The 72,089-nt window shown below is 44.0% G+C and overlaps 1 protein-coding gene across 4 annotated transcripts; it reads left to right on the top strand.

The window, feature by feature from the left end:
* Window positions 1–35,155: 35,155 nt before the first annotated feature.
* On the top strand, window positions 35,156–37,935 carry LOC125523016 (chloroplast processing peptidase-like). 4 transcript variants are annotated; one of them, XR_007290081.1, is made up of 7 exons: window positions 35,157–35,599; window positions 35,793–35,861; window positions 35,957–36,025; window positions 36,462–36,551; window positions 36,621–36,777; window positions 36,869–36,936; window positions 37,474–37,935. XR_007290081.1 is itself a non-coding variant. In XM_048688049.1 (6 exons), the coding sequence occupies exons 1-6, from the start codon at window positions 35,318–35,320 to the stop codon at window positions 37,468–37,470; spliced, it is 588 nt and encodes a 195-aa protein (XP_048544006.1). In that variant the 5' UTR covers window positions 35,156–35,317; the 3' UTR covers window positions 37,471–37,935. The 4 variants fall into 4 exon arrangements, 3 of the variants coding, with proteins under 3 accessions (XP_048544006.1, XP_048544007.1, XP_048544005.1); XM_048688049.1 differs by lacking the exon at window positions 36,621–36,777 and having other exon boundaries at window positions 35,156–35,599; window positions 37,461–37,935; XM_048688048.1 differs by lacking the exon at window positions 36,621–36,777 and having other exon boundaries at window positions 35,159–35,599.
* The last annotated feature ends 34,154 nt before the right edge of the window (window positions 37,936–72,089 follow it).

Raw genomic sequence — 72,089 nt, 5'->3', positions numbered from 1 at the left:
TTTATTAGCTAGGAGGCGACGTGCAGGGTAGCTATCTGAGTACGAGAGGCGTGCGATCAGACCCCTGCGCGTGCTTATCGGGAGGAGAGCCCTTTGACCTCCATCTGCCGTCCACCTCTCTCCCAAGGTCTCCATTAATGGCGCCCGAGCCTCTGTTTAATGGCGTGGCTATGTCTCACTCGACTGAGATTTAAGAGAGAAAAAAGATAATCTGAAAGCACGGATCTTGATGTAAGATCCAACGGACCTATATAGCATCTACTGCTACTTATAGCAAGACTGATGAATATATAAGGACGATTAAATTTTTTTGATCAAAGAAGGGCTTGCCCCTTCCGATTTTCATTACTGAAAACCACCGCAATTCACAAGAAGTTCAGCACAACTCCAGCCTAACACGAAGGACTAAAAGCTACCAGATTGAAATTGCAACATCCCAAGAGGCCAACAAAGGCCAAACATCCGCGCTAGAACCCAACATTTCACAACCGACGACACAATCCACATCCTAAACCGATTATTGCATCAAAAGAAACCAGGAAACTAGTCTCCAATGAGCTCTTTCGTGTCCTCAAGACGCTGCTTGAGAACATCCACAGATTCCTCCACCAGCCTTTGGCGCTCGTTGCGGAGCATGTCATTCTCGTCCATAAGTTTCTTCAACAAGGCACTAGTCTCCTCCTGCAGGTCTGCACTTCGGACGATCTTCTCCCTCAGGAGGCCGCGCTCGGCCCGGAGCCTCTCATTGCCCTCCCTTAGTTGCCGGATGACGCCGGTAGCCTGTTCAAACGAGGCTACCATGTCGTCCTGCAACCTCGCCGAGCGAGAGATCTGATCCGTCTAGCTATGGACGATTGCATGCATGTGCCTGTAACAGTCGTCGCGTGCCCGTGAGGAATTTTCCCAGGCCGTCGCGGCGCGGCGGGACATCTCTACTGCATTTGTGGCGTGGCTGGACATCTCTGCTGCTTCCGCGACGCGGCCGGACCAGTCTGCTGCATCAACGGTGCGGCGGGACCTCTGTGCTGCTTCAGCGGCACGGCGGGACCTCTATGCTGCTACTTCCGCGCAGCGGGACATGTCGGCTGCTCTCGCAGCGAGGCGGGACATCTCTCGTGCTTCCGCTTCCATGCTCGCCTCTCCCTGGTGGCAATCTCTCGACCCAAAACTCACGCTAGTATTTATAAGGATGCTAAATGACTTGTTTGTTTTTGTGGATGAGGAGTTGAGGAGGAATGTGCAGTCATCTTGGCATACTAGTATTTATAACCGAGTACTAATACGCTCCTAAGTGGTAGCAGTAGTATTCCATCATTGTTCGACTTTCCGAAGAGGCGAAGAGCCAAGCGCAGCCCGGACGCTCGTGTGACAGTTTCATGTGTATAGTAGTCTAGGATAGCGTGTATCGTGCCTGTAAGCTTAAAATCGTTGGGGTCGGCTCCATGCTATGTGGTCGTCTCGAAGTTCTAAAAAATATATTAAAATAGTCTTCTGGCCCTACCCGAAAAATGCCACGCGTACTGCCCGGGAAAAGCCCCGCCCTCAACTTTTAACTACGCGAAAACAGTTCGAGCTTGTTCGTTCTATATAAATAGAGTACTTACTGTATGTTTATTCACCCATGGGGTTGTTCAATGAATGGAGGGGCGGGGAGCACAAGTGAACAATACTGTAGTACTACTAGTAGTAAGTAGGAGTCGTACAGTAGTCACCTTAAATAGAGAGTTTCTTTTCTTTAATGCCACGTACACAAATTGAAACGCTTGTTGTGGAGAGAAAAAAGATAATCACTCCACTATATATGGATGCAGGGGCCTGAGCGCTTGCTTTACTAGGGTTGCTCTCTTCATTCTCTCATCCTCTCCAGATATAAACAAGACAGCGGTAGCGACATTTTCTCTCTGCTCACCGCTCGTCACAGATCCGGTCGGATCCCTTCGGCCGGTGTGTGTAGAGGACTAAAAGGTGCATCGTTCATGCGGTCATCGCCGCTGAGGGAGGAAACCCATAGCTGCCGGAGGGGCCCGATCCTCTGCTCGTGTCGTTCTCTCCGACACATGGCCGGCTCGGGAGGTCCTCCGACCCATCTTCCTCCCTGTCGTATTGTTTGCAGATCCGACCTGCCGCCGCCGACATCCCGGCGACCCTCAGGTATAAGTTCTTCGAAAGAGGCCTTGCTCTACTGCCCCATCTCCCCACATGTCTGCATGTGCATCTTTTTCTACTCCCATCAGCTCTTCCAAAGCCACCTAAATTTTTAGTATTATTAGAGGTAAAGTTACTTCATGCATTCGAATCTAGGGCTTTGTTCAAACAACGAAGAAAGGGGGGAAAGTTGTAGCATGAATCTAGGACTTGATTCAAAGAGGAAATAATATGGTGAAAGTAGTAGAGACCGGATACCCAACCGGTCTCTTGGTTGAAAAGGGAAATAATGGGAAAACACAGTACAAACTGGATAAGGAACAGATCTATTATTGGTTGAAAAAAGGATAGAAAGTGGCGGCTGGTGGACAAGTCAACAGAGTATGTCCAGGATTAGATTTGCTGCCATCACATAGTAAAAGGTCTCCAGGATTAGATTTGCTGCCCTCACATAGTAAAAGGTCTCAGGATTAGATTTGCTACCCTCACATAGTAAAAGGTCTCCAGGATTAGATTTGCTGCCCTCACATAGTAAAAGGTCTCCAGGATTAGATTTGCTGCCCTCACATAGTACAATGGCACTCCTGCTGTTTTCCCAAGTATGATAAGTAAGTTGCTCCTTTACGCTACTGAGTGTCCTGGTTTCCTGTCCCCACGGTCCCATGCCCTTAAACCAACTCTTTAGCTGCTGTTGATTTACTGTGTCTGGTAAACAAGCAATGCCACCATTAAAGTAATCCCATATTTGAGGAATCTCATTGTTGATCGTAATGCTTCTGGTAACATGAAGCATCGCTGACGTTTTAAAATTTCTATTGTCCTTGCGTGATTGCCATGAACATAATTAAGATGCTTCTTTTCATTTTGTATATGTCTCGTATATTCTTATTGACCAGCAACTGTTTACTTTCTATATTTTTGTGCAGATAGGGATATCCATTTCACCTTGTTGCTATTGTGACCTTTTGGTGAACTGCAGAAAACACTTTTTTGGAATGAGTGTCTTGTGCAGTCCAACTAAAATGTCACGTGGGCAACATCTCTCAATTTTGGTGGAACTGCACAAAATGGTGATTGGAGTTTCCAAAATCTCCGTCAAGTTCTGCTGGTAATCTCGTGCAACATTTTATTAGCCTTTGCAAGATGGAGCCGTCACTGTCACCACAATGGCACTTTATTTTAGTGGAACTGCACAAAAGGATAAGAAAATTATAGTTGCACCTTACATGAGCCGGACAGCCAACCTTAATGTTCCTCAATTTTAGTGCAACCACTAAAGAAGAACCTGCCAGCTCACAAGAGCAAGTACTTCTTGCTAGCTAAATGATGCAATCTTTGCTTCATTTCAGGTGAACTGCAGAAAAAGGCGCATGAATTGAATCATGGAACTCCAGGCAGACCTCATCCAAGTAGAGCTGGAGGTTGAGTTCAAGGAGGCCGCTATTAAAGCGAAATCATGCTCTCCTGTCTCCTTGTTTGTGTTGTGCAAACATGCTGTGCAAACAGGAATACTCAACTAAAGATGTTGTGACGGTCAAGAGCATTCACCAAGTTCTTCGATTGTATGACATGGCTAGCCAAAATGGATTTAATCCCGATATTCACTTTATCAAAAGGCTCTAATGGGTTGGTTCTGAATCTTGCAAGCTGGGAATCAGTGAGATGTGTAGGCATCTTTGTTGTACTTATTATTTGGATCTTATTTGTTGGTTCTGAATATTGCAAGCTGGGAATCAATGAGATGTGTAGGCATCTTTGTTGTACTTATTATTTGGATCTTATTTGTTGGTTCTGAATCTTGCAAGCTGGGAAACACGACATGATGATGCAGAGGACAACAACCATAACAAACAGTTCAAACTCGGTAGTATTATCTTTTGTGAAAGTGCGACAAATGTGATGATCGTGTGCATCCTGAGAATAATAATTCTAATTGTTGTGCATGTTGATCCTGTGGCACTGATAGAACGAGCGAATGCATTGCTTGTTTTAAGTACAAATTTCTATTAAAGCTAATTAAATTTAAGTAAAGTGACCACTAACTCCTGTTATTACAGTACCAATACAGACACGCTCGTGAACCGACGTGTGGCCGAGGGTGCATTTTCTGCCGGGTGTGCAGCGGACGAGGGAGGGGTAGTAACTGTTGTCGCCTGTACACACTCAGCTTACTGTTGAATCCAGTTCCCCAAGAGATGAAAAACGAACTGCCGCCGCCTACACACTCGTTCACTCGAAGAGACTCCAATGGCGATCCGAGGGGTGATCCTGCTGGATATGGACTTCAGCAAGGAGTTCCCCTTTGAGTTCGCCGTTCAGTCCTATGTCTGCACCAAGTTGAATGTGATGTACACCAAAGATACGGACTCGGTGAAGCTCTGCCTCGCCTCAGTCCTATGGCTGCACCAGGTTCTGGAGCATTCGCCCGTTTCATCGGCAGCGCCGACTGCACCTTCGCTACGGTGACAGCGCCGACTGCACCTTTCATGTTGGAGAGAAGGAAGAACGCGACGATTCGGCCATCTGGTGCAACAAGCTTGTCGACATCCAGAAGCAATACAAGATCATCAGCAACGGGCAGGAGAAGGACTCCGTGGTTGACCTCGCTGAGACCATCATCGACCCCTGATACGCCAACATGAAAGAAGACGACCTGAACACGTGGGAGGTACCTTTGAATCTAGCCTACATAACCTACGCGGCCAAGGGCGCATACGCATGCTACGACATGTACATGCAGATCTTGGACATGAGGGCGTGTCTACTTCCCGTAACCGACGAGTACACGGACAGCCGCAGCGTCATGATCAAGCGTGCCAGGAAGGTCTTGATGTTGTACTTTATCTGTTTATAAGCACCTTTATCATGTGAGTGTTTCATGCATTAGCCTATGTGTCGTAATTATCTGTTTTGTCCGAAATATTTCTTTTAAGAACCCATTAACTTGATTGCTTTTTTTAGTGGCAATTTGCTTATGTATGTAAACTAGTTCACTTGTCCGTAAAAAAAACTAGTTCACTCGGCTGCCGTGTTTTGAATCTCCTTCCTCCCAACATATTCCCCTCCTCAGGTGGACCCAGCAGGTCTCTGAATTTTCTCCCACTTTCTTTTTCGACGTAAACTGAGTTTTCTCCCAGTACTTTCCCCTAGAACCAACTCAACTATCCCACGTCTAGCCTAAAAAATAATAATACCCCACGTAATATTAACTCATCAAATTAAAATGCTATTTTATTTCGTAAGTCTAAAGTTCTTACAAAATAATAATAATAATTGTTTATATATAACTTGGCAAGTTAACTCCTAGTGATTGCGTACATAAGCTTGCAAAGATTTTACTGACGTGCAATCATGTGTTTATGTTTTTATAACATTTCTCCGTCTAGCCCAACATGATATTTTCACCCAGCCCAACAAGTCTGCGGCTTTCGAGAAAAATGCAAATGGGATTTAAATGGACTGCATAGATGCTACATCATTGTTTCACCCAGCCCACCAAATGGACTAAAAACAAATGGACTGACAGCTGGGTCCACGGCCACAGCCCAGTTTTTTGTGATTTGCCAAGTAAGTCGCTTTGTCAGGCCTGTTGGGCTGCAAATCTTTCAAGACGAGGAGAACTTTCATTTGGCTGGCCGAGAAAATGGCCCATCAGTAAGGAGAAATGGGCTATACATTTTTAAAACACATCAAACCGGCAATTAGTTTCAAATATCTTTTTTTCATTTTGAGATTTTAAATTACATTAATTTTTATGCATGGAGAATTTGTTGGATTTTATATTGATATACATTTATTTTTAAAATCAATTTGAATGTGAGTTGAAATTTCGGGATTAAAAATAGTACAGACCGCACCGAAATATGCAAAATTTCGTATAATTTTTAAATCGTGGCCACAATATGGGCTGTAATGCTAACAAAAAGAATATGGGCTCCAAAAAAACCTTAAGAATTAGCAAATGGGTTGTATGTTGTTTTCCACAGATTTGAGGCTTTCCTAAAAAAAGGTTGACGCACAAGCAGTGACTGTTGGATGGCCATCCAACGGCCGTCGTGCTTCTTCAATCTCTGCTCTTCCTGCTCCAGCCTCTCAAACAGGCGCCGGCGGGACTGCCTGCTCCCTCCTCCCCGCGGCCGGCTCTGCTGCTGCGCAGGCCTCACCGCCCCACCGTACTCCCATCGTTGGCCTAGCGATCCCTCTACTCACCCACACCTGCTGTTATTCTCCGGGGACGGCAGACGAACCAGTAAACCCTCGTACAGTAGTACTCCCCTCCGCGTGGGAAACAACTGCCGAGTCTTCCCTGCCTCCGTGTCGTTCCCTTCCTAGGCCTCGCCGTCGTCCACCGCCCTGGTGCTCTCAGCGCGGCCTGGTCAACATGGTCAACGACCGACATGCATCTGAAGTGGACTGTACGTGGAGAGGCCGACAGCTGGGTCCACGGCCGCACGCAAGGAAATGCCTCCTTATTACGTGCAAAATAATGATTCCTCCACCTGACATCAGGGACCCACCGAAAGGGCCTCTGTATTTCGTGAAAAAAACGTTACCGCCACTGACAGCTCGGACCCACTAGCTATATCTTCGCACGCAAGGAAGTGCCTCCTTATTACACTCAAAAAAATGAATACCTCCCTGCTAGGTGGGACCCACCTTGGTGGGAGGCTGACTTGTGGGCCTACTAAGTTGACGGGGCCGAGGGCTTTGTCAACTTAGTCAATATGCACGATTCTAGATCCAGTGACCGTACGATGTCCATCCAACGGCCGTAGTGCTTCTTCAACCTCTAGTCTTCTTGCTCCAGCCGCCCAAACCAGCGCCCGTCGTGCCTCGTGCTCCTGCCTCCCGTGGCCGGCTGTGATGCGGCGGAGGCCTCACCGTCCCCTACTACTCCCACCGCTGGCCAGTCCATCCCTCTACTCACCCACACCCCCTGTTATTCTGCGGCGACGGTAGCCTCACACCGCAGCGAACCAGTGAACCCTCGTACTCCTCTACGCATGGGCATCCACTGCCGTGTCTTCCCCGGCTCCGCGTCGTCCCCTTCCTAGGCCTCGCCGTCGTCCACCACCCTGGTGCTCTTGGCGTGGCGTGGTCAACGTGGTCAAGGAACGGCTTCCATCGGACATGGACTGTACGTGGAGAGGCTGACAGTTGGGTCCACGGCCGCAGCAAGGAAGTGCCTCCTTATTACGTGCAAAATAATTATTCCTCCACCTGACAGCGGGACCCACCGGACGGGCCACCGTATTTCGCGAAAAAAACGTTTCCCCCTAACTGCTGGGACCCACCAGCTACATCTTCGCACGCAAGGAAGTGCGTCCGGGCAAAAAAAACGATTCGCCCCCTGACTGCTGGGACCCACCAGCTACATCTTCGCAGGCAAGGAAGTGCCTGACAGTCAGGACCCACCTGGTCGAAGCGTACGTAGCGTTGTCATTCTGGTCGCGAACGTGTACATACATACTGGTCGATGTAGAGGCGCGCACGTGTCGTAGTAGAGGCGCGCACGTAGCATTTACACATACGTACAGCGGCCAAGGTGCAAGAAAGAAAATACGGCCACGTATGTGTACATACGGGCGGGGTCTCGAACGCCTACTCGCGCATACGGCCAGGGCTCGTGTACATGGCTGGGTCGGAACGGAGAAACATCGTCATCATCGTGTTCATGGGGAGGCAACGGAATGCGTCATGTTCATGGGGAGGCAACGGAATGCGTCGTGTTCATCGGGAGGGCTTGGACGGGACAGGCGATGGAAATGAGGCCTGGTGTACTGCAGAACGGAGGAAACGACCTTGTGTTCGATCGGCCACGTTCGAAACGGGATCCTGTTCATCGGGAGGGGTCTGGCATACCGTAAAATGGAGGAAACGGACCTCCTACGGTCGAAACGGGGGTCCTGTTGATCGGGAGGGGTGTGGCGTACCGCAAAATGGAGGAAACGGACTTGTGTTGGAGCGCTACGGTCAAAACAGGGGTCCTGTTCATCGGGAGGGGTGTGGCGTATCGCAAAACGGGACTCCACGGGATACTGTTCATCTCCACCGTCGACCTCCTCCAGCCTCCACGGGCTCCTGTTCATCCAGCCTCCACCGCGCGCTACTCCACCGGCTACTGTTCAACCACCCCTCCACCGTTTACTGTTCATCCAGCCCTCCACACCACGGGGTCCTGTTCAACCACCCCTCCATGGGCACCCCTCCACTGTCTACTGTTCATCCAGCCCTCCACACCACGGGGTCCTGTTCAACAACCCCTCCATCGTCTACTGTTCATCCAGCCCTCCACACCACGGGGTCCTGTTCATCCACCCCTCCACGGGCACCCCTCCACCATCTACTGTTCATCTAGCCCTCCACCACACCACGGGGTCCTGTTCATCCAGAGGCAACGCCACCGATCACTTTTCATCCAACCCCCCCCCCCCACGCAACACTCACTGTTCATCCCATCGATCGGCTTCAGTTAGCAGCAGTGGCGAAGGAATCGCTCGATCGGGTTCAGTTAACAGCCATCGATCGATCGCTCGGGTTCAGTAACGCGTAGCCTGCAGTGCAATCGCTCGGGTTCAGTTAGAGCCCAACGCCTTGCTCGGGTTCAGTTAGAGCCAACGCCTCGCACACACGCGCGTACGTGTACGAGAGAAACGCGCATCGCTCGGCCCCCGACCTCCCACCGTAACCGGGAACTCCCCGAAATTTTCCTCCCCCTCGCTTCTACCACGGTTTTTTCCGTCATGGATGGCCCAAAGAATGTCATGCAGCTGCGTCTCTGACCCGCCCAGGACGAAAAGCCCATTTTCTGTCATGATTTTTTGTCATAGAAGTAGGAGCCCACCACATCTATGATGATACCGGGTTTTGTCACAATTATCGTCATAGAAGTGTCATATGTATGACAGAAAAAATTTCGTTCGGCCCAAAATGTCACGGATGTGTCTTTTTTTGTAGTGCCAAGATGTCCTCACTGACGTCCTCCGGGTGAATCCGAGTGGAGTCCTCGAGTCCAGAGTACATCCACATCGGATGATCACGGGCCTGTAGCGGTTGGATGCGTCGACCGAGAAAGACCTCCAGCAGGTCCATCCCAGTCACCCCGTCGCGAACAAGTTGGACGACCCGCTCGACCAACTCCTTGACCTACGCCTTCTCTTCGGGAACCACCTTCAAGGAGGAGGGCTTCTCCACTCGAGCCAGTGAAAAGGGAGGAAGTCCGGTCGACTGACTCAGGGTCGGCTGATCCTTGCAGTAAAACCAAGTCGACTGCCAGCCGCGGACCGAGTCGGGAAGGATCATCGCCGGGAAGGTGCTCTTGTTCCTCATATGGATCCCCGGGCCCCCGCACATCTGGATCACGTGCGTCCTCTCATCACTCGGATTGGCCTTTTTGACCGACTGGGAGCGACAGGTGAAGATATGTTTGAAGAGGCCCCAGTGCGGTCGACAGCCCAAGAAATTTTCACACATTGACACAAAAGCAGCCAGATAGACTATGGTATTTGGAGTGAAGTGGTGGAGCTGAGCCCCAAAGAAGTTCAAAAAGCCCCGAAATAAAGGATGGGGAGGCAGAGAAAATCCGCGATCGACATGGGTGGCGAGGAGAACGCACTCACCCTCCCTTGGCCGCGGCTCGGTCTCGTTCCCCGGGAGCCGCGCCGATTTGTGGGGGATCAGTCCCCCTCCACCAGGTCGTCAAGGTCGTCCTGGCTGATCGTCGAGCGGATGTAGTCGCCCTGGATCCAGCCCGGCGGCAGGCCGGATCTCAACGAGGATCCGCCCTGGCTGGTCCGCTTGCCCTTCGCCTTCGTGGTCGCCTTCTTCGCGTGCTCCAGCGCCACCGTCTTCTCTTTCCCCATGGCAACGGATCGAGTTCAAGCGAGGGTCCGGCGACGAGAGCATAAGCGAGCGTGGCGGAGAGGTCGGAGGAAGAAGAAAAGAGAATGGGAGCGCACGGGGCAGAGGCCTGGTCCGGTGCCTTTTATAAGGTCGTCCCCCGAGTGACTGACTGGTGGACCCGGACGATCTAAACAAATCCTGCAACAGTCGCGCGCGCAGTACGTGGCGAAAAAGGTGGCGCGGAGATCGAGGAGACTTGCCTAATCCATCCCGATTACCACAGTCTCGCCCGTCTGGCGCGCTTCCCGAAATTCGAATCCCGCGAAATCCGCGGAGAGCAGAGCAACTTGCCAGACCGAAAACATCCTCCACATTATCATTCGGAATTCTACCGTGAAAGTTCACTCGACAAAAAACCAAGAATGGACCAAGGCGACTGAAAAAGGAGTTGACGTCGTCTCCTCAGTTCATTGTTCCAGAACAAGGTATACTCATAGCATAAAGAATGAGTCGGAAGTGTTCCCAACTCCTTCCCCACTCAAACCCTGATCCATTCGGGGGCTAATGATGAAGCTATGTACCTAGGGTAGGGTCATGGATCTGTCCAACATACCCTCCCCAAGGACATCTCTACAAAGAACCAGAAGCAGTCGAAGAAAAACCATCATCCACTCGACCATGAAGATGTGTTCACTCGACCACCTTGAAGACACTCGACCATGCTAACAACCACTCGACCACCAGAAGATGTGAAGCCCTTCACTCCGCAACGGTCGGGGTTTAAGTCATAGCTTTATGGACATTTATAGCACTTTACTTCGGACGTTACCAGTAACGCTCCTCCTTTATGAACATTGAACCATGTGTAACGGAGGGGAGCTGGGGTCCTGGCGCACTCTATATAAGCCACCCCCTCCTCTAGGACAAGGGTTTGCACCTTCTGTAATTCACACTCATATATCCAGTCGACCGCCTCCGAGCTCCGAGACGTAGGGTTGTTACTTCCTCCGAGAAGGGCCTGAACTCGTCAAACTCGCGTGTACAACTCCTCCATAGCTAGGATCTTGCCTCTACATTCCTACCCCCCCCCTATTCTACTGTCAGTCCTAGAACCACGACAGTCATCGTTGCAATTAATAGGAAGTAATAAAGAAAAAGAGGTTTTCACATATAAATATACTATCTTGGACATCTTTAATAATTGTGAGCACTCATTAAATTATGATATACTAAAGAGTTGGCGTTGGACAAGGAAGACAACGTAATGGGTTATGTTTTCTTACATCTGAGATAAATTATGTTGTCATGGATCATCCAACATGTTGATCTTGCCTTTCCCTCTCTTGTTAGCCAATTTCTTTGCACCAGGTAGAGATACTACTTGTGCTTCCAAATATCCCTAAACCCGTCTTTACCATGAGAGTCCACCATACCTACCAATGGATTGAGTAAGATCCTTCAAGTAAGTTGTCATCGGTGCACGCAATAAAAATTTCTCTCTAAATATGTATGATCTATTAATGTGGAGAAAATAAGCTTTATACAATCTTGTGATGTGGAAGAAATAAAAGCAACGGACTGCATAATAAAGGTCCATATCACAAGTGGCAATATAAAGTGACGTTCTTTTGCATTAAGATTTTGTGCATCCAACCATAAAAGCGCATGACGACCTCTGCTTCCCTCTGCGAAGGGCCTATCTTTTAATTTTATCTTCCACCTTTAATTCCTGCTCGTCCTCGAGTAGGTAAATGATAAAAACAGAATTTTTGATGTGGAATGCTACCTAACATATTTATCAATGTAATTTTCTTTATTGTGGCAAGAATATTCAGATCCATAAGATTCAAGACATAAGTTTAATATCGACATAAAAATAATAATACTTCAAGCATACTAACTAAGCAATTATGTCTTCTCAAAATAACATGGCCAAAGCTATCCCTACAAAATCATATAGTATGGCTATGCTCTATCTTCATCACACAAAATATTTAAATCATGCATAACCCCGATGACAAGCCAAGCAATTGTTTCATGCTTTTGATGTTCTCAAACTTTTTCAAACTTCACGCAATACATGAGCGTGAGCCATGGATATAGCACTATAGGTGGAATAGAATGGTGGTTGCGAAGAAGACAAAAAGGAGAAGATAGTCTCACATCAACTAGGCATATCTACGGGCTATGGAGATGCCCATCAATAGATATCAATGTGAGTGAGTAGGGATTGCCATGCAATGGATGCACTAGAGCTATAAGTGTATGAAAGCTCAAAAAGAAACTAAGTGGGTGTGCATCCAACTCGCTTGCTCACGAAGACCTAGGGCATTTTGAGGAAGCCCATCATTGGAATATACAAGCCAAGTTCTATAATGAAAAAATCCTACTAGTATATGAAAGTGACAACATAGGAGACTCTCTATCATGAAGATCATGGTGCTACTTTGAAGCACAAGTGTAGTAAAAGGATAGTAGCATTGCCCCTTCTCTCTTTTTCTCTCATTTTTTTATTTTTTTATTTGGGCCTTTTCTCTCTTTTTTATGGCCTCTTTTTTTCTTCCGGAGTCTCATCCCGACTTGTGGGGGAATCATAGTCTCCATCATCCTTTCCTCACATGGGACAATGCTATAATAATGATGACCATCACACTTTTATTTACTTACAACTCAAGAATTACAACTCGATACTTAGAACAAAATATGACTCTATGTGAATGCCTCCGGCGGTGTACCGGGATGTGAAATGACTCATGAGTGACATGTATGAAAGAATTATGAATGGTGGCTTTGCCACAAATACGATGTCAACTACATGATCATGCAAAGCAATATGACAATGATGGAGCGTGTCATAAACGGAACGGTGGAAAGTTGCATGGCAATATATCTCGGAATGGCTATGGAAATGCCATAATAGGTAGGTATGGTGGCTATTTTGAGGAAGGTATATGGTGGGTTTATGGTACCGGCGAAAGTTGCGCGGTACTAGAGAGGCTAGCAAATGTGGAAAGGTGAGGGTGCGTATAATCCATGGACTCAACATTAGTCATAAAGAACTCACATACTTATTGCAAAAATCTATTGGTTATCGAAACAAAGTACTACGTGCATGCTCCTAGGGGGATAGATTGGTAGGAAAAGACCATCGCTTGTCCCCGACCGCCACTCATAAGGAAGACAATCAATAAATAAATCATGCTTCGACTTCATCACATAACGGTTCACCATACGTGCATGCTACGGGAATCACAAACTTTAACACAAGTATTTCTCAAATTCACAACTACTCACTAGCATGACTCTAAGATCACCATCTTCATATCTCAAAACAATCATCAAGTATCAAACTTCTCATAGTATTCAATGCACTTTATATGAAAGTTTTTATTATATTCACTAGCATAGGAAGGCAAAACAAGCATAACTTCAAAACTTTAAGCACATAGAGAGGAAACTTGATATTGTTGCAATTCCTACAAGCATATATTCCTCCCTCATAATAATTTTCAGTAGCTTCATGAATGAATTCAACAATATAACTATCACATAAAGCATTCTTTTCATGATCTACAAGCATAAAAATTTTACTACTCACCACATAAGCAAAATTCTTTTCATTCATAATAGTGGGAGCAAACTCAACAAAATAACTATGATGTGAGGCATAATCCAATTGAAAACTAAAATCATGATGACAAGTTTCATGGTTATCATTGTTCTTTATAGCATACATGTCATCACAATAATCATCATATATAGCAACTTTGTTCTCATAATCAATTGGAACCTCTTCCGAAATAGTGGATTCATCACTAAATAAAGTCATGACCTCTCCAAATCCACTTTCATCAATATAATCATCATAAATAGGAGGCATGCTTTCATCATAATAAATTTGCTCATCAAAACTTGGGGGGAAAATATCATCTTCATCAAACATAGCTTCCCCAAGCTTGTGGCTTTGCATATCATTAGCATCATGGATATTCAAGGAATTCATACTAACAACATTGCAATCATGCTCATCATACAAAGATTTAGTGCCAAACATTCTAATGCATTCTTCTTCTAACATTTTGGCACAATTATCGGAATCCTTATTTTCATGAAAGACATTAAAAAGATGAAGCATATGAGGTATCCTCAATTACATTTTTTTAGATTTCTTTTCTAGACTAAACTAGTGATAAAACAAGAAACAAAAAGATTCGATTGCAAGATCTAAAGATATACCTTCAAGCGCTAACCTCCCCGGCAATGGCGACAGAAAAGTGCTTGATGTATACTACACAACCTTCTTCTTGTAGACGTTGTTGGGCCTCCAAGTGCAGAGGTTTGTAGGACAGTAGCAAATTTCCCTCAAGTGGATGACCTAAGGTTTATCAATCCGTGGGAGGCGTAGGATGAAGATGGTCTCTCTCAAGCAACCCTGCAACCAAATAACAAAGAGTCTCTTGTGTCCCCAACACACCCAATACAATGGTAAATTGTATAGGTGCACTAGTTCGGCGAAGAGATGGTGATACAAGTGCAATATGGATAGTAGATAAAGGTTTCTGTAATCTGAAAATATAAAAACAGCAAGGTAACTAATGATAAAAGTGAGCATAAACGGTATTGCAATGTGTTGAAACAAGGCCTAGGGTTCATACTTTCACTAGTGCAAGTCCTCTCAACAATAATAACATAATTGGATCATATAACTATCCCTCAACATGCAACAAAGAGTCACTCCAAAGTCACTAATAGCGGAGAACAAATGAAGAGATTATTGTAGGGTATGAAACCACCTCAAAGTTATTCTTTCTGATCGATCTATTCAAGAGTCTGTAGTAAAATAACATGAAGCTATTCTTTCTGTTCAATCTATCATAGAGTTCGTACTAGAATAACACCTTAAGACACAAATCAACTAAAACCCTGATGTCACCTAGATACTCCAATGTCACCTCAAGTATCCGTGGGTATGATTATACGATATGCATCACACAATCTCGTATTCATCTATTCAACCAACACAAAGAACTTCAAAGAGTGCCCCAAAGTTTCTACCGGAGAGTCAAGACGAAAACATGTGCCAACCCCTATGCATAAGTTCACGAGGTCACAGAACTCGCAAGTTGATCACCAAAACATACATCAAGTGGATCACATGATATCCCATTGTCACCACGGATAAGCACGTGCAAGACATACATCAAGTGTTCTCAAATCCTTAAAGACTCAATCCGATAAGATAACTTCAAAGGGAAAACTCAATTCATCACAAGAGAGTAGAGGGGGAGAAACATTATAAGATCCAACTATAATAGCAAAGCTCGCGATACATCAAGATCGTACCACCTCAAGAACACGAGAGAGAGAGAGATCAAACACATAGCTACTGGTACATACCCTCATCCCCGAGGGTGAACTACTCCCTCCTCGTCATGGAGAGCGCCGGGATGATGAAGATGGCCATCGGAGAGGGATTCCCCCCTCCGGCAGGATGCCAGAATGGGTCTAGATTGGTTTTCGGTGGCTACAGAGGCTTCTGGCGGCGGAACTCCCAATCTATTCTTCTCCTCGATGTTTTTAGGGTATATGGACATATATAGGCGAAAGAAGTCGGACAGGGGAGCCACGAGGGGCCCACGAGGGTGGGGGCGCGCCCAGGGGGCAGACACGCCTCCCTGCCTCGTGGCCACCTTGAAGCTTCCCTGACGTCTACTTCAAGTCTCCTGGATTGCTTCCGTTCCAAAAATAACTCTCCTGAAGGTTTCGTTCCCTTTGCACTCCGTTTGATATTCCTTTTCTTCGAAACACTGAAATAGGCAAGAAAACAACAATTTGGGCTGGGCCTCCGGTCAATAGGTTAGTCCTAAAAATAATATAAAAGTGTATAATAAAGCCCATAAACATACAAAACAGATAATATAATAGCATGGAACAATCAAAAATTATAGATACGTTGGAGACGTATCAACCTTATATAAGAGTCATGGTGATCTTCACCTTTCCTTTTTACATTTTATCCTTTGGCAAGCACAATGTGTTGGAAAGATCCTGATATATAGCTAATTGGATGTGAGTTTTCATGAACTATTATTGTTGACATTACCCTTGAGGTAAAAATTTGGGAGGCAAAACTATAAGCCCCTATCTTTCTCTGTGTCCAATTAAAACTTCATACCCATAAATATTGTGTGAGTGTTAGCAATTCTGAAAGACTAAATGATAGTTGAGTATGTGGACTTGCTGAAAAGCTCTTATATTGAATCTTTCCTATTTTATGATAAATTGCAATTGCCTCAATGGCTGAGATTAGAGTTTGTTGGTTCTCAATGAAGTTATGATTCATACTTGAAATTGTGATATAATTGTTACTTTAGCATAAGAGATCATATGACAATATATATATATATATATATGTTGCTGTTCTAAGAATGATCATGATGCCCTCATGTCCGTATTTTATTTTATCGACACCTCTATCTCCAAACATGTGGACATATTTTTCGATTTCGGCTTCCGCTTGAGGACAAGCGAGGTCTAAGATTGGGGGAGTTGATACGTCCATTTTGCATCATGCTTTTATATCGATATTTATTGCATTATGGGCTGTTATTACACATTATGTCACAATACTTATGCGTATTCTCTTTTTTTACAAGGTTTACATGAAGAGGGAATGCCGGCAGCTGGAATTCTGGGCTGAAAAGGAGCAAATATTAGATATTGATTACTCCTTGTAGTTGATGCTAGTTGGTTTACTTGGTGGAATATCATATGTTCAGATCCATTATGCACATCAATACCCCTCTGATTATGAACATGCATATGCTTTGTGAGTAGTTACGTTTGTTCCTGAGGACATGGGAGAAGTCTTGCTATAAGTAGTCATGTGAATTTGGTATTCGTTCGATATTTTGATGAGATGTATGTTGTCATCCCTCTAGTGGTGTCATGTGAACGTCGACTACATGACACTTCACCATTGTTTGGGCCTAGAGGGAGGCATTGGGAAGTAATAAGTAGATGATGGGTTGCTAGAGTGACAGAAGCTTAAACCCTAGTTTATGCGTTGGTTCGTAAGGGGCTGATTTGGATCCATATGTTTCATGCTATGGTTAGGTTTACCTTAATACTTCTATTGTAGTTGTGGATGATTGCAATAGGGGTTAATCATAAGTGGGATGCTTGTCCAAGTAAGGGCAGTACCCAAGCACCGGTCCACCCACGTATCAAATTATCAAAGTACCGAACGCGAATCATATAACGTGGTGAAAACTAGCTTGACAATAATTCCCATGTTTCCTCGGGAGCGCTTTCCTTTATATAAGAGTTTGTCCAGGCTTGTCCTTATCTACAAAAAGGATTGGGCCATCTTGCTTCACTTTATTTACACTTGTTACTTGCTACTTGTTACAAATTACCTTATCACAAAACTATCTGTTACCGATAATTTCAGTGCTTGCAGAGAATACCTTACTGAAAACTGCTTATCATTTCCTTCTGCTCCTCGTTGGGTTCGACACTCTTACTTATCGAAAAGGCTATGATAGATCCCCTACACTTGTGGGTCATCAGTGACACGTAGGAAAATTTTGAATTATTACTACGATCCCCTATAGGTGTATCAGAGCTAGGTCTATGCGTAGATTCTTTGCACGAGTAGAACACAAAGTAGTTGTGGGCGATGATTTGGTCGATTTGCTTACTATTACTAGTCTTATCTTGATTCGGCAGCATTGTGGGATGAAGCGGCCCGGACCGACCTTACACGTACGCTTACGTGAGACTGGTTCCACCGACAAACATGCACTTGATGCATAAGGTGGCTAACGGGTGTCTGTCTCTCCCACTTTAGTCGGATTGAATTCGATGAAGAGGGCCTTATGAAGGGTAAATAGCAATTGGCATATCACCGTTGTGGCTTTGCGTAGGTAAGAAACGTTCTTGCTAGAAACCCATAGCAGCCACGTAAACCATGCAACAACAATTAGAGGATGTCTAACTTGTTTTTGCAGGGTATGCTATGTGATGTGATATGGCCAAAAGGATGTGATGAATTATATATATGTGATGTATGAGATTGATCATGTTCTTGTAATAGGATTCAAGACTGCATCTCGATGAGTATGACAACCGGCAGGAGTCATTGGAGTTGTCTTAATTTATTGTATGACACGCGTGTCAATGAAAAAAACGCCATGTAATTACTTTACTTTATTGCTAACCGTTAGGCATAGTAGTAGAAGTAATAGTTGGCGAGACAACTTCATGAAGACATGATGATGGGGATCATGGTGTCATGCCGGTGACGAAGGTGATCATGCCGCGCCTTGAAGATGGAGATCAAAAGGCGCAAGATGATATTGGCCATATCATGTCACTTTATGATTTGCATGTGATGTTTATCATGTTTGCATCTTATTTGCTTAGAATGACGGTAGTATAAATAAGATGATCCCTCACAAAATTTCAAGGAAGTGTTTCCCTTAATTGTCCACCGTTGCAAAGGATCGTTGTTTCGAAGCACCACGTGATGATCAAGTATGATAGATTCTAATGTTCGCATACAACGGTGTAAGCCATATTTACACATGCAAAACACTTAGGTTGACTTGACGAGCCTAGCATGTACAAACATGGCCTTAGAACACAAGAGACTGAAAGGTCGAACATGAGTCGTATAGTAGATGCGATCAACATGGAGATGTTCACCGTTGATGACTGGTCCGTCTCACGTGATGATCAGACACGGCCTAGTCGATTCGGATCATGCATCACTTAGATGAATAGAGGGATGTCTATCTAAGTGGGAGTTCATTAATAATTTGATTAGATGAACTTAATTATCATGAACTTAGTCTAAAGTTGTCTTTACAATCTATCCTGTAGATCCAATGGCCCACGCCAATGTTGCCCTCAACTTCAACGCGTTCCTAGAGAAAACCAAGCTGAAAGACGATGGTAGCAACTATACAGATTGGGTCCGTAACTTGAGGATCATCCTCATAGCTGCCAAGAAAGCATATGTCCTTGAAGCACCGCTAGGTGAAGAACCCATTTTCCCAGCAACTCAAGACGTTATGAACGCATGGCAGTCACGTAGTGATGATTACTCCCTGGTTCAGTGCGACATGCTTTACAGCTTAGAACCGAGGCTCCAAAAGCGTTTTGAGCAGCACGGAGCATATGAGATGTTCCAAGAGCTGAAAATGGTTTTCCAAGCTCATGCCCGAGTCGAGAGATATGAAGTATCTAACAAGTTCTACAGTTGTAAGATGGAGGAAAACAGTTCTGTCAGCGAGCATATACTCAAAATGTCTGAGTTGCACAACCGCTTGTCTTAGCTGGGAGTTAATCTTCCAGATGACTCAGTCATTGACAGGATCCTCTAGTCGCTTCCACTAGCTACAAGAGCTTTGTGATGAACTACAATATGCAAGGGATGGAGAAGTCCATTCCTGAGTTATATTCAATGCTGAAATCAGCGGAGGTAGAAATAAAAAAGGAACATCAAGTGTTGATGGTGAATAAGACCACTAGTTTCAAGAAAGGCAAGGGTAAGAAGACCTTCAAGAAGGACGGCAAGGGAATTGCCGCACCCGGTAAGCCAGTTGCCGAGAAGAAGCCAAATAATGGACCCAAGCCTGAGACTGAGTGCTTTTATTGCAAGGGAAATGGTCACTGGAAGCGGAACTGCCCCAAGTACTTAGCGAGTAAGAAGGCCGGTGACACCAAAGGTATATATGATATACATGCTATTGATGTGTACCTTACCAGCACTCGTAGTAGCTCCTGGGTATTTGATACCGGTGCGGTTGCTCATATTTGTAACTCAAAACAGGAGCTGCGGAATAAGCGGAGACTGGCAAAGGACGAGGTGATGATGCGCGTCGGGACTGGTTCCAAGGTCGATGTGATCGCCGTCGGCACGCTGCCTCTACACCTATCTTCGGGATTAGTTTTAAACCTCAATAATTGTTATTTAGTACCACCTTTGAGCATGAACATTGTATCAGGATCTCGTTTAATGCGAGATGGATACTAATTTAAATCTGGGAATAATGGTTGTTCTATTTATATGAGAGATATGTTTTATGGTCATGCCCCGCTGGTCAATGGTTTATTTTTATTGAATCTCGAACGTGATGTTACACATATTCATAGTATGAATGCCAAAAGATGTAAGGTTGGTAATGATAGTCCCACATACTTCTGGCACTGCCGCCTTGGTCACATTGGTGTCAAACGCATGAAGAAACTCCATGCAGATGGACTTTTGGAGTCTCTTGATTATGAATCATTTGACATGTGTGAACCATGCCTCATGGGAAAAATGACCAAGACTCCATTCTCCAGAACAGTGGAGCGAGCAACCAATTTATTGGAAATCATACATACTGATGTGTGCGGTCCTGTTGAGGCTCGCGGTGGCTATCGTTATGTTCTCACCCTCACTGATGACTTAAGTAGATATGGGTATGTCTACTTAATGAAACACAAGTCTGAGACATTTGAAAATTTCAAGGAATTTCAGAGTGAGGTAGAGAATCAATGTAACAGGAAAATAAAGTTCTTACGATCAGATCGTGGAGGGGAATATTTGAGTCATGAGTTTGGCACGCACTTAAGGAAATGTGAAATTGTTTCACAACTCACGCCTCCTAGAATACATCAGCGTAATGGTGTGTCCGAACATCGTAATCACACTGTTAGATATGGTGCGATCTATGATGTCTCTTACCGATCTACCGCTATCATTTTGGGGTTATGCTTTAGAGACTGCCGCATTCACTTTAAATAGGGCTCCATCAAAATCCGTTGAGATGACACCGTATGAATTATGGTTTGGAAAGAAACCTAAGTTGTCGTTTCTGAAAGTTTGGGGATGCGATGCTTATGTCAAGAAACTTCAACCTAAAAAGCTCGAACCCAAGTAGGAAAAATGCGTCTTCATAGGATACCCTAAGGAAACTATTGGGTATACCTTCTACCTCAGATCCGAGGGCAAGATCTTTGTTGCCAAGAATGGATCCTTTCTAGAGAAAGAGTTTCTCTCGAAAGAAGTAAGTGGGAGGAAAGTAGAACTTGATGAGGTACTACCTCTTCAACTGGAAAGTAGCGCAGCTCAGGAAGATGTTCATGTGGTGCCTGCACCGACTAGAGAGGAAGTTAATGATGATGATTGATGTCTACTACACAACCTTCTTCTTGTAGACGTTGTTGGGCCTCCAAGTGCAGAGGTTTTAAGGACAGTAGCAAATTTCCCTCAAGTGGATGACCTAAGGTTTATCAATCTGTGGGAGGCGTAGGATGAAGATGGTCTCTCTCAAGCAACCCTGCAACCAAATAACAAAGAGTCTCTTGTGTCCCCAACACACCCAATACAACGGTAAATTGTATAGGTGCACTAGTTCGGCGAAGAGATGGTGATACAAATGCAATATGGATGGTAGATATAGGTTTTTATAATCTGAAATTATAAAAACAGCAAGGTAACAAGTAATAAAAGTGAGCGTAAACGGTATTGCAATGCTAGGAAACAAGGCCTAGGGTTCATACTTTCACTAGTACAAGTTCCCTCAACAATAATAACATAATTGGATCATATAACTATCCATCAACTTGCAACAAAGAGTCACTCCAAAGTCACTAATAGAAGAGAACAAACGAAGAGATTATGGTAGCGTATGAAACCACCTCAAAGTTATCCTTTCTGATCGATCTATTCAAGATTTCGTACTACAAGGACACAACCCAGGAAATCATGTTGTTAGACAATAGTGAACCTTCGAACTATGAAGAAGCGATGGCGGGCCCGGATTCCAACAAATGGCTTGAAGCCATGAAATCCGAGATAGGATCCATGTATGAAAACAAAGTATGGACTTTGACAGACTTGCCCGATGATAGGAAAGCCATAGAGAATAAATGGATCTTTAAGAAGAAGACTGACGCGGATGGTAATGTGACCATCTATAAGGCTCGGCTTGTCACTAAGGGTTATCGACAAGTTCAAGGGGTTGACTACGATGAGACCTTCTCACCCGTAGCGAAGCTGAAGTCCGTCCGAATCATGTTAGCAATTGCCGCATTCTATGATTATGAGATATGGCAAATGGACGTCAAAACAACATTCCTTAATGGTTTCCTTAAGGAAGAATTGTATATGATGCAGCCGGAAGGTTTTGTCAATCCTAAGAATGCTGACAAGGTATGCAAGCTCCAGCGCTCCATCTATGGGCTGGTGCAAGCATCTCAGAGTTGGAACATTCGTTTTTATGAAATGATCAAAGCGTTTGGGTTTATGCAGACTTATGGAGAAGCCCGTGTTTACAAGAAAGTGAGTGGGAGCTATGTAGCATTTCTCATATTATATGTGGATGATATACTATTGATGGGAAATGATATAGAACTTTTGGAAAGCATAAAGGCCTACTTGAACAAGTGTTTTTCAATGAAGGATCTTGGAGAAGCTACTTGCATATTAGGCATCAAGATCTATAGAGATAGATCAAGACGCCTCATTGGTCTTTCGTAAAGCACATACCTTGACAAGATATTGAAGAAGTTCAATATGGATCAGTCCAAGAAGGGGTTCTTGCCTGCATTGCAAGGTGTGAGATTGAGCACGGCTCAATGCCCGACCTCGGTAGAAGATAGAGAAAAGATGAGTGTCATCCCCTATGCCTCAGCCATAGGGTCTATTATGTATGCCATGCTGTGTACCAGACTTGATGTGAACCTTGCCGTAAGTTTGGTAGGGAGGTATGATGTCTACTACACAACCTTCTTCTTGTAGACGTTGTTGGGCCTCCAAGTGCAGAGGTTTGTAGGACAGTAGCAAATTTCCCTCAAGTGGATGACCTAAGGTTTATCAATCCGTAGGAGGCATAGGATGAAGATGGTCTCTCTCAAGCAACCCTGCAACCAAATAACAAAGAGTCTCTTGTGTCCCCAACACACCCAATACAATGGTAAATTGTATAGGTGCACTAGTTCGGTGAAGAGATGGTGATACAAGTGGTATATGGATAGTAGATATGGGTTTTTGTAATCTGAAAATATAAAAACAGCAAGGTAACTAATGATAAAAGTGAGCGTAAATGGTATTGCAATGCGTTGAAACAAGGCCTATGGTTCATACTTTCGCTAGTGCAAGTTCCCTCAACAATACTAACATAATTGGATCACATAACTATCGCTCAACATGCAACAAAGAGTCACTCCAAAGTCACTAATAGCGGAGAACAAACAAAGAGATTATGGTAGGGTACGAAACCACCTCAAAGTTATTCTTTCCAATCAATCCGTTGGGCTATTCCTATAAGTGTCACAAACAGCCCTAGAGTTCGTACTAGAATAACACCTCAGGACACAAATCAACCAAAACCCTAATGTCACCTAGATACTCCAATGTCACCTCAAGTATCCGTGGGTATGATTATACGATATGCATCACACAATCTCAGATTCATCTATTCAACCGACACATAGAACCTCAAAGAGTGCCCCAAAGTTCTACCGGAGAATCACGACGAAAACGTGTGCCAACCCCTATGCATAGGTTCATGGGCGGAACCCGCAAGTTGATCACCAAAACATACATCAAGTGAATCACGTGCTATCCCATTGTCACCACGGATACGCACGGTAAGACATACATCAAGTGTTCTCAAATCTTTAAAGACTCCATCCGATAAGATACCTTCAAAGGGGAAACTCAATTCATTACAAGAGAGTAGAGGGGGAAGAAACATCATAGGATCCTAATATAATAGCAAAGCTCGCGATACATCAAGATCGTATCACCTCAAGAACACGAGAGAGAGGGAGAGAGAGAGATCAAACACATAGCTACTGGTACATACCCTCAGCCCCGAGGGAGAACTACTCCCTCCTCGTCATGGAGAGCACCGGGATGATGAAGATGGCCACCGGAGAGGGATTCCCCCTACGGCAGGGTGCCGGAATGGGCCTAGATTGGCTTTCGGTGGCTATGGAGGCTTCTGGCGGCGGAACTCCCAATCTATTGTGCTCTGGAAGTTTTAGGGTACGTGAGTATATATGGGTGCAGGAGGTACGTCGGTGGAGCTTCGGGGGCCCCACGAGGCAGGGGGCGTGCCCTAGGGGGGCGCCCCCCACCCTCGTGAGCACCTCCCTTGGCTCCTGACGTGGGGTCCAAGTCCATCCGGTAGCTTTCCTTCCGAAAATAACTTCTCCAGTTGATTTCGTTCCGTTTCGACTCCGTTTGATATTCCTTTTCTTCGAAACACTGAAATAGGCAAAAAAACAGCAATTCTGGACTGGGCCTCCGGTTAATAGGTTAGTCCAAAAAATAATATAAAAGTGGATAATAAAGCCCAATATTTCCCAAAACAGTAGATAACATAGCATGGAGCAATCAAAAATTATAGATACGTTGGAGACGTATCAAGCACCCCCAAGCTTAATTCCTGCTCTCCTCGGGTAGGTAAATGATAAAAACAGAATTTTTGATGCGGTGTGCTACTTGGCATAATTTCAATGTAATTCTTCTTAATTATGGTATGAATATTCAGATCCGAAAGATTCTAGACAAAAGTTCATATTGACATAAAAATGATAATACTTCAAGCATACTAACTAAGTAATTATGTCTTCTCAAAATAACATGGCCAAAGAAAGTTCATCCCTACAAAATCATATAGTTTAGTCATGCTCCATTTTCGTCACACAAGAATGCTCTCATCATGCACAACCCTGATGACAAGCCAAGCAATTGTTTCATACTTTAGTAATCTCAAACTCATAAACTTTCACGCAATACATGAGCGCGAGCCATGGATATAGCACTATGGGTGGAATAGAATATAATGAGGGGGGTTATGTGGAGAAGACAAAAAGGAGAAAGTCTCACATCAAAGAGGCTAATCAATGGGCTATGGAGATGCCCACTGATTGATGTTAATGCAAGGAGTAGGGATTGCCATGCAACAGATGCACTAGAGCTATATATGTATGAAAGCTCAACAAAAGAAACTAAGTGGGTGTGCATCCAACTTGCTTGCTCACGAAGACCTAGGGCACTTGAGGAGGGCCATTGTTGGAATATACAAGCCAAGTTCTATAATGAAAAATTCCCACTAGTATATGAAAGTGACAAAACAAGAGACTCTCTATCATGAAGATTATGGTGCTACTTTGAAGCACAAGTGTGGCAAAGGATAGTAGCATTGTCCCTTCTCTCTTTTTCTCTCATTTTTTTATTTGGCCTTCCTTTTTTATGGCCTTTCTCTTTTGTTGGGCCTTCTCTTTTTTATGGCCTTTATCTTTTTTTATTCCTCACTTGGGACAATGCTCTAATAATGATGATCATCACACTTCTATTTATTTACAACTCAATGATTACAACTCGATACTAGAACAAAGATGACTCTATATGAATGCCTCCGGCGGTGTACCGGGATATGCAATGAACCAAGAGTGACATGTATGAAAGAATTATGAACGGTGGCTTTGCCACAAATACTATGTCAACTACATGATCATGCTAAGCAATATGACAATGATGATGCGTGTCATAATAAACGGAATGATGGAAAGTTGCATGGCAATATATCTCGGAATGGCTATGGAAATGCCATAATAGGTAGGTATGGTGGCTGTTTTGAGGAAGATATAAGGAGGTTTATGTGTGATAGAGCGTATCATATCACGGGGTTTGGATGCACCGGCGAAGTTTGCGCCAACTCTCAATGTGAGAAAGGGCAATGCACGGTACCGAAGAGGCTAGCAAGGATGGAAGGGTGAGAGTGCGTATAATCCATGGACTCAACATTAGTCATAAATAACTCACATACTTATTGCAAAAATCTACAAGTCATCAAAAACCTCGGTACTACGCGCATGCTCATAGGGGGATAGATTGGTAGGAAAAGACCATCGCTCGTCCCCGACCGCCACTCATAAGGAGGACAATCAAATAACACCTCATGTTTCAAATTTGTTACATAACGTTTACCATACGTGTATGCTACGGGACTTGCAAACTTGAACACAAGTACTTCTCAAATTCACAACTACTCAACTAGCACGACTTTGATATTATTACCTCCATATCTCAAAACAATCATCAAGCATCAAACTCCTCTTAGTATTCAATACACTCATAAGAAAATTTTATTATTAATCTTGTATACCTAGCATATTAGGATTTTGAGAAAATTACCATGCTATTTAAGACTCTCAAAATAATCTAAGTGAAGCATGAGAGTTCATCCATTTCTTCAAAATAAAACTACCACCATGCTCTAAAAAGATGTAAGTGAAGCACTAGAGCAAATGACAAACTACTCCGAAAGATATAAGTGAAGATCAATGAGTAGTCGAATAATTATGCAACTATGTGAAGACTCTCCCATTTAATAATTTCAGACCTTGATGATTTATTTAAACAGCAAGCAAAACAAAATAAAATGATGCTCCAAGCAAAACACATATCATGTGGCGAATAAAAATATAGCTCCAAGTAAAGTTACCGATGAACGAAGACGAAAGAGGGGATGCCTTCCGGGGCATCCCCAAGCTTAGGCTCTTGTCTATCCTTGAATATTACATTGGGGTGCCTTGGGCATCCCCAAGATTAGGCTCTTGCCACTCCTTATTCCATAGTCCATCGAATCTTTACCCAAAACTTGAAAACTTCACAACAGAAAACTTGACAGAAAACTCGTAAGCTCCGTTAGTATAACAAAATAAATCACCACTTCAAGGTACTGTAATGAACTCATTATTTATTTATATTGGTGTTAAACCTACTGTATTATAACTTCTCTATGGTTTATAAACTATTTTACTAGCCATAAATTCATCAAAATAAGTAAAGAACACATGAAAACAGAATATGTCAAAAACAGAACAGTCTGTAGTAATCTGAATCAAACGTATACTTATGGAACTCATAAAATTCTCAAATAAATTGCTGGACCTGAGGAATTTATCTATTAATAATCTGCAAAAAGAATTAACTAAATATCACTCTCCAATAAAACTTGGCAGCAATTCTCGTGAGCGCTAAAGTTTCTGTTTTTTACAGCAAGATCAACAAGACTTTCCCCAAGTCTTCCCAACGGTTCTACTTGGCACAAACACTAATTAAAACATAAAAACTCAATAATAACAGAGGCTAGATAAATTATTAATTACTAAACAGGAGAAAAAAGCGAGGAACAAAAATAAAATTGGGTTGCCTCCCAACAAGCGCTATTGTTTAAAGCCCCTAGCTAGGCATGATGATGTCAATGATGCTCACATAAAAGATAAGAATTGAAACATAAAGAGAGCTTCATGAAGAATATGACTAGCACATTTAAGCCTAACCCACTTCCTATGCATAGGGATTTTGTGAGCAAACAACTTGTGGGAACAAGAATCAACTTGCATAGGAAAGAAAACAAGCATAACTTTAAGATTTTAAGCACATAGAGAGGAAACTTGATATTATTGCAATTCCTACAAGCATATATTCCTCCCTCATAATAATTTTCAGTAGCATCATGAATGAATTCAACAATATAACCAGCACCTAAAGCATTCTTTTCATGATCTACAAGCATAGAATATTTACTACTCTCCACATAAGCAAATTTCTTCTCATTCGGAATAGTGGGAGTATCATAAGAAACTCGAATACTAAAAATTGTTTCCACATTAAAAGAGTAATGTTCAGAAAATGGGTAACCATAATCATGACAAGTTTTATAAATACAATCACTATTTTTTATAGCATATGTATCATCACAATAATTATCATATGTAGGAGGCATGCTATCATCATTATAAATTTGCATATCAAAACTTGGGAGACTAAAAATATCATATTCATTAAGCGTAGCATCCCCAAGCTTGGGACAAACATTAATTGCAGCAAATATATTCTCAAAAACATCATCTTCATCAAACATAGCATCCCCAAGCTTGGGCCTTTTTATATCATAAGCATAATCACTCTCATCATTAATAGTGTAGATAGCACCAATAGTATAGCAATTATCATATTCTTCCAAGGAAGTGCCAAAAAGATTTTCAAGATCATAAGAAGTATCATTATCTTTCACAGTTATATTTTCATGAGGCACAATAGTAATAGGAGCAGCATTATTTGGGGGATATATCTTTTTACCTCTCTTCCTTTTTCTTTTCTTCTTCTTCACCACCTCATGTGTGGGTTCAATCCTCTTTTTGGAGCTCCTTATTAACGAGATTGGTTGAACAGGAGGCTCCTCCTCGTTACCTGATTCATCATAAGAAATAATAGGAGGATATTGGGAAGTCTCTTCCCTTTCATTAGTATTCTCTTCAGCTTCTATTTGTTTTCTTTTCTTTATGTAGTTGGCAATATAAGGATTTTCAATACAATTCACCGCACAATACATATAAATTTTCTCTAGATCAAAATCAAGAAATCTATCAAGATTAAACTTTGGAATACCCTCAGTTATACGTTTCATTTCCTCATACCCCAAAAGAAGACCAAGCTCTTTATGATGCTCAAGGGTAATCAAATTATCACAATTTTTGGATATGATTCGGTCATGAAACAATTTGCATTGGAGATTTAAATGACCATGTTCATTGCAAAGTTCACAAGGGGCGTGAAAAATATTGAATTTTTCAGCACAATCATCAAGACTTTCTTGCAACAATTTAGTTTCTAAGTACTTATGCCTCTTGCAATATCTATCTTCCCTATTTGGTGTGTACTTACAAACCCAATGCACTCCACAAAAATTGACATGTTTATAGGAGACATTTTCATCATAACTAGTGCAATCATCATTAGTACCATGGATATTCAAAGAATTCATACTAACAACATTGCAATCATGCTCATCATTCACATATTTTATGCCAAGAATTCTATGTAATTCTTCTTCTAGTATTTGAGCACAATTCTCCTTTCCATCATACTCACGAAAGATATTAAAAAGGTGAAGCGTATGAGGCAAACTCAATTCCATATTTTTTATAGTTTTCTTTTATAAACTAAACTAGTGATAAAACAAGAAACTAAAAGACTCGATTGCAAGATCTAAAGATATACCTTCAAGCACTCACCTCCCCGGCAACGGCACCAGAAAAGAGCTTGATGTCTACTACACAACCTTCTTCTTGTAGACGTTGTTGGGCCTCCAAGTGCAGAGGTTTGTAGGACAATAGCAAATTTCCCTCAAGTGGATGACCTAAGGTTTATCAATCCATAGGAGGCGTAGGATGAAGATGGTCTCTCTCAAGCAACCCTGCAACCAAATAACAAAGAGTCTCTTGTGTCCCCAACACACCCAATACAATGGTAAATTGTATAGGTGCACTAGTTCGGCGAAGAGATGGTGATACAAGTGGTATATGGATAGTAGATGTGGGTTTTTGTAATCTGAAAATATAAAAACAGCAAGGTAACTAATGATAAAATTGAGCGTAAACGGTATTGCAATGCGTTGAAACAAGGCCTAGGGTTCATACTTTTGCTAGTGCAAGTTCCCTCAACAATACTAACATAATTGGATCACATAACTATCCCTCAACATGCAACAAAGAGTCACTCCAAAGTCACTAATAGCGGAGAACAAACAAAGAGATTATGGTAGGGTACGAAACCACCTCAAAGTTATTCTTTCCAATCAATCCGTTGGGCTATTCCTATAAGTGTTATAAACAGCCCTAGAGTTCATACTAGAATAACACCTTAAGACACAAATCAACCAAAACCCTAATGTCACCTAGATACTCCAATGTCACCTCAAGTATCCGTGGGTATGATTATACGATATGCATCACACAATCTCAGATTCATCTATTCAACTGACACATATAACCTCAAGGAGTGCCCCAAAATTCTACCAAAGAATCACGACGAAAACGTGTGCCAACCCCTATGCATAGGTTCATGGCCGGAACCCGCAAGTTGATCACCAAAACATACATCAAGTGAATCACGTGGTATCCCATTGTCACCACAGATACACATGGCAAGACATACATCAAGTGTTCTCAAATCTTTAAAGACTCAATCCGATAAGATAACTTCAAAGGGGAAACTCAGTTCATTACAAGAGAGTAGAGGGGGGAAAGAAACATCATAGGATCCAAATATAATAGCAAAGCTCGCGATACATCAAGATCGTATCACCTCAAGAACACGAGAGAGAGAGAGATCAAACACATAGCTACTGGTACATACCCTCAGCCCCGAGGGAGAACTACTCCCTCCTCGTCATGGAGAGCACCGGGATGATGAAGATGGCCACCGGAGAGGGATTTCCCCTCCGGCAGGGTGCCGGAATGGGTCTAGATTGGCTTTCGGTGGCTATGGAGGCTTCTGGCGGCGGAACTCCCGGTCTATTGTGCTCTGGAAGTTTTAGGGTACGTGAGTATATATGGGTGCAGGAGGTACGTCGGTGGAGCTTTGGGGGCCCCATGAGGCAGGGGGCGCGCCCTAGGGGGGGCCCACCCTCGTGAGCACCTCCCTTGGCTCCTGACGTGGGGTCCAAGTCCATTCGGTAGCTTTCCTTCCAAAAATAACTTCTCCAGTTGATTTCATTCCGTTTCGACTCCGTTTGATATTCCTTTTCTTCGAAACACTGAAATAGGCAAAAAATAGCAATTCTGGGCTGGGCCTCCGGTTAATAGGTTAGTCCCAAAAATAATATAAAAGTGGATAATAAAGCCCAATATTGCCCAAAATAGTAGATAACATAGCATGGAGCAATCAAAAATTATAGATACGTTGGAGACGTATTAAGGTACCAAAGTAATCCCGGCATGGAACACTGGACAGTGGTCAAGAATATCCTGAAGTACCTGAAAAGGACTAAGGATATGTTTCTCGTTTATGGAGGTGACGAAGAGGCGCCGTAAAGGGTTCCGTCGATGCTACCTTCGACACAGATCTGGATGACTCCAAGTCACAAACCGGATACATGTACATTTTGAATGGTGGGGCAGTCAGCTGGTGCAGTTGCAAGCAAAGCGTCGTGGCGGGATCTACATGTGAAGCAGAGTACATAGCAGTCTCAGAGGCAGCACAAGAAGCAGTCTGGATGAAGGAGTTCATCACCGACCTAGGAGTTATCCCCAATGCGTCGGGCCCGATGACTCTCTTCTGTGACAACACTAGAGCCATTGCCCTTGCCAAGGAGCCCAGGTTTCACAAGAAGACCAGGCATATCAAGCGTCGCTTCAACTCCATTCGTGAATATATTCAAGATGGAGAAATAGATATTTGTAAAGTGCATATGGATCTGAATATCGCAGATTCGTTGACTAAACCTCTTCCACGAGAAAAACATGATCAACACCAGAACTCTATGGGTGTTCGATTAATCACAATGTAACTAGATTATTGACTCTAGTGCAAGTGGGAGACTGTTGGAAATATGCCCTAGAGGCAATAATAAAATGGTTATTATTATATTTCCTTGTTCATGATAATTGTTTGTTGTTCATACTTTAATTGTATTAACCGGAAACCGTAATACATGTGTGAATACATAGATGAGAACATGTCCCTAGTGAGCCTCTAGTTGACTAGCTCGTTGATCAATAGATGGTTATGGTTTCCTGACCATGGACATTGGATGTTGTTGATAACAGGATCACATCATTAGGAGAATGATGTGATGGACAAGACCCAATCCTAAGTGTAGCACAAGATCATGTAGTTCGTTCGCTAGAGCTTTTCTAATGTCAAGTATCATTTCCTTAGACCATGAGATTATGCAACTCCCGGATACCGTAGGAATGCTTTGGGTGTATCAAACATCACAACGTAACTGGGTGACTATAAAGGTGCACTACAGGTATCTCCGGAAATGTCTATTGGGTTGGCACGAATCGAGACTGGGATTTGTCACTCTGTATGACAGAGAGGTATCTCTGGGCCCACTCGGTAATGCATCATCATAATGAGCTCGGTTTGACTAAAGAGTTAGTCATGGGATCACGCATTGCGGAACGAGTAAAGAGACTTGCCGGTAACGAGATTGAACAAAGTATGGGGATACCGACGATCGAATCTCGGGCAAGTAACATACCGACAGATAAAGGGAATTGTATACGGGATTGATTGAATCCCCGACATCGTGGTTCATCCGATGAGATCATCGTGGAACATGTGGGAGCCAATATGGGTATCCAGATCCCGCTATTGGTTATTGGCCAGAGAGGTGTCTCGGTCATGTCTGCGTGGTTCCCGAACCCGTAAGGTCTACACACTTAAGGTTCAGTGATGCTAGAGTTGTAACGGGAATAGTATGTGGTTACCAAAGGTAGTTCGTAGTCCCGGATGAGATCCCGGACGTCACGACGAGTTCCGGAATGGTCCGGAGGTGAATATTGATATATTGGACGAAAGGTATTGGAGTCCGGAAGTGTTCCGGGGGTACTAGGCTATGGCCAGCATGACCGAAAGGTGTTTCGGGAGCCCCGACAAGTGTTCCAGGGCCTCATGGGGCAAGGGGAGGGGGCAAACCAGCCCACTAAGGGGCTGTGCGCCCCCACACCCTTTCCCCACATTACTTAGGGAGGTGGGACGCCTCCACCTGGCTCGGGAGGCAAGCCTCTACCTGCTTGGCTTGGGGGGCAAGTCTCCCTAGGGTTTTCCTAGGGAGATACAATCTGCCCTAGCCGCCGCCCCCTAGGGTAAACCCTAGGGCGCCTCCCCCTCTCCCCTTCCCCCTATATATAGTGAGGGGGTGGGAGGGCAGCCACACCCTTCCCCTGGCGCAGCCCTCCCCCTCTCCAACTCCTCCTCCTCTTCCGTAGTGCTTGGCGAAGCCCTACCGGAGAACCACGAGCTCCTCCATCACCACGCCGTCGTGCTGCTGGAGTTCTCCCTCAACTTCTCCTCTCCCCTTGCTGGATCAAGAAGGAGGTGATGTCCCGGGGCTGTACGTGTGTTGAACACGGAGGCGCCGTCCGTTCGGCGCTAGATCGGATCTTCCGCGATTTGAATCGCCGCGAGTATGACTCCATCAACCGCGTTCTTGTAACGCTTTGGCTTAGCGATCTTCAAGGGTATGAAGATGCACTTCCTCTCTCTCTCTCGTTGCTAGCATCTCCTAGATTGATCTTGGTGACATGTAGGAAAATTTTGAATTATTACTACGATCCCCTACAAGGAGTCCTCCTCCTCTGGTTCGGGCGAACCAAAGAGGAAAGGACTCCCCTCCTTGTCCAATTCGGCCCACCCCTTATTCGTATGATTCTTACTTGAATTAGTTCCTTGTCAGTTGGCAATTTTATCGAGAGATCAAGCATCCTAAGGCCTCTTTTGTTTCATTTGGGCTTGGTGCAACCAGAAGTTATTCTAGTCTGGTTTCGTTTGGCTATGCCACCCTTTTTTAAAGGGACCACCAAGTTATTTTGCTTGCGTCGATGCAACCATGTGTCGGTGGTGCTGAGAGGTCGGTAAGAGCGAAACAACTACGATTCCAGACAAATAGAATGAATGCACGATGCAGCCTCCGTGCCGACCGCGGAGAGGTCCACGATGCGTGATGCAACCCCTGATCCCGACAAGCAAAGAAATATATTTGTTTCTACATCTAAGTTTATCTTAGGGTGTTTGTTTGTATTCAAGTGTTTTTAACAATTGTAATAGCAAATCAGCGTGGGAACTTGGAATGATTCCTTTAATCACCAATTTATTTGTATCGAACTAAAATAAGAAGGCTAAAAAACATGAAAAAAGTTTATACTTGCTAAAGTAACTTATTCAAGCTCGCACATGCATACATCATCCGTGAGTATGACCCCACACTCACCAGCGAAGAGGAGCACCGACAAATCGTGACTGTTGCTCGTGAGTCTGACCACCATGTCTACTTCAAGGACATCTCGTCCTAAGAGGAAGAGGAGGACACCTATGCTGACGTGGACAACGATAAGGGCGTGACTAGACAACACCGACCACCAAGTAGTGTAGATAGTCTAGGTAGCAATGTCGCTCGAATAGCAACATTGCTTATTTTAAAATGTCATTAACCAACATTTATAGTTGCAAATTACATGTAAAGCGACATATTTTTGCACTTATTATATTTTTTATTGTGTTGAAACATGTGTTTGACATGTCTAATCTGAGATTAAATTGCCCCTACATTTTTGAAGAAAATGAAAAAAAGATATGAAGGCCATTTTATGAAGACTTTGTATGTGCGTACAACTTTCACGATCTTCGTATCCATATGACGGAGGATGATCCCCGATACGATGACTCTGCAGAGTTGCTCTTTCTCATACCATGTGTTGTTACATGAATTATCCATATTGCCATGGTCCACGGCAGTGTGCAAGACACAACATTATGTAGACAATTGGATTTTTTTTTGAAATGGTGGATTTTTTTAAACACAACTCAGGCACAAACACTCACAAATGCGTACATTCATTCAATCCATTGAAGCACACACGCGCACGCTATTCATATAAGCACTTTCGAGAGACTGAGCCGGTTTTGAAATTGACGAAGTCATCACAGGTGTCTCGTTATCTTCTATATCTAAATAGCTAGCCTCCACTAACATATTTTTCTCAACATGCAAGCATGCCACATCATCAAGCAACATGCATGGCAAAAGACCCACCACAACATGCATTCATGCACATGAAAATGTCCACCTCAACATGCAAACATATATTAGATATTTTACAATACATTAATCAAACACAATAAAGCATATGGATTTGCAATTTTAGTTTTCGTAGTATCACTATTCACGTTCCATAGAAATCACATATCATCGAAATGTATTGCAAATATTCCCGCAACAACGTGTGGGGTATCATCTAGTTGATAGAAACACCGACTCCCACTGAAAGAATATTCCGCCCCTATGGCCCTATCAGACGTCAAAGCTTCAAATAAGTGGTTTGAATTCCAGTGGGCTGGGAGTATCATTGCCCTCTTAACCAGCCAACCACATGTTGGTTCTCGACAAAGAATATTGCGAGTTAGACCAGATGACTCAATATACTACCCCTCCATACAGTATGAATGTCCTTTGTCTTCAAATTTTCAAAAACTGTCAAATTTTGTGTAGCCGGAGGGCAGAGCGGTCATTTCCCTCCCTAACCAGAAGAGCACCCACTACAGTGTGTGTACACGACCGGTCTGGTCTTTCTTCCTCGGTTACTACAGCGGTGGGGGAGGCCAAGGTGGAGTCTTGCTGTGGAAGGAAGCCATTACTCCTACTGGTCAAGTAGCCAGCGAGCCAGTCTTCCTCCACACCCCAACCCCACTCCCCCCTCTATTGGCGGAGAGAGAGAGGCCAAGGAGGGAGATCCACTCCGTCCGATGGCGATGGCGCCGCCGCGTCTGCTGCGGGGCCTCATCGCGCCGATGTCGCCGGCGGACTGGCTGCCCTGCCACCTCCAGCTGCTGGCCTCGTCCGCCTCGCTCCTGCACCGCTGGTGGCTCCCCTCGCTCGCGCGCCTCCGCTGCCCCTCCTGCTCCGACGGATTCAAGCTCTTCCTCGTCCTGCTCCTCTTCTCCGCCGCCCTCGCCGAGGTCCGCTTCGTCGCCTCCGCCTCCATGGCGCCCACCCTCCGCCCGGGCGACCGCGCCGTCGCAGAAAAAGTAAAGCGCCCTCCTCCACCCCCCCCCGCCCCCCCCATTACCTCCTCCCTAACCTAGCTGCTACGCAGATCTCTTCCATTCCGCCCGGGTTCTGCTTGGTTCTCTCTTGCATTATGCTCGCCTGCCTTGGATCTACGCCTGCCATGATTCGTTAGTAGTTAACCAAATGGGGGAATGCTTTGATTTTGCTCAGGTCACCTACATGTTCCGGAAGCCATCTGCCGGGGATGTAGTCTTCTTCCGGGTGCCCGCCGCCCTGCAGGTACCGTACCTCTGCTTTTCCTCTTTCATTTTTAACCTCTCTCAGCTTCACAATCTGATGCTGCATTGCACTGTTTTTGCCGTTTCTTATTACAGAATTGCGGCATAAATAAAGATGTTGTATTTATTAAGAGGGTTGTTGCCACCCCTGGAGATTTCATCGAGGTAATAAATACTACTAAATCTGTTGTACTCCCTCGGTTCCTAAATATAAATCTTTTTAGAGATTTCAATATGAACTCATATGGATGTATATGGACATATTTAGAGTGTAGATTCATTCATTTTGCTCCGCATGTAGTCCCGTATTGGAATCTCTGAAAAGACTTATATTTAAGAACGGAGGGAGTAGTATATCATATCATTTATTCATGCTGCCGATTGAGCAAAGGCGATGCTAACATTGCCTTGCTTCCACCCACAATATTACTGCAACACATATCTTCAGATGCGTGCAAAGTACTGTCATTCTTCAATTTGTTCACCCTGCTGATTGACATATATGCTGCTTCAGCAATGGCCAAATATATCTCAAGATGCATTATACATTATCCCTAAATCCGCATGCCGGCACTTACGCAGAGACATTTTATTTTTACAGGTCCGACAAGGCCAGCTTATTGTTAATGGTGTTGCACAAAATGAACATTACACCGCACCCCATGGTGGGTCGGACACGATGGAAGCCATGGTTTGTTGAATCTCTTTCTATCTGTGAGCATAGTCTGCTTGAACAACATTGAGGAGTTGCTATTGCCAGGTCCAGAGATACTTGTATACCCAAACTCCTATGGGTCACTACCACACAAACAAATGACTTTACCACTGCAAGAGGAGGACCAAAAGTGGCATGGCTGCTCCGTGTTGTTGACTTCTTGACTGCCCTGTTATTCTTTCGAGATGACGGGCCTCAGATGGTGGATGATCTCTCCCTCCCATCCCATCCCTGTTATCTGCTCGACATATGCCCGGATCAATCTGATACTAAAACAATCCATCGTCCTGCAGCGCCTCCCTGAAGACCATGTATTCGTCATGGGTGATAACCGCAATAACAGCTGCGATTCTCGTGCCTGGTAAGTGAACACATCCATTCCCATGCTAGGCCAATCCTCTTGTACATGCATTATAACTGATTGCTCATGCTGAGATTATCCTAGATTGAATGCTTCAACTGTCGACGAAATCTGATATCAGTCATATTTTAGATATCTGCTTTGGACTAGGTCCAGCATGACTGCAGATTTGCATGGCCATAATAGTCATTTGATCTGTAACAACGTAAAAGTAGAATGCACATGTGTTTGAGCTGCCAGAATGCACTCTTAAGTATTTGCTCAGTTGCAGTTGCTTTACTATGGCTTTATAATTGAGGAAATCTTGTGCTATTCATATTATAAATCTGTGCTTTTGGACCAGAGATCCAGTATAATTGGAGATTCATTTTCCGTGGTGAACATACAATCTGTAATGACGATTAGAATGCCCAAATATGTTTTTAGTTGCTAGAAAAAATTGCTTGTTTAGAGCTTGCTTTTCTCCTACTTCCAATTGTTCTTTCCTAGAAATCGTTTGGGAACTAGTACTAACCATTGTGAAGTTTGTGGTGACAGGGGACCTCTTCCTATCAGCAACATTGTTGGGAGACACATCATGTCCTTTACAAGATCCTCCCTCCAATAGCCAAGGCGAAGATCTTCGACGGCCACCAGAGTTGCCAAACCCCTCCTCGATGCCACTCGATATGATGTTATCGAGCTATGTTGGGCCTCGAGCCCCTAGTATGTAAATCTGTGAGACCTTCCTTTCCTGTCTTAGCACGGTACCGTTGTATGTGTAGTGACTTAATCCCGGGGAGCACTGAATAGTGACTTGTAGCTGTTGTCACTCACCCCCCACGGCCCCACCCCTGGACTGTCAGCTGTTAAGCTTACCTGTTGGTAGAACCTGCAAGATGTACCTAAAGGTTACACCTTCTAGTAACCTTAGCTGTCGAATCTAATCGGTAATGTTATTATTACCATGCACCGTGTGCTTGGCTGTCAATCAAAAAAGGAAAAATCTGCATGCCTGAAGATAAGTCTGTTTATCTGATGCTGTGTGTGGTGCAGATTATCTCCTGGTATCATTTTTCTCCACTCTGTTTGTTTAGCAATACGATTACATCTGAGCCTTGTCGTGGCAGGTATATATCCTTTGAGTAAGGCTAGAACTGTGTTGATTTTCCAAGATACAGTCAGTAGCAAACCGGGCTTTCCCGTGAACATTTCAGACAAAAAACTGAGACTGCATTGTCACATGATGAATTTTTTGCCAACGTGTTTAAGCTACTGCCACATTGGTTGAAAGCATTTCAACAACAATGGTGACAGGAATCCCTTGGCTATATTCATCTGTTTGCTTCAAGGACCGTCCGAGTCGTTGAAATGGTTGGAAGACAGAATGAAGATGAGTTTGCCTGGCACTAGCAGATAACACATAACGTCATGTGGTGTGGCCCAAAGTGGGGCACGGGTTGCCTGTTTCGTTTCATTTTAATTTCCCCTTTTTTCTTTTATTTTTTTGAATTTTTCAAACAATGTTTTGAATTTTCATAATGTCCATGAATTCAGAATTTGTTAGCGATTTTGAAAAATGTTCATGAATTTTAAAAAATATTCAAGACTTTGAAAATGTTGTGATATAAAAAAATGCTCACAAATTCATTTTTGGCAAATCTGAAAAATGTTGTGATATAAAAATGTGCACAAATTCGTTTGTGGCAAATTTGAAAAATATTCTAGATTTCAATTTTGTTTCGTGAATTTTATAAACTGTTTGTGAAATGAAAAAACTCCTTAAATTCAAAAAATGGTCGTAAAATTGAAAAAAAAATCCACAAATTCTGGAAAAATATTCACAAATTATTATTTTTGCAAAATTGTAAAATGTTTGTGAATTCTATTTTAAATTCGATTTTTTTGTGGATTTGAAAATAAGAAAACAAACCAGGAAAAAATGAATACAAAAAAATGAGAAAAAGCAGAAAAAACCCAAAAGAAAAAACCTTCCCATAACCGAATAGGGGAGTCTTGCTAGTTGAGCTAGGCCAACTGGTATGTAGCGGCACTACAGAGGGGGAACACGGTGCGTGAACTAGGATTGCACCTCTTGTAAGCGTTGTTGTCTTCCTTGAAGGGACGCGTCGTCGGAGGGCGATACTTACAATAGGTGGAAGGGCATTTACAATGCAGAGGCGCTTATTTGGGTGCTTAGATAACAATAAAAAACAATTACGGAGATAGCATCGGTACATGAGTCTGGTGGCACAACGCTTGAGCGTCTATTTAAGCGCTAACAGATTTTATTCTTCTTGTGAAGATTAATCGCAGCGCTCGTTAGGAGAAGTCACATGAACAGAAAACATACGAGGCGTCCGGCGACTTAGTTGGCATCGATGCCCGCTAAAATCCCAGCATCGAACGGGATTAGACCGTAACGGCCGGGAATCGATCCCTGGCGCCTGGTATAAGAGCCTCCATTATAGATGCCCTTAGGGGATGCGACGGTTGCCATGTCCGTCAATTAAAAAGAGGTGATTATTTGAATCGGTTACACTTAATTAATTCATAAACACATACGACCGAGGCATGCTCCCAAACCCTAGTTTTTTCTTAAACTGGCCTAGATTTAGATATAAAAAATTGGCAAACCTTGTCAACTCTTAGAATCCCTCGACTTAAAACAGAAAATCGATTTAGGCGAGAACTAGGCAGGTACCCGACTTTCTAGGTTGGGCTCCTTTTTTGAGAAGATTTTAGGCTTGACAAGGGAGCTGCATCAGACACCGTGTCGAGAGCAATATTGTGTTGGGGAACGTAGTAATTCAAAAAAATTTCTTACGATCACGCAAGATCTAACTAGAAGATGCACAACAACAAGAGGGGAGAGTGTGTTCATGTACCCTCGTAGACCGAAAGCGGAAGCGTTTAGTAATGCGATTGATGTAGTCGAACGTCTTCACGATCCAACCGATCCAAGTACCGAACGTATGACACCTCCGTGTTCAGCACACGTTCAACACACGTTCAGCACGATGACGTCCCTCGATCTCTTGATCCAGTTGAGGGCGAGGGAGAGTTCCGTCAGCACGACGGCGTAGTGATGGTGATAATGAAGTTACCGGCGCAGGGTTTCACCTAAACACTACGACGATATGACCAAGGTGTTGAACTATTTTTTTGACCTTGAAGACTGCATGGCTTATACCCCACAGCATTTTATTATTAAAAAAGAGCACAATTACAAGGTTCCTCAAGATGAGGAAAATAAAAACAGAAAGAAAACTAGAGAAAGCTATACAAAAGAGATGTGGGGCTAAACCTAAGACGTACAAAACTGAATACAAGAGATCACATCAATGAGGTAGGAAGTCAATCCACTTAAGCAAGGCATCCATATATCTTTTTTTATCATGTGGGAGAGGAGAGTGATATTATGGATGAAACCATTCCTCCATGCCCTGAAAGAAGGCCGAATATGCCTGAAAGTCCTGTCATTCCTAACTTTCCAAATATTCCACCAAGCAAGGTGAAAGTGCAACTATCCCTGAGTGATTTTGGTAATTCCTAACAACATATAGCCCATTGAGCTAATGCTATTTCAAGATAAATATTTCAGGAAAGCTCAATGTTTGGCATGGCATGGATCAGAAAGTGGACCCCTCAAAATACTAAGAACACATGTTGGCTCAAGCTCAAGACTCTACATTTTACTTTTAGTGATCCAAGATCACATTGAGTCCATAGGAAAAGCCAATACTATTAAAAGGGGATGAGGTGTTGCTTAATGAGTTACTTGCTCAAAATGCTTAGTGATATGCTCCAAAACCCTCAACTACTTTCTCATATCCACATATGTCCCAAACCAAAAGTCAAACTCGGCCCCACCGAAATTTCCTACCCAGCGCCACCGAGTTCACTTGACATAGCCACTGCCACAAACCCTAGTCATTTCAGTCTCACCGATAGGGATCTCGGTCTCACCGAGATGGGATTGCAACCTCTCTGTTTCCCGTCGTAACGTTTCGGTCCAACCGAGATGAGTGATCGGTCCCACCGAGATTGCAATGCAAACTCTCTGTTTTCCCTTCGTAACGTTTCGGTCTAACCGAGATGAGCGAATTGGTCCCACCGAGTTTGCCTATTACCAAAATCGGTCCCACCGAGTTTGTGTAATCAGTCTCACCGAGACTACGTTATGCCCTAACCCTAATGGAATCGGTCCCATCGAGTTGACATTTCGGTCCCACTGAGAATCCTAACGTTCACATTTTGAACTAAATTGGTCTGACCGAGTTTCATGATTCGGTCCCACCGAGTTTGGTGATTTGTGTGTAACGGTTAGATTTTGTGTGGAGGCTATATATACCCCTCCCACTACTAGGGAAAACCCTAGCAGTAGCCTGGTTTTGTGCTCACTAGTAGCGTGGGTAGGCGCGCTACTAATAAGGCGCTACAGCTATTGCCTAGCAGTAACGCGTGCCCGCACGCGCTACTGCTAGGGCAAATAGCTGCAGCGTTTGTTCACTCCCACGCTACTGCTAATGTAACTACTGGCGGCGTGTTTTCTCTCCATCACTACTAGTATTCTTTTTTTAGTGTATTTATGCGCCATCATACAAATATTGGTACAATACCGGTTATGAGGTTTACATCATTATGTCCATAACAGTGTGTCAAATGAAGGTGGATTAGGTTCAAGTGGAGGCAATATGTGGTGCATGTCAAAAATATATTACTAATCCAAACTTGATCTAGTTTGGACTAGTAGTACTTTCGATGTGCACCACATGTTGCCTCCACTTGAATCTAATCCGTCAGCACAAGCTATTTAATCATCATCATAGTCATTACCACCAACAATATTTATTTAATCACCACTAACACTAGCTAATAATAATCATCATAGTCATTACCACCAACACTAGCTATTTTATCATCATAGTAATAGTGTAGCACATCATCATCCTCAAACTCATTTCTAGCTAGCTAATCACTCCTGCTGCTCTCTCTCTTAGGTAAAATAACATAAAACATGTGTAGCTCTCCTCCTTGATCAAGTTGGAGCATGCAGATGAACCTGTCTCCTAATCGTGGGTAGCGCATTTGTTTGCTGCCCCCTAGTACTTCTCTGCGCTCCCCCATCACATATTTGGTCTAGTCTTGCACTATTAAGCATCCGTCGCTAATCTTGAATGCACTAAAGTAATCTATAGGATATCTTGGCCGTAAGCTAATAATACTCATGGTACCTTTAGTCTCGACCCCATAAGGCACAACATTCATCGGGAGTTCCTGTTGAAGAACATCGTATGGTAACATACTTAACAATGAAGTTTAGCTTCAAAAATAATGTATGGAAAAGATACACTAAGGACAAATAGTAAAAATCTTACCATCCTTCCTAAATAGATGTGACCGTAGTTCATTACGAACACTATTGGTCGCACGTTTTCAGTACTAACATTTCTAAGTGCAGGAAGAAAATTTGTCTTGACAATATCAAGATCCTCAAGCCATGAAACATAATGACTTAGCTCCTCGCAGTTTAGTTCAGCCCCGGGACAGTAGTAGGTCCTGTCTACCAAGCGCTGGACATGTTTGCTTGCACCGAAATAAGCTGACAATACAAATTAGTTGTCAACTATTTTTGAATAAACAATATCAAAGACATAAATATGGTTGAGAAACTTACATAATGGTATAACTGGAGGCGTCTGCACATCGACCCAGATGTCGGTATTACCTTCAATATCATCTTCCGGACGAATATCAAAGGTGATAACCATATCAGGCTCAAATGCATAAGTCTTGCATAGTGATCATCATGTTTTGCATCCAAAATAGGTGTAGTCGTCTGAATTGTATAATTTTATGTTGAAAATATAACCATGCTCGGTCTTCAAGTAAAATTTCTTTTCCTCCATAGTACGACTGAAACCTATCTTATCCAATACAAAACTCTTGCATGACAGGGGATACGCTAGTAGAATAGTAAAAAAAGACTTGTCATGCTTAATTTCATGCTTAAATTATAAGTTGAAGCAAATGAAGCAAATGTCATGCTTAATTACGAAAAAATACTTGTCATTGTGACTTACTGTATCCACTTCGAAGTTCTCGTCCAGCTTGATGCTGAAGCGCCTATCATCATCTAGGAAGATTCCGTCGCACAGGCCGCGCTCCTCTTCGCAGTATTTGCAAATACCGAAATCCTTTTCGTCGTCAGACATTTCCTATGTTCATAGTTAAAACATTAATTGAAAATCGATCGAAGACAACTACCAGGATACTCAACACACAAATCTGGGGCACTCGATATTTACTACATATTCTGGCACAAGTCATGCCAAAATTCACGAGAAAAATCCGGCATGACCTTTGCTAAAATAGGACATATCGAGCGCCTGAAATTTGCCGGAACGGAAATGAATCAACACTCCGGCAAAACATAGGCCACTCGGAGGTGTAACCTGCAAACATGACCGGCCACTTGGGCAAGCACATATCCTATTTGAGCAACACAAGATATACATTTCAAAATATCTTATAGGACTCAAATTAGCATGCATTCAATAAGCAAAAGTAAATCATCTCATGCGTCCATACATCGTCGAATATTATCACTAATACATCCTGAATAGTGTCATACATATAACATCACTAATACAACTAAAGCCCTAGCACACGACGGGTATCGGCGCGGGCGGTGGACACCCACAGAGAAGGAACCATCACGGGATCATAGCTCCAGTGAGATCCCTGGAGAACCTGCCAGGTATTGGAGAACATGTGCTCCAACGCAAACAAGTAGCGACGGACGTGCGCGTCCTCCTCACTGACACGGTGACGCACCACCTCCGCGGGGTCCTCGAGCCTCTGGACCGTCACTGGCCCACGTGACCGCCACCAAAGAAGGTTCGGGTCAACGACAGGCTGGCTCCTCACCAACCTGCGCCTCCCGGTAGGTAGCGCCTCCCAGTACCACCCCAGCGGAGCCCAGTCCCGGACATGGCCCGTCTGGTCAAGCAGGTGTCGTCCTCCACCGACTCGACGATGAGGATGCGGGATAGGCATCGTCGACGTCGATGCGGGAAAAATTGCTTTAACTAAAAAAATAGCAACAAGTTCTTACTAACGAGTTCTATTAATTCAATTAGTTCTTACTAAAAATAAACTTACTATAAATAAAAATAAACTAATACCTAATTAGTACCTAGTTCTTACTAACTAATTAGTACCTAGGAACTACTGCCCTAATTACCATAAAAGTAATTAACTAACTAGCACTAAAAATAGCCTAGAGTTCATACTAACTAGCACTAAATAGCTAGGGTTCATACTAAGCAGAGAAGAGGGATCGGAAGGGGAGAGTGCTTACAGAGGGCGGGGAGAGAGATGGGGTCGGGGGAGACGGCGGCACCGAGGCGCAGCGAGGCAGGGTCGGGGGAGACGGCGGTGAGGCGGGTCGGGGGAGACGGCGGCGAGGCGGAGGCGACGAGGAATAGTAGAGGAGAATTGGGGGAGGAAGCAGAGGAGAGGGAATCAGGCCGCGCGGGGGGGGGGGGGGTTAGGTGAAAATAGCTTTAACAGTAGCGTGGGGAGGAAAAACGCGCTGCTGCTAAAATTCGTAGTAGTAGCGCTGTTCGTAGAAGGGTGCTACTACTATACCTAGCACGTCGGGAACGGTGTGGCAATTATAGTAGTAGCGTGTTCTGTTCCTGCCACGCTACTGCTAAGCGGGTAACAGTAGCGCCGTTCTAGCAGACGCGCTACTGCTAAGTAGCAGTAGCGCCTCATTTTAACAAGCGCTACGGGTAACATTCTGTGTATAAGGTTTTCCCTAGTAGTGTCCACCCACTCTTCATTCATGGAGAGAGCCATCAGAACATGCCTACACTTCCAACATACATTTTCTGAGAGAGAGCCACCTACACTTGTGTTGAGGTCAAGATATTCCATTTCAACCACATAAATCTTGATCTCTAACCTTCCCCAAGTTGCTTTCCACTCAAAGCCTCTTTCCACCAAATCCAATCCTATGAGAGAGCTGAGTGTTGGGGAGACTATCATTTGAAGCACAAGAGCAAGGCGCTCATCATCAACACACCGTCTATTACCTTTTGGAGAGTGGTGTCTCCTAGATTGGTTAGGTGTCACTTGGGAGCCTCCGTCAAGATTGTGGAATTGAACCAAGGAGTTTGTATGGGCAAGGAGATCGCCTACTTCGTGAAGATCTACCCTAGTGAGGCAAGTCCTTCGTGGGTGATGGCCATGGTGGGATGGACAAGGTTGCTTCTTCGTGGACCCTTCGTGGGTGGAGCCCTCCGTGGACTCGCGCAACCGTTACCCTTCGTGGGTTGAAGTCTCCATCAACATGGATGTACGATAGCACCACCTATCGGAACCACGCCAAAAATCTCCGTGTCTACATTGTGTTTGCTCCTCCAAACTCCTCCCTTTACCTTCATATGCAATTGTTCTACATTCCGCTACTATACTCTTAGAATTGCATGTGTAGGTTGATTACTTGACTTGTGCTAAGTTGTTAAAACCCGCCAAGACTTAAAATTGGGAAAAGGCTAGATTTTTATTTGGTCAAGTAGTCTAATCACCCCCCTCTAGACATACTTTCGATCCTACAAGTGGTATCAGAGCTTTGGTCTCCATTTGCCTTGATTTCCATAGCTTTTGGTGATCATAGCCTTGGTTTCACAACCTAGAAGAGTATGGCATCTAACGAGGGAAATTACCACCGTAGAGGTCCTTACTTTTATGGTACTAATTTTGCTAGTTGGAAGCATAAGATGAAAATGCATATTCTTGGACATAACCCCGCCGTTTGGGCTATTGTGCGTATTGGCTTGCAAGGTGAATTATTTGATGGGAGAGAACCGAACCGTGAAGCTACCGCGGAAGAGTTGAAGATGCTGCAATACAATGCTCAAGCTTGTGATATTCTCTTCAACGGATTGTGCCCTGAAGAATTCAACAAAATCAGCCGTCTTGAGAATGCAAAGGAAAATTGGGATACTTCGATTGATATGCACGAAGGTACCGACTCCGTCAAGGAATCCAAATTGAATGTGCTTCAAAGCCAACTTGACAAGTTCAAAATGAAGGATGGTGAAGGTGTCTCTGAAATGTACTCTAGGCTTGCTCTTATCACAAATGAGATTGTCGGCTTAGGAAGTGAAGAGATAACCGACAAATTCATCATCAAGAAGATCCTAAGAGCCTTGGATGGAAAATATGATACCGTGTGCACATTGATACAAATGATGCCCAATTACAAAGATCTCAAGCCAACGGAAGTCATTGGAAGAATTGTTGCTCATGAGATGCCACTTAAGGATAAGGAAGAGCTCCACAACAAGTCAAGTGGTGCTTACAAAGTCTCATGTGATGCTCCCACATCATCAAGTGAGAAACAAACCTTCAATGAAGAATTAAGCCTAATGGTGAAGAACTTTAACAAGTTCTACAAGAGTAGAAGCAAGGAAAGAAGTTCCAAGTCAAGGTCCTACAATGACAAAAGATCTTCAAGTCGTGAACGTAATTGCTACAATTGTGGAAGACCTGGACACTACTCCAATGAGTGTACGGATCCCTACAAAATAAGAGAAGATTCTCCCAAAAGAAGAAGTAGGAGAGAAGAATCACCACCAAGAGAGAGAAGGAGTAGAGATGACCGTTATGAGTGAAGAACATCACGAAGAAGCAAGGATTCGAAAAGGAAGGACAAGTCATCAAGGAGCTACACAAAACGAAGACATCAAGCTCATTTTGGTGAATGGGTATCCGGCTCCGACTCCGACAATCACTCCGAGAGAAGTTATCACTCCGACTCCGAATATACTCAATATGAAGGTGTTGCCGGTCTAGCACTTGTGTCAACCAACTCCATCAACATATTTGAGTCACCAAATGAAGGAATTGGAAGATGCTTCATGGCTAAAGGCCCAAAGGTATCACACCCTGAGTATGTTGATTTCAATAGTGATGAAGATGATTTGCTAGGTGATGATGATTTACTTGTTGACAATTCTAGTGATGAAAACTATGATGAACTTGCTATTAATCATGCTAATCAAGATAAAACGAATGACAATGATAAGAAGGAAATTGAGCGTTTAACTACAGAACTAAACACTCTTAAGTTAGCTCATGAAACTACCTTGGAAGATCATCAAGAAATTTTAAAGACTCATGATAAGCTACGCTTCGAAAAGCTCAACCTTGAGAAAGAGCATGAGTTCTTAAAGGCAATCAATGATGATCTTCGCAAGAAAAGTTCTTCTTACATTGCCAAGCCTTTACTCTTGTCTACTTACATGCCTCAAGTTAAATCTAGCAACAAGAGTAAGAAATATTCTTCTTCTAGTAGTAACAATAATCATGCTAAAACCAATGTTGTTGCTTCTAGTAGTTCTTGATTCCACTAATGATTCTCTTAGCCGAGTTACACTTGAGCAAGAAAATAGCTTATTGAAGGGAATTATAGAGAAAGCTGTTTACAAGAGTCTTGCTGGAAGTAAGCAATTTGAGGAAATTGTATGCAAGCAAGGAAGACACCGGAAGAATCAAGGTGTTGGTTTTGAACAAAAGTTCAATGCCAATGGACTTGAGTGGGAAGAAGATCAATACCCCAAGACAAAGTTTGTTCCCCAACAAGAGAAGTATGATCCTACTTCCTTCCAAGGAACTCAAGCTCAAGATGATCTTCCACCACAAGACCACAAGCTAAAGGGCAAGGACAAGCTTCAAGAGGAGATTGATGCATTTGAAGAAGCCCCTAAGGCATTGGTCAAGTGGGTTCCAAAGACTACATCAAGTTCTACTTCATCAAGTATGACTACAACTCTAAGGATTCCCATCAAGATGGCGTGGATCCCAAAGAAGAAGAACTAGAGAGTTCTTGAGGGTGACTCCGCCAACATACTTCACTCATATCATTTTGGCAAGGACAAGTGCAAACAACTTCCATATCTTGCACTAGTTCAAGGAGTCACAAACCCTCTTGTTGGTAAGACAAGGGACAAGGTAACCTAATGCATTCATGGACATCATCTCATGTGAATATCACTCTATGTATATGGATATCCTTGTTTGTTCCTTGTGGGACTAACCCGTGTAGGTATTGAAAGTGCAACTCCCTCCAAAGGATTGCTCCGAATGATCTACATCAACTTTGAGCACCTACATCTTCAACACCTACATGAAGTTATCATCGACAAAACGCAAGGTTAGTTCATCCCTCCTAGGGGGGATATCATATCTAGGGGGAGCTTTACTCTAATTAATTAAGCTAAAGCAACTCTAACGATGTGAACACAACAATGCATTATGTAAAAGTGGTAACCCCACTTGTGCTTAAACGATGAGTATGACCTACGATCAAATGTTCTCATTTGACTCCTCAGTCAATATACTCATATATATAGATGACCTAGTCATCGCCAAATTGCTTGATAGATGCTAGAGTGATTGTGCATGCTTTGCCACATATTTCATTTGCCATCTTATTGTGTGAGCATGTTGGTTGCATATTTTACTCATTCGAGAACATCCATTTTTTGCCTTGATTGTTTGGATTTTTCTCTTTTGCCAAATGGATGGACAAGAATGCCTAAGGACTTCCTCTAGCTATCTATGCTTTTCTCGTCTCAAACTCTATTCATGCTACCTCACAAAGTTTGATCAAGTCAGATTCGAACCACTCTATGTGAGGAGCACTCGGAGTCCCTTATTCATTATAGACTTAAACTTCCAAAACCTCTTTGTGCATTTCGGTATGACCGAGTCATCCATTTTGGTCACACCGAGATCACTAAGTTGATCTAAGTTTTCAATCTCGGTGCAACCGATTTGAACTTTTCGGTCACACCGAGTTGCAGTAACCGCTTGCGATTCTGCATCTCGGTGCCACCAAGTTGTTCCACTCGGTCACACCGACAGGGTCAGGATATATATACCCATGGGTGAGATTTTGGAAATTTCTTCAAACTCCTCAGCCCGCGCGTGTGTCCTGCTCGGCCTCCTCGGGTCTCCAGATTGCCTCGCCGCCAGCGACCTCCCGCCACTGGTTTCCATCACCGTCAACGGAAATCTGCTCTGCCGTTGTCATCGTAGCGAACTCCCACCGAACTAGGGTATGGTTTCGACCCTTGTGCTATTCTTTTACCTCTGATTCATAGCACATTGTTTTGCCATGATCCTTACCACGTATGCAAACACTCTATCCACTGAAAACATCCTTTAGGTTAGATTTGATTTGAAAATTTAGGGTTAGGTCTCTGCCGAACTCATCTCGGACCGACCGAGTTGTAGAAATCGGTCTCACCGATTTGGTTTAGGACATAGCACTTCCAATTTTCGGTCTGACTGAAAACTGCAAATCGGTGTGACCGAGTTCGATTCTCTGTGAAACCCCAGCAGTCTCAGTACCACCGAACTGTGACTCAGTCTGACCGAGTTCACTAGTTTAGGTTCCAAAAGCTGCTTCGGTATCACCGAGTTTACAAATCGATAGCTTTGAAATGCTTTCTGTGGAGAACTAAAACTAAGTTTTTGAGTCATCTGTTTTGCAAAACCTCTACACTTTGTGATGCTCATCCACTCTATCTCATCTACATCTATTCACAGGGTCTGCTATCAGTGAGTTTGCAGAGATGTCTGATCAGAGTAACGGTCAGAACAGATCTGAGGAACATGTGCAGGTGAGTGAGGGTTCAGATCCCTCGAGCACTTCTGATGATGGCAGCAGGAGCACTCCCAACAACTTGCCAAAGGCAGCCACCAGATCTAGGAAGAAGAGAACCTCAGAATCTAAGGATGAGGATTATGTTGCCACTGAGGAGGAAGTAAGATCCAAAAAGAAGGTGCTGAAAAAGGAGTATGGCACAGCTGCTACAGTTAAGCCAGGAATGAATAAGAAGGCTCTTGCAAAGAGAATTCCTATGTCTAAGGCCAGAGCCCCTACTCAAGAAACAATGGAGTTCACTCTTGAACCCAAAGAAGCTGGAGCTGGAAAGAAGAGAAAGGGAAGAGTGAAGAAGACCATTGCCAGAGTCATTGGCAAGCCCTCCATGATGAAAGATCCCTTTGAAGATGAAGAAGAGGAAGAGGATGCTGCACCAGCACCCAAAGCTTAGAAGCTTATGGGAGATGCTATAAAGTCTGGGGCTGCAACATCAAAGCCCAAAGTTGCCCCCAAAGCTCAAGCTCAGAAGCCTCCTAAGCCCAAGAGAAACACCAGAAGTATACCTACTGAAGAAAATAACAAGGCCCCAGTGCCTGAAGCTGAAGCAGAAGAAGATGAGTCTCTTATTTTGAGAAAATTGAAGCCCAAGATTCCAGACCATAATGATACTCATCTAGTAGCTGAAGACATGGACATCAGAAAAGATGCTGGACTGAGATTGTGGAGAAAGTTTGATCCTTATGCTGTGAGGAGAAGTACTGCAGTTGACTACCGGTTTCACACAAAGGAACATCAAGAATTTTATGAAACTATCCTGCTTGACAAGAAGCCCATTGTGAGTGACATGAGATGGGTTGATTGGGAATTCATCCAGGAGAATGAAGATCACTTCCCAGGAGTTTGTGACAGCTTCAAAGCATGTGGAGTAGATGAGTTTGTTGGACAGAAGCTCACAAAATGGAATGATGAACTGATCATGCAGTTTTACTCCACTGCCCACTTTTACCCAGATGGGAAGATCATTTGGATGTCTGAAGGTACTAGGTACCAATCCACTGCTGAAGAATGGGCCAAGCTGGTCAATGCCCCAGAGGAACATGAGGATGACTTGGATGTGTATGCCAAGAAGAAGAAGGACTACAACACTATGGCTAACATGTACAAGGAGCTCCCAGATAAAGCTTTGGAGACTCACAAGCTTGGATCTGTACATTTCTTGTTGTCTGGTCTGCCTACTATCAACTGGATCCTAAGGCACACTCTGCTACCCAAGTCAGGAGATCACAAGATGATCAGAGGGCACTCTATCAACCTGCTACAGCTTTTTGATGTCCCTCAGAAGTTCAAGGTCATGAGTCTGATTGTAGACACAATCAAGAGGATTGCTCCTGACCAGAAGAGAAGCTGTGGGTATGCTCCACACATTCAGGAGATCATCAACTGCAAGATGGGCACATGAACATATCTGTTGGATAAGGAGCATCTACCCCTGCATCCTGAATTTGAAGATAACACAGTTGCGATGAATGAGGAGGAACCATCATCAGTTCAAGCACGGGAGAAGAGAGCCAAAGCTAAGGCAGAGAAAGCTACAAGGATGCCAAGTGCAGAAGAAGCATCTCAGGTGTTCCTCAAGTCAAAACAAGATCAATTAGGCTATCTGATTCAAGCTACACCGAGGATTGAGAAGGGCTTGGCCACCCTGACTCAGAACCAGGAGAGCTTGGAGAGGATCATAAAAACTAAGTTTTATGATCTTGATCTGAAGGTAACTGAGATTCAAACAGCAGTTGAGCAGCTTCAGGAGGAATGTAAGTGCATCTAGTGCCACCTCTAGTTGGTTTTGGAGTATTGACGACAAACCTAGTTGAGGGACTAATGTGTTTGTGAGAATTGCAGGATAACACAGGTAGAAGTCCCTCATTGATTCGGTTTTACTACCAGAGATGACCCCTAAAAATGTATGAAGACATTGAAGTCAAAGGTGGTATATGAAGATATTCATATTGAAGACTATGACAAAAGAAGACACGTTATGAAGCCTATGGAGCTCGAAGACGTAGATCTTTCGTAGTTCTTTTTCTTTTGTGTTGAGTCATAGGAACCACCGTACTGTTAAGTGGGGTCCAGGAGAACCAGTCAGAATGACTGAAGTGATGCCTAAACCAAAAACCTATGTCTTCGAGTGAAGACAATGAGAGCGAATCTTGTCCAGAGCCAGACAAGTCAGCTTTGCTTGTAGCCCAAGTAAAGTTGCCATGAGAGCTTGAAATATGACCGTTGAGACACGTGTCAGTTCCTTAGTGACCCAGGGTCATTTCGGACAAATCAGGTCGGGTTGCCAAGTGGCTATAAATAGCCCACCCCCTACAACCATAAAAGGTTGGCTGCTCAGATTTCAGTGCACGGCTTTTGTCGTTTGAGAGCAACCCACCTCGAAGCCTTTGAGAGAAAATTCCTAGCGAGGAAAAAGCCCTAACCACCCAGAGCCAGAGAACATTGGGCATCACTTAAGTCTTCTTGTCTGTGTGATCTGAAGACTTATTACACTTGAGGACTGTGAATCCTCCAGACGGTTAGGCGTCGCGTTCAGAGCATCCAAGAGACATTGTGGATTGCCAGTGAACGAAGTCTGTGAAGGTTTGGGAGTCTACCTTGAAGACTTACCAGAGTGATTGGGCGAGGACTATGTGACCTTAGCTCAAGGAGAATACGGTGAGGACTTGGTGTCCTGAGCTGCGTGTTCAGGACTGGGTGTCCGGGACAGTGTGTCCTAAGGTTTAAATACCTAGCCGCTCCAACCAGACGTACAGTTGTCACAGCAACTGGAACTGGTCCAACACATCATTGTCTTCAACGAGTCACTGGTTTCATCTTCACTTCCTTTTTCTTACTGTTACTGTTACTCATTGTGAAGCCATTGCATGCTTGCTTTCTTTTGTCTTCACAACGTGAATGTATGATCTGTTTGGCTTCATAACTTCTTCCTACCTGATCCTTATTACACTGCACTATTTGTCATTGTGCTTTCACTCTATTGAATACTTGACCATGGCTTGCCTAGTGTAATCTAACTTCCGCTGCATAGTAATAGGCATATCTTCGCTGTTTGTCTTCATAACTCCACGTTTTGAAGACTTTCATAAAAATCGCCTATTCACCCCCCTAGTCGATATAACGCACTTTCAAGGTTCAAGGAAGCAGAAGAGAAGAGAGGCAAGGCAACCACAGATGCATTTCAGCGAGTGCCAAGGAGTCAGAGGTCTGCTGCCATGCCAGTGACAGATTCTAGAGCTACAACATCAGCACCAGCAGCTACAGCTCCAGTGCCACCTCCAGCAGCCACTCCATCAGCTCCAACTACATCGACAGATGCCTTCATCCTTGGAGTTCTCTCTACACCACTTCCCAAAGACCAAGCCTAAGGGACGCATAGCACTATGCATATTTGAACTTTTTGGTAACTTGTTGCCAAAGGGGGAGAAATATGTATAGATCATAGGCTTCGAGAGAATGTTTTGCGCCTTTGCCTTTGGTTAAACTTTTTATTGTGTGAGATACTTGTGTGATCATGTGATTGATCATTTGCTACCTTAATGCTTGTTTAGATGATACTATCTTTTATATCCATATATGATCATTCACTTGCTTGGTGACAAGTGCATGCTTTTAATTTCTATCATTTTGAGCGCTCCACCAAGATGTATGTGACATGGAAGAGTAACCCATGATCCTAATCGATTGTGCATTTGCATTCAAAAGAAAATTTTAAATAATGCACAAATTTAGGGGGAGCTCTTGCTTTTCACATACTTCTCAAAGCGACGATGTTTTTCAATCTTATTATCATTTGTCGAAGCTTTGATCTATATGTTGTCATCAATTACCAAAAAGGGGGAGATTGAAAGTGCAACTATCCCTGGATGGTTTTGGTAATTCCTAACAACATATAGCCCATTGAGCTAATGCTATTTCAAGATAAATATTTCAGGAAAGCTCAATGTTTGGCATGGCATGGATCAGAAAGTGGACCCCTCAAAATACTAAGAACACATGTTGGCTCAAGCTCAAGACTCTACATTTTACTTTTAGTGATCCAAGATCACATTGAGTCCATAGGAAAAGCCAATACTATTAAAAGGGGATGAGGTGTTGCTTAATGAGTTACTTGCTCAAAATGCTTAGTGATATGCTCCAAAACCCTCAACTACTTTCTCATATCCACATATGTCCCAAACCAAAAGTCGAACTCGGCCCCACCGAAATTTCCTGCCCGGTGCCACCGAGTTCACTTGACATAGCCACTGCCACAAACCCTAGTCATTTCGGTCTCACCGATAGGGATCTCGGTCTCACCGAGATGGGATTGCAACTTCTTTGTTTCCCGTCATAACATTTCGGTCCAACCGAGATGAGCAATCGATCCCACCGAGATTGCAATGCAAACTCTCTGTTTCCCCTTCATAATGTTTCGGTCTAACCGAGATGAGCGAATCGGTCCCACCGAGTTTGCCTGACCAACTCTCTGTTTGCCTATTACCAAAATCGGTCCCACCGAGTTTGTGTAATCGGTCTCATCAAGATTACGTTATGCCCTAATCCTAATGGAATCGGTCCCAACGAGTTGACATTTCGGCCCCACCGAAAATCCTAACGTTCACATTTTGAACTAAATTGGTCTGACCGAGTTTCATGATTCGGTCCCATCGAGTTTGATGATTTGTGTGTAATGGTTAGATTTTGTGTGGAGGCTATATATACCCCTCCACCCACTCTTCATTCATGGAGAGAGCCATCAGAACATGCCTACACTTCCAACATACATTTTCTGAGAGAGAACCACCTACACTTGTGTCGATATAACGCACTTTCAATTGGTATCAGAGCAAGGTGCTCCCTTGTTCTGTGTGATTCGGTTTAATCACCTGGAGTTCTAGCTATGTCGACTGCAGGGATAATCAAAGTCTCCGCTGCGTGCCCCGTCTTCGATGGAACTGAATATCCCTACTGGAAGAATAAGATGCGCATGCATCTTGAAGCCATTGACGTCGACCTATGGTATGTCGTCGAGAACGACGTTCCCAAGGATGGAGAAGGTGTCACTGCTGCTGATGTCAAGAAGTTCACTCAACTGGACTCTACTGCCAAAAATATCATTTGTGGTCATCTGACAAAAGGACAGTATGGCCGTGTGAGTGCCTTGAAGACATCCAAGCTGGTCTGGGACTGGCTCTCCAAGGTCAATGAAGGCATCTCAACCTAGAGAGATCAGAGAATCAGTGTTCTTCGCAACCTCTTCAACCGCTTCAAGCGAAATGACAATGAGAATGTCCAGCACACATTTGACCGGCTCACTGACATCACAAATAAGCTTCAAGCCCTCGGCGCCACTGAGATCACCAAACATGAAATCGTCAAGACGCTGCTGAGATCACTTGATAGTTCGTTTGACATCCTAGCCCTGATGATTCAAGAACGTCCTGATTTCAAGACACTCGATCCGTCTGACATACTTGAGAGGCTCAACACACATGAGTTTCAGCTTTCTGAGAAAAGAGATATCTACGGTCCAAACTATGGGCGAACTCGTGCCTTGAAGGAAAAAGCTGTTTCCTCATCTGAAGAAGAATCTGACAGCAGTTCTGATGATCCTGAAGACATTGGAAGGGAACTTGCAATGCTAGTGAAGAAGTTCCAAAAATTCACCAAGAAGAAAGGCTTCAGAAAATCTTCACGATCAAGCTCAAAAAATGATGAAGCTTCTGCTCATGACTACAAGAAGAAAACATGTCACAAGTGCAAGAAAACTGGACACTTCATCTCTGAGTGCCCACAATGGGACAATGAGAACAGAAGGAAGAAGAAGAGCAAGGAATATGATTCTGATGACAAAAAGAAGAAGAAATACTCAAAGTCTTCTTCCAAGTCTTCCTCAAAGTCTTCATCACACAATAAGAGCTCATCTGGCAAGGCACGTGCGTTTGTTGGCAAGGAAATGGATTCAGAGAAGGAGTCCGCTTCTGAGGAGGCAGAGGTGGAGTCTGAGGAGGAGTCTGATTCTGGCATTGCGAGTCTGGCTACAGCATACGTCGCCAAGTCCACCTTCAACACTGAAGACAATGACTTCATCACTAACACCGATGCAAATAACAAGAATGACTCCACTCCTACCTACTGCTTCATGGCACGCGGTGCCAAGGTAAACACACGCACTACTCGCTATCAAACATCTAGTGATGATGACTCTGACTGTGATTCGAAACCCAGCTACAAAACACTTGCTAAAATTGCAACTGAACAACAGAAAGCTATGGAACATATTCAAAAACTGTTAGACAGAAGCGATGATCTGTTGGGTGTTCAAATGAATCGATCTGAATCCTTAATTGAAGACATAAAAAATCTTCACGTTAAGTATCAGGAACTTGAAGATCGTCTTGATACTCTCTCAACAACTCATGAAAAGCTTTCCTATGATTATCTTCAAAGGAAGCAAGAACTTGAGAAATTGAGAGTGGCTCATGAAGATCTTCAAAAGGAAAACGAGTCACTTCATGCCGAACAGATCAGTTCCGCTCAGGAAGGATTTGAACCACCATGTCTTAAATGCATTGAGCGTGATAATGCTACTTCTGTTGCTGAATGTTCCACTGCTACTGCTGTTGCAATATCTTCAACTGTTGATGTGGTAACTAACCCCTCTGCTGAGGATACCACTACTATTGCTGATGAGAATGCTAGGTTGAAGACATTGCTTGAAACAGGGATGTACAAAAGTCTTAAAGGACATCAGACATTATGTGATGTCCTCAAGAAGCAGATTCTGAACCGAAACCCTAGGAAAGAGGGTGTTGGGTTCGTAAGGAAAATAAATGCAGATGGCTCTTACTGGAAACCTGAGCAGTACCCCAAAACCACATGGGTTGCTGCAAAGGAACTTTCAGCAGATCCATCCAATTTATCTGGCTTCACTTGTGCTAACCCCATTATCATTGATGAATCCTTTGATGCAAACTATAAACTGTTTAAGAATCATAATGGTGAAGTGTTTGCCAGGTACATTGGTACTAACTGCAGGAATGGACCGCCTATGAAGAAGATTTGGGTTCCGAAAAAGTGTCTGGAAAATCTTCCTGTGAATGTCTTCATGACACCTCACTTGAAGAAGACAAACCTCAGACCAAAGGCTTCATACGGTCCAAAGGCTTCATACAAACAGAGGACTCACCTGAGTCACACTAACGCAAATGTTTTGCAGGGAAACCATACTCAGGCATATGAATATGAGAGCGGTTCATCAAACCGTCATGTTCATATGACCAAAAATTATTCTGCTTATTCTTATGAGTACTATTGTCCACCTGCAAGACTATTTGCTAAGGCTTCAAAGCCAAAATTTTCAGATGCTGCACTTAGACTTATTGCTTCTAAGACACCCTTGAAGATGTGGGTGGTTAAGAAGGCTTAACTCTCTTTTGCAGGGAAAGGTCTCCAGCAGAAAACCAAAATCTTCTGACGCTATTGCTGGGGACCTTAAAAATCTTGTAGGGCGCAAGATAAAATGCCCGAATGGCATCATTATGTACTTCGTTCCTGAATCGCATGCTACTCTCCCTATTAGTCCTAATCTGGATCTAAGTTTTCATAACCCACTGGTTCGTCAAATGTTTTTGCTTCACAATTCTCTTCGTGAAGCCTATCCCCCTAACTGCACTGTAGGGTATGACACCAGCGTCTTCAAAGTCTTCAGAATGGATTATTGACAGTGGGTGTACAAATCATATGACTGGCAAAAGAAGCCTTCTTATGGACTCAACCTTACGTCCATCTGACAAGAGCCACATCACATTTGCTGACACTGGTAAAAGTAAGGTATTAGGTCTAGGTAGAGTTGCAATCTCAAAGGATCAACACATGGATAAATTCATGCTTGTTGAATCCCTTGGTTTCAACTTAATGTCTGTCTCAATGCTTTGCGATTTGAACATGGTCGTAATATTTGGAAAATATCGTTTCCTGGTACTAATGGAGTCTGACAAGTCTCTAGTATTTGAAGGGTATCGGAAAGATGATTTGTATGTGGTAGATTTCTTAGCAGGGCCACAACTTGCAGTATGTCTTCTTGCAAAAGCTTCAGAATGCTGGCTTTGGCATCGGAGGCTTGGGCATGCTGGCATGAGGAACCTCCACACCCTTGCGAAGAGGAAACATGTCATAGGCATCGAGGGCGTCAAGTTCAAGAAAGATCACTTATGCGGTGCCTGTGAAGCAGGGAAGATGACGAGGGCAAAACATCCTTCGAAGACAATCATGACTACTACTCAACCCTTCGAACTGCTCCACATGGATCTTTTCGGTCCCACTCACTACTCAACTTTTACTACTACTGCTTGCCTCTATGGCTTCGTCATTGTTGATGATTACTCTAGATATAATTGGGTGCACATAATCCTTTACAAGACTGAAGTGCAGGATGTCTTTAGACGCTTCGCCAATCGTGCTATGAACAATTTTGGCGCCAAGATAAAGCACATCAGAAGTGACAATGGCACTGAATTCAAGAACACTGGCCTTGATACATATCTTGATACCTTGGGCATCACACATGAATTCTCAGCCCCGTACATGCCACAGCAGAATGGCGTCGTCGAACGCAAGAACAGAACACTAATTGAGATGGCCAGAACAATGCTAGATGAATACAAGACTCCAAGAAAATTCTGGACTGAAGCCATTGACACTGCATGCCATACAATCAATCGTGTTTATCTTCACAAACATCTGAACAAGACATCTTATGAACTCCTAACTGGCAAGAAGCCAAATGTCAGTTACTTCAGAGTATTTGGCGCAAGGTGCTGGATCAAGGACCCACACCACACCTCAAAGTTTGCACCAAAAGCACATGAGGGTTTTATGCTTGGATATGGAAAGGATTCGCACTCCTACAGAGTCTTCAATCTCTTTCATTACAAAGTGGTTGAAACAGTGGATGTGCGGTTCGATGAGACAAATGGTTCACAAAGAGAGCAACTGCCAAATGTGCTAGATGAGATTCCAGCTAGTGAATCAATCAAGCTAATGGGAACTGGAGAGATTATACCTTCTGAAGCTCATCCTGAAGAAGAACTTATCATCTCAGCACCTGATCATCATGAAGACAATGCTCAGCCTGAAGACATTCCTTCCAACAACAACACAGATCAGCAAGAGCAAAGTCTTCGCCCTGTACATCCTCGCGTTGCCAATGAAGTGCAGATTGAAAGAATAATTGATAGCATCAATGCACCTGGTCCACTCACTCGTTCAAGGGCAACTCAGTTAGCAAATTTCTGTGGGCACTTCGCATTCGTCTCAATATCAGAACCCAAGAAAGTTGAAGAAGTCTTCATGGAACCTGAATGGATTCAAGCTATGCAAGAAGAGCTTCAACAGTTTGAGCTGAATAATGTATGGGAACTGGTTAAGCGTCCTGATCCACGGAAGCACAACATAATAGGCACCAAATGGATATACCGCAACAAGCAAGATCAGCATGGTCAAGTTGTCAGAAACAAAGCTCGTCTCGTTGCTCAAGGATATACTCAAGTGGAAGGCATTGACTTCGATGAAACATTTGCTCTTGTGGCTAGGCTTGAAGCCATACGCATACTGCTGGCATATGCAAATCATCATAACATTCTTCTATATCAAATGGATGTGAAGAGTGCCTTTCTCAACGGCAAGATTGAAGAAGAAGTGTATGTTGCACAACCGCCTGGCTTTGAAAATCCAAAACATCCTGACATGGTATACAAGCTCAACAAGGCACTGTATGGCCTCAAACAAGCCCCTAGGGCCTGGTATGACACACTCAAATATTTCCTGAAAAGCAAAGGCTTCATACCTGGTTCCCTGGATCCCACTCTTTTCACGAAGACATATGATGGTGAACTGTTTGTGTGCCAAATATATGTGGATGACATTATTTTCGGCTGCACCAATCAGAAGTACAGTGAAGAGTTTGGATATATGATGCAAGAGCAACATCAGATGTCCATGATGGGGGAGCTGAAGTTCTTCCTTGGTCTTCAAATACGACAACAATGAAATGGCATCTTCATATCTCAAGAGAAGTATCTCAAAGATTGCCTGAAGAAGTTCGGTATGCAAGACTGTAAAGGCTTCACAACACCAATGCCAGCCAAACATCATCTGGGTCCTGACGACAATGGTAAAGAGTTCGATCAAAAGGTATACCGCTCCATGATTGGTTCTTTGCTTTATTTATGTGCATCTAGGACAGATATTATGCTTAGTGTTTGCATGTGTGCTTGATTTCAAGCGGCACCAAAGGAGTCGCATCACTTAGCTGTGAAGCGAATTCTTCGATATTTGGCTCACACCCCAACTCTAGGATTATGGTATCCAAAGGGCTCAGAGTTTGATTTGATTGGATTCTCGGATGCTGATTATGCTGGTGACAAAGTTGATCGCAAGTCTACATCAGGCACATGTCACTTTCTAGGACGATCACTTGTATGTTGGTCTTCAAAGAAGCAGAACTGTGTATCTCTCTCCACTGCTGAATCTGAATACATTGCTGCTGGATCTTGCTGCGCTCAGCTTCTGTGGATGAAGCAAACACTCAAGGACTATGGCATTCATCTGAAGCAAGTGCCACTTTACTGCGACAACGAAAGCGCCATCAAGATTGCAAACAACCCAGTTTCAGCACTCGAAGACAAAGCACATTGAAATTCGTCATCACTTTCTCAGAGATCATGTTGTGAAGGAAGACATTGATATCATACACGTCAACACTGAAGAGCAATTGGCAGATATCTTCACCAAGCCCTTGGATGAGAAGAGGTTTTGCAAGTTACGGTGTGAGCTAAATATCCTGGAATCCTCAAATGTCCTGTGATCAGGCACACATCCTAACACTTATGCATATGATGACTTAGATGTGCAACACACAAAGTAAAGTATATCTTCAATCAATGAAGACATACATTCTAAGTGTGAATACATTAATATGGAATTTGACTTTGGAGCGCCACGATAATTGTGCGCCGTGTCTGGGTCTAATACTTCCTATACGGTGGGTAACGCCACCACCAAACGTTCCATTTTGAAGTGTTTCACTCATGGCGTTACCTTGCAATGTCTTCACATTTGATTTGGCTTCGAACTCAACATATTTTCATGATTATCTTCACTATGTCGACTATATATATATATATATATATATATATATGCTAGTGTTCTGTCCTCTACAGCATTCACTTATAGCTATGTCTTCGTGTTGAATCTTTTGAACTAAGTGAATGTGATCGGACCCCAAACTTCTCTATGCTTTCTATCTCAAACTCTATCTCTCTAAGTCATATGCATTCTATTGAAACTGTCGAATGTCTTCACTGCGTCCTTGTTAGCAAAAGATATAGAGACAACCATAAAGTCCGTTTTCAATGCTCATTCCTCCACATAAAATCCGGAGAAGCAGGAATGACCGCCCGACAATCCAGGCGTACGTGGGACGAGGAACAAACCCCAAACTTCCGCAAACTGGCCACGCGTTCCTCAGATGCGAATCGCCAGGGGCACCTGAGTAATAGCACAGTGCCGCCCCTGTGCCTATAAATTCACACTAACCGCGGTCATTATCTCCTTCTTCCACCCTCGCACGAACCCTAGCGCCACCGCTAGCTCTTGACGACGCCGGCGATGAAGCGCTTCGCTGCCGCAACCTCTCTGACGCCGTCTTCACGCCGATCGCGGACATCTTCCTCTCCGCCATCGCCGTAGGTGTCTTCCGTCGCCAAGTTAGGGCACGGAGGATTGAACTGCTCGGCATCATCTCCCACTCCGTCTAGCAGTTCCAAGTGTGGTAAATAAAACTTCTTTTTACAGCCCCTTTTGATCTCATGGTTCTGTCACTTTCTACCATAAGAAGTTTCTCTTCACACAAGTTAGATCTCTCAATCTGCATCTCATAACATGCTTAGTACATTCACTTGTGCTTCATGAAGTAGTTAGATTCCTCACTTGTACTGATCTGTGGGTTCGTACAAATCTGGAACCAACTTCTTATCTATGAGTGAATGTCTTCGCACGATGAGGTCAATGTCTTCTAAACTGATTAATCTTCAAAACCTTCTGAGAATGCATATGACCTCTTCCCCTTCCCTCGCACCTTAATGCTGTCACAGGTACATGTCCGTGGGAGAATCCTTTGGTTCTCATAGTCTGCATTCATTTGCAGAATTCCTACAGCATCACATAAATTCTCCTGAAGCCAGTTCCTGTTGGTCCAGCAAAAGAAAGCCTTTGAAGCCTTTCAAGTTAAAGTTTATGGCTTCAGAAGCAGCAGCAAGGAAGGGGGGCAGACAGCGACGTGAAGGAACTTCCAAAGATCTGCCTGAAGACCTGGCAGAAATGTATAAAACAGATCCTGAAGAGAATTATGGGCAACGCAAGACCCGAATCCAATGGATTCGACGCTATTGGGCAGAACAATGGTTCAAATACCACTTCACAACCCAAGAGTATGCTGAGAAAAGTGCCATCAAAAGACCGTGGGGAGACATCTTATACAAGAACCTTGTACCCAGGTCCAAAGATGAAGCTATTGCCCAAAGCTTCTATCCATGCATGGTTCGTGGGCCACAGCCTGATGATGCACATCCGTCGTCACTACTCTGGTGTCGTGACGACAATCTATTCAAGCGCAACTTCAAGTTTGCCCAACAATCAGCGAAGCAGAACTAGAAGAAGTTGGGGTTAGACTTCAACCCTGGTCCCTCCGCACCAAGGGCAGATGGCACACGCGATGCAGAACCCAATATCATCGGTCTGTATGCCAACCTTGAGGGCCTCATCGCCCGCATCTTAGTCCAAGGGACTGCCGTGAATGATCCTCCGGCTGACTCTGAGTCTGATGAAGCTCCTGCTGTACCGAAGCCAAAGCAGTCGAAGAAGCCAAAAGCTTCAAAGCCGGCCCCTTCATCAAAAACCTCAAGGGCGAAGCCATTGGCAACTGCACCTCCTGAAGACAGTGTGCAGTCTGAAGACGTATCCCACGTCTCCAAGCCCCAGAAGGCCAAGGTGCCTCAGCCACACACCGGCATAGAGCTCACAGCTGCTGCCATTCTGCGCAGCGAAGCCATTGATCTGTCAAGTGATGAAGATCTTGGAGATGACGCTCTCGAGCAGCTCATCAAGAGCAAAGAAGAAGCTGAAATCTTCAACAACTTGCCTCTCTTTGATGTCGCCATCATCCACAACTTCATCGATGAATGGTTTGCCACACCAAACATCAGCTTCGAAGATCTGCAGCTGCCCGTTGGCCTCAGCGTCGCCTTCCAAGGCGCTATTGCTTCAGAGCTTGCAATTGCCCAGCGCATTATTGAACTGAAGCAGAAAATTGATCATGAAAAGGCTCAGTTCAAGAAGAATATGGCCAGGCTCAGCGTGCAAGAAGTGAAGAGCTTCAAGACCATGTTGCATGAGCTAAAAGAAAATTTTCTGAAGAAGCATGCAGAAGCTCAAGGTTCACGTGAGCGGATGAAGTCTCTGGCTGAAAGATGTGTACAAGCCTACAATGAGGCTGAGAAGCGCAAGGCACTTGGGCGTCCTGGCATCGACCCCAAGATGGCCGCGAAGAAGAAGAAGAAGAAGCCTGCTATGGCTGAACCAGATGCACCTAGGCAAGAAGCAGTTCCAATTGTCTTCCCAACTGCTACGACTGGCTCGAAGCCAAAGAGCCGGTCAACAGCTTCAGAGCTCAAGAAGACAAGAACTGCTGAGGCTGAAGCCAGGAAGAGGAAAAGCTCTGAAGCCTCTCCTACTGCCCCCAGCAAGAAGAAGCGAAAGATCAAGAAATCTCGGGCTACTCCCACAGAGCCCTTGATAGTTGAACCTATCTCTATGGTTCACCCCAACGTAGAACGACAACTGACAGTTCATGAGCCTGCTTCCACAGAGGCTCCTGAAGCTGAAGACATACCAGCAGCCGACCCCATTGCTGCTGAAGACATTGGTCATCAGGACAATGTACAAGATGATGCAGCCCTTCCTCAGTATGAACAAAGCGAACTCATCAGCATTGGTCGTCCTCTGACGCCAATTGCACAAGATGTGTCATGGGCGGATCGCCCTCAAGAGGAAGAAGACAATGAGGCCCAGCCCACTCCAACCCCACAGGCGTCGTCTACATTCCGCAGGCTTCGCAAAGGTCCAAGGCCTCAAGTCTATGCTGAAGACATTCCGGCTGCATCAGCCGCAGAAGAAGCACCACAAGAGCCCACTCCTATACTCCACCAAGAAGCAGTTCTCCAGGAGAACGTGCTTGTAACCGACCCTCCAGCTAGTCAAGCGGAGGCTGAAAATGTTGAGGCTGCCACAACCAACACTGAAGCCAATGTGGAGCCCTCCCCACCAAAAGCTTCAGAAGACAACGAAGCTACTGATCCAGACACTTCTGTTCCTGAGTCTGCTGCAGGCCCTCAATTTGATTACCATGTTGAGCACAGGCCTAATGTCCAGAAGCCAGTCCCAAGGCTGCCAAGGTTCCCAGGTCCTGCATCAGCACCTGGCTCCTTTAACATCAATAGCTTCAAGGCAGATAATACGTTCTTCAACAGCTCCAAGAACCCCTATTCAAGGGAAAGGATTTCATCAGATAGGTTCTGGAGCTATTCTCAGCGCAGCTACTATTCATGCATCCTATACAACCAAGGTCGCATCTTCCCGCACAAGCGCCTTGATGTTGAAGCCATTGCTGGTCTGCCCTGTTTAGAGGAAGCATTGGATTGCTTCAAGCAAGTGGGTCTGCTGCAGTTTGTAACTGACGAAGAGCACTGGAATGAAGAGCTTCTATTGCAATTCTATGCCACCCTACACATCAAAGGATACAACAGAGATCCGAAGACTTGGGCCCTGGAGTGGATGACCGGAAATGTCCATCACGAAGCCAATGCATTCGATATCATTGAGCTCACAGGCCTGCCCACTCCTGGCGAATTCTTCGAGGAAGGCTGTCCACTACACACTGAAGCTCTTGAGAGCATATTCCAGAGGCCTGAACCGAATATGAGTCAGATGCTCTCCATGATGAAGCCATTGCCCCACGATGCTCCTTATCCAACAGAGTTCTTCGTTGAAGACTTTGAGTACCTGCCCAGAACCATCTATCACATTATCCGGCGGACTCCCTGGCCTATCAAAGGGCACTCTTCAAATGCCAAGATCAAGGGTGCAATGAAGACTCTGCTGTTTTGTATCCTTCATGGAAAATGCTTCAACGCACAGGACTTCTTCATACGCCAACTAGCTGCATCAGGCTCAGATCTATTTGGTTTAAAGTTCTATGCTCCTTGGGTAATGAGACTGATCAAGCTTCACTCTGCGATCTCATATCAGCCCTCAGCTCGCAACCATCGGATCTTCTTGCCAGATGCGGATACCTCTGCTGAAGCTATATATCCTGAGCCTGCCAAGCAACCTTTGAGTCTTCAGAATGCAGAACACCAGAGCTTCACTCAAAACGTTGAAGGTGTTGAAGCCATCTCCAGGGTGTATCCTTTGGCTGGCACTACACGTGCACCACACCCTGCTTCAACTGAAGCCACTGACAGTGCAACTGCTTCAAGACCCAAGAAGCGCGCTCGTGTTCTCACTGACCGAGAGCTTCTTGTGGCCCTTCATCAAAAACAAGATAGGCATCATGACTGGCTAAAGCGTCAGATGAAAAGCCTCTTGGTGGATGTTAATCGTCTTCGAAATCTTGCCACCAAGAATGCTTTCATTACCCATGAAACCTGTCGTCGTACATGGAAAGGGCTATCAATGATGTGTACTGAAGCTGAACTTGAAGAGGATGGCTTCACTGAGCGATTCAAGTTTGACACCACACCTCCTAGAAGGGCTGTGATGCGAAACACACCATCACTTGAAGACTCTGAGTTCTCTTCATCTGCTGCAACAGTAACTGCACGAGTCATCGAAGATGAAGACGATGCAACTTCACCACCACCCTCTTCTGCACCGCCAAACACCTCCAACGACCCTGCTGCTCCTGAGAACGAGTAGACACTCTATGTCTTCAAACCTTTTTGGTCCTTGCTAACAAAAGGGGGAGAAGCATATGAGTTGATAGTCTTCAAGCGGGTCCATATGGGCGGGTGCTTTATGTTTTGCTTTATTTTGCTTCGTGCTTACAACTCTCGTTTTTGCTTCATTTGGTTCCTTGAGTTGTAACACTAAAACTCGATGGTCGTCTGCTACTTGTTTGCCACCCTGTTTTGCGAAGATAAATTCCGCATGTGCGACGATAAATTCCGCACTTATCTCATTCTGCATACGTCCATTTTCCATTATGCATGTCATTATCTTCATATACCTTCACATGCATAGTGGATTGTCATCATAAGTTGAAGTGGATCTCCACAAGAACAACCTGCCATGTGCATTTGCATTCCAAAGGCAAATTACTTATATGCACATATTCAGGGGGAGCCCTTGCAACTTATGATGACAATTCCCTATCCTTTACAAATTTCACAGATTATATTCCCCGTTGAAAACTTCAACTAGTTTGTCATCAATCACCAAAAAGGGGGAGATTGTAAGTGCATCTAGTGCCACCCCTAGTTGGTTTTGGAGTATTGACGACAAACCTAGTTGAGGACTAATGTGTTTGTGAGAATTGCAGGATAACACAGGTAGAAGTCCCTCATTGATTCGGTTTTACTACCAGAGATGACCCCTAAAAATGTATGAAGACATTGAAGTCAAAGGTGGTATATGAAGATATTCATATTGAAGACTATGACAAAATAAGACACGTTATGAAGCCTATGGAGCTCGAAGACGTAGATCTTTCGTAGTTCTTTTTCTTTTGTGTTGAGTCATAGGAACCACCGTACTGTTAAGTGGGGTCCAGGAGAACCAGTCAGAATGACTGAAGTGATGCCTAAACCAAAAACCTATGTCTTCGAGTGAAGACAATGAGAGCGAATCTTGTCCAGAGCCAGACAAGTCAGCTTTGCTTGTAGCCCAAGTAAAGTTGCCATGAGAGCTTGAAATATGACCGTTGAGACACGTGTCAGTTCCTTAGTGACCCAGGGTCATTTCGGACAAATCAGGTCGGGTTGCCAAGTGGCTATAAATAGCCCACCCCCTACAACCATAAAAGGTTGGCTGCTCAGATTTCAGTGCACGGCTTTTGTCGTTTGAGAGCAACCCACCTCGAAGCCTTTGAGAGAAAATTCCTAGCGAGGAAAAAGCCCTAACCACCCAGAGCCAGAGAACATTGGGCATCACTTAAGTCTTCTTGTCTGTGTGATCTGAAGACTTATTACACTTGAGGACTGTGAATCCTCCAGACGGTTAGGCGTCGCGTTCAGAGCATCCAAGAGACATTGTGGATTGCCAGTGAACGAAGTCTGTGAAGGTTTGGGAGTCTACCTTGAAGACTTACCAGAGTGATTGGGCGAGGACTATGTGACCTTAGCTCAAGGAGAATACGGTGAGGACTTGGTGTCCTGAGCTGCGTGTTCAGGACTGGGTGTCCGGGACTGTGTGTCCTAAGGTTTAAATACCTAGCCGCTCCAACCAGACGTACAGTTGTCACAGCAACTGGAACTGGTCCAACACATCATTGTCTTCTCTTCAACGAGTCACTGGTTTCATCTTCACTTCCTTTTTCTTACTGTTACTCATTGTGAAGCCATTGCATGCTTGCTCTATCTTTTGACTTCACAACGTGAATGTATGATCTGTTTGGCTTCATAACTTCTTCCTACCTGATCCTTATTACACTGCAACTATTTGTCATTGTGCTTTCACTCTATTGAATACTTGACCATGGCTTGCCTAGTGTAATCTAACTTCCGCTGCATAGTAATAGGCATATCTTCGCTGTTTGTCTTCATAACTCCCACGTTTTGAAGACTTTCATAAAAATCGCCTATTCACCCCCCCTCTAGTCGATATAACGCACTTTCAAGGAGCAGAAGAGAAGAGAAGGCAAGGCAACCACAGATGCATCAGCGAGTGCCAAGGAGTCAGAGGTCTGCTGACCATGCCAGTGACAGATTCTAGAGCTACAACATCAGCACCAGCAGCTACAGCTCTAGTGCCACCTCCAGCAGCCACTCCTCAGCTCCAACTACATCGAACAGATGCCTTCGTCCTTGGAGTTCTCTCTACACCACTCCCAAGACCAAGCCTGAGAGACGCATAGCACTATGCATATTTGAACTTTTTGGTAACTTGTTGCCAAAGGGGGAGAAATATGTATAGATCATAGGCTTCGAGAGAGTGTTTTGCGCTTTGCCTTTGGTTGAACTTTTTATTGTGTGAGATACTTGTGTGATCATGTGATTGATCATTTGCTACCTTAATGCTTGTTTAGATGATACTATCTTTTATATCCATATATGATCATTCACTTGCTTGGTGATGAGTGCATGCTTTTAATTTCTATCATTTTGAGCGCTCCACCAAGATGTATGTGACATGGAAGAGTAACCCATGATCCTAATCGATTGTGCATTTGCATTCAAAAGCAAATTTTAAATAATGCACAAATTTAGGGGGAGCTCTTGCTTATCACATACTTCTCAAAGCGACGATGTATTTCAATCATTATCATTTGTCGAAGCTTTGATCTATATGTTGTCATCAATTACCAAAAAGGGGGAGATTGAAAGTGCAACTATCCCTGGGTGGTTTTGGTAATTCCTAACAACATATAGCCCATTGAGCTAATGCTATTTCAAGATAAATATTTCAGGAAAGCTCAATGTTTGGCATGGCATGGATTAGAAAGTGGACCCCTCAAAATACTAAGAACACATGTTGGCTCAAGCTCAAGACTCTACATTTTACTTTTAGTGATCCAAGATCACATTGAGTCCATAGGAAAAGCCAATACTATTAAAAGGGGATGAGGTGTTGCTTAATGAGTTACTTGCTCAAAATGCTTAGTGATATGCTCCAAAACCCTCAACTACTTTCTCATTCTCATATCCACATATGTCCCAAACCAAAAGTCGAACTCGGCCCCACCGAAATTTCCTGCCCGGTGCCACCGAGTTCACTTGACATAGCCACTGCCACAAACCCTAGTCATTTCGGTCTCACCGATAGGGATCTCGGTCTCACCGAGATGGGATTGCAACTTCTTTGTTTCCCGTCATAACATTTCGGTCCAACCGAGATGAGCGATCGATCCCACCGAGATTGCAATGCAAACTCTCTGTTTCCCCTTCGTAATATTTCGGTCTAACCGAGATGAGCGAATCGGTCCCACCGAGTTTGCCTGACCAACTCTCTGTTTGCCTATTACCAAAATCGGTCCCACCGAGTTTGTGTAATCGGTCTCATCAAGATTACGTTATGCCCTAACCCTAATGGAATCGGTCCCAACGAGTTGACATTTCGGCCCCACCGAAAATCCTAACGTTCACATTTTGAACTAAATTGGTCTGACCGAGTTTCTTGATTCGGTCCCATCGAGTTTGATGATTTGTGTGTAATGGTTAGATTTTGTGTGGAGGCTATATATACCCCTCCACCCACTCTTCATTCATGGAGAGAGCCATCAGAACATGCCTACACTTCCAACATACATTTTCTGAGAGAGAACCACCTACACTTGTGTTGAGGTCAAGATATTCCATTCCAACCACATAAATCTTGATCTCTAGCCTTCCCCAAGTTGCTTTCCACTCAAACCCTCTTTCCACCAAATCCAATCCTATGAGCGAGAGCTGAGTGTTGGGGAGACTATCATTTGAAGCACAAGAGCAAGGAGTACATCATCTATTACCTTTTGGAGAGTGGTGTCTCCTAGATTGGTTAGGTGTCACTTGGGAGCCTCCATCAAGATTGTGGAGTTGAACCAATGAGTTTGTACGGGCAATGAGATCGCCTACTTCGTGAAGATCTACCCTAGTGAGGCAAGTCCTTTGTGGGCTATGGCCATGGTGGGATAGACAAGGTTGCTTCTTCGTGGACCCTTCGTGGGTGGACCCCTCCGTGGACTCGCGCAACCGTTACCCTTCGTGGGTTGAAGTCTCCATCAACGTGGATGTACGATAACACCACCTATCGGAACCGCGCCAAAAATCTCTGTGTCTACATTGCGTTTGCTCCTCCAAACTCCTCCCTTTACCTTTGTATGCAATTGTTCTACATTCCGCTGCTATACTCTTAGAATTGCATGTGTAGGTTGATTACTTGACTTGTGCTAAGTTGTTAAAATCTGCCAAGCCTTAAAATTGGGAAAAGGCTAGATTTTTATTTGGTCAAGTAGTCTAATCACCCCCCCCCCTCTAGACATACTTTCGATCCTACACAAGGAAGACCACTTCCGCAAAGAAAGGCTTATTGAAATCCTTTCTGGCATGCATATCAATTTCCACCATATCATCACAATCCTTCCAAACAATCTGTAGATAATTCCACACACGTACACTGAAATTGCACTAGAAGAAAAGGTGGTTTCTATCCTCCAGTGTCCCCGTTGGACAAAGCACACATTCTGGCCCATCATTAATCCTCCAATGTCTTCGTTGGATCATATAAAGGAGGTGTTGAACCGTGGAGGGGGGCATCGCACACGGGTAAGAGATTGTCTGTTGTGTTTTGGGGTGCCCTCTGCCCACGTATATAAAGGAGGGGGGAGGAGGAGGCCGGCCAAGGGGGGACGCGCACCATAGGAGAGTTCAACTAGGATTCTCAATCCTAGTTGGAGTCCCCTTCCTTCTCCAAGAGGGGAGAGAGGGAAAGAGGAGCAGAGGGAGAAGGAAAGAGTGGGGCGCCGCCCCCTCCCTAGTCCAATTCGGACTTGCCATGGGGGGCACCCCTTGCGCCCCTTCTCTCCTTTCCACTAAAGCCCATTAAGGCCCAATACTTCCCCGGGGGGTTCCGGTAACCTCCTCGTACTCCGAAAAATACCCGAATCACTTCGGAACTATTCCGGTGTCCGAATATAACCTTCCAATATATCGATCTTTACCTCTCGACCATTTCGAGAATCCTTGTCATGTCCGTGATCTCATCCGGGACTCCGAACAATCTTCAGTCATCAAATCATATAACTCATAATACCAATCGTCATCGAACGTTAAGCGTGCGGACCGTACGGGTTTGAGAACTATGTAGACATGACCGAGAAACATCTCCGATCAATAACCAATAGCGGAACCTGGATGCTCATATTGGCTCCTACATATTCTACGAAGATCTTTATCGGTTAAACCGCGTAACAACATACGTCCTTCCCTTTTTCATCGGTATGTTACTTGCCCGAGATTCGATCATCGGTATCTTCATACCTAGTTAATGTCATTACCAGCAAGTTTGTTTACTCGTTCCATAATGCATCACCCTGTAACTAACTCATTAGTCACATTGCTTGCAAGGCTTATAGTGATGTGCATTGCCGAGAGGGCCCAGAGATACCTCTCCGATACACGGAGTGACAAATCCTAATCTCGGTCTATGCCAACTCAAGAAACACCATCGGAGACACCTATAGAGCATCTTTATAATCACCCAGTTACGTTGTGACATTTGATAGCACACAAGGTGTTCCTCCGGTATTCGGGAGTTGCATAATCTCATAGTCAGAGGAACATGTATAAGTCATGAAGAAAGTAGTAGCAATAAAACTAAACGATCATTATGCTAAGCTAACGGATGGGTCTTGTCCATCACATCATTCTCTAATGATGTGATCCCATTCATCAAATGACAACACATGTCTATGGTCAGGAAACTTGACCATCTTTGATTAACGAACTAGTCAAGTAGAGGTATACTAGGGACACTCTTTTTGTCTATGTATTCACACATGTACTAAGTTTCCGGTTAATACAATTCTAGCATGAATAATAAACATTTATCATGATATAAGGAAATATAAATAACAACTTTATTATTGCCTCTAGGGCATATTTCCTTCAGTCTCCCACTTGCATTAGAGTCAATAATCTGGATTACCTAGTAATGGTTCTAACACCCATGGAGTCTTGGTGCTGATCATGTTTTGCTCGTGAGAGAGGCTTAGTCAATGGGTCTGCAACATTCAGATCCGTATGTATCTTGCAAATCTCTATGTCTCCCTCCTTGACTTGATCGCGGATGGAATTGAAGCGTCTCTTGATGTGTTTGGTTCTCTCGTGAAATCTGGATTCCTTCGCCAAGGCAATTGCTCCAGTATTGTCACAAAAGATTTTCATTGGACTCGATGCACTAGGTATTACACCTAGATCGGATATGAACTCCTTCATTTGCTGCTTCCAAAGCAACTATGTACTCCGCTTCACACGTAGATCCCGCCACGACACTCTGCTTGGAACTGCACCAACTGACAGCTCCACCATTCAATATAAACACGTACCCGGTTTGTGACTTAGAGTCATCCAGATCAATGTCAAAGCTTGCATTGACGTAACCATTTACGATGAGCTCTTTGTCACCTCCATAAACG

Source organism: Triticum urartu, chromosome 7, assembly GCF_003073215.2.
Source record: "Triticum urartu cultivar G1812 chromosome 7, Tu2.1, whole genome shotgun sequence".
Classification (NCBI taxonomy): Eukaryota; Viridiplantae; Streptophyta; class Magnoliopsida; order Poales; family Poaceae; genus Triticum; species Triticum urartu.
Note: the sequence above shows the minus strand (reverse complement) of the source record. Positions and strands in the feature narration are given on the sequence as shown.

Coding starts and splice junctions, on each gene's coding strand:
- LOC125523016 (XM_048688048.1), top strand. CDS start 35,318: ATGGCGATGGCGCCGCCGCGTCTGCTGCGGGGCCTCATCGCGCCGATG. Junction 35,600..35,792: donor ACCGCGCCGTCGCAGAAAAA/GTAAAGCGCCCT, acceptor GATTTTGCTCAG/GTCACCTACATGTTCCGGAA. Junction 36,026..36,461: donor CCCCTGGAGATTTCATCGAG/GTAATAAATACT, acceptor TTATTTTTACAG/GTCCGACAAGGCCAGCTTAT.